General features: G+C 34.1%; 3 protein-coding genes and 1 long non-coding RNA gene across 9 annotated transcripts; 2 read left to right on the top strand and 2 right to left on the bottom strand.

The window, feature by feature from the left end:
- Positions 1-3319: 3319 nt before the first annotated feature.
- LOC132641915 (uncharacterized) lies at positions 3320-7683 on the bottom strand. 2 transcript variants are annotated; one of them, XR_009583018.1, is made up of 4 exons: positions 6921-7683; positions 4775-4840; positions 4503-4641; positions 3320-4254 (listed from the first exon to the last, which is right to left on the bottom strand). It is a non-coding gene; the product is annotated as an uncharacterized LOC132641915 (long non-coding RNA). The 2 variants fall into 2 exon arrangements; XR_009583017.1 differs by lacking the exon at positions 3320-4254 and having other exon boundaries at positions 4360-4641.
- Positions 7684-27914: 20231 nt separating this feature from the next.
- On the top strand, positions 27915-29634 carry LOC132612867 (uncharacterized). Of its 2 annotated transcripts, none has more exons than XM_060326995.1 (3): positions 27915-28133; positions 28230-28416; positions 29071-29634. In XM_060326995.1, the coding sequence occupies exons 1-3, from the start codon at positions 27975-27977 to the stop codon at positions 29397-29399; spliced, it is 675 nt and encodes a 224-aa protein (XP_060182978.1). In that variant the 5' UTR covers positions 27915-27974; the 3' UTR covers positions 29400-29634. The 2 variants fall into 2 exon arrangements, with proteins under 2 accessions (XP_060182978.1, XP_060182942.1); XM_060326959.1 differs by having other exon boundaries at positions 29056-29634.
- Positions 29635-36821: 7187 nt separating this feature from the next.
- Positions 36822-46125, bottom strand: LOC132641908 (uncharacterized protein At2g24330-like). Its single transcript, XM_060359025.1, has 6 exons — positions 45847-46125; positions 43830-44105; positions 41452-41596; positions 38199-38308; positions 37521-37938; positions 36822-37382 (listed from the first exon to the last, which is right to left on the bottom strand). The coding sequence occupies exons 2-6, from the start codon at positions 44100-44102 to the stop codon at positions 37078-37080; spliced, it is 1251 nt and encodes a 416-aa protein (XP_060215008.1). The 5' UTR covers positions 44103-44105; positions 45847-46125; the 3' UTR covers positions 36822-37077.
- Positions 46126-55807: 9682 nt separating this feature from the next.
- Positions 55808-70674, top strand: LOC132641886 (TMV resistance protein N-like). Of its 4 annotated transcripts, none has more exons than XM_060358995.1 (6): positions 55808-56386; positions 57474-58542; positions 65104-65615; positions 66219-67305; positions 68352-68642; positions 68755-70674. In XM_060358995.1, exons 1-6 carry the CDS (start codon positions 55890-55892, stop codon positions 70345-70347), a joined length of 5049 nt encoding a protein of 1682 aa, XP_060214978.1. In that variant the 5' UTR covers positions 55808-55889; the 3' UTR covers positions 70348-70674. The 4 variants fall into 4 exon arrangements, with proteins under 4 accessions (XP_060214978.1, XP_060214970.1, XP_060214996.1 ...); XM_060358987.1 differs by having other exon boundaries at positions 55809-56386; positions 68349-68642; XM_060359013.1 differs by lacking the exon at positions 55808-56386 and adding an exon at positions 56649-56954 and having other exon boundaries at positions 68349-68642.
- Positions 70675-72089: the final 1415 nt, after the last annotated feature.

Genomic DNA, 72089 nt, shown 5'->3' with positions numbered 1-72089 from the left:
ATGTCCATCAAAAGTTTATGAAGCTTTTTACCCTTTATAAAAGTATACTAACTATATTAATTATCACAAGTCTGTTAACTTCTCCTACTCCCTCATATGTTCCTTCTAAAATTAAAACTTCTTTATTATTTTTCATAATGTTTTTGTTTGATAGTTAAATACAATATATTACATATGTCCAATTAATGATTTTTTTTTTAAACTTTTCCTGGTCAAGTCCCTATATAAGATCTTTTATTCATCAAGAAACTGATGAAGATTAAGGGTAATTGTGGTAAATTAAGGAGAGTAGGAAACTGATGTATCCTTTTTCTTGGCAAAAGACATAAATTGACCCTTAAACTATACCCCAAAAGTTATTTTCACACTTAAACTATACGGGCGACCTATTACACACCTAATATATGAAAAAGTGATATAATTTAACCCCTGACGCACATATAACAAGTCTCAGGTGTGGAAGTGTACCACACGCGCGCGACACGTTAGCAACGCGTCATTTATGCTTTCACAATTTTTCTTTTTTTTCTTTTTTTATTTATTCTTTCACAATTTTGCTTTTTTTACTTTATTAACAAAATTAAAAAATTTAAAAACTAATTTTCCCTCTTCTTTTTCATTTCACCACCCCCCCGCCCTTCCCTTCCACCTTCACGCTACCCCCACCCCCCAAATCCTTCACACCACCAGCACCACCGTTACGCCGCCCCCACCCCCGACCCCCCTTCGTCTTCTTCTTCTTCGTTTTTTATGCCCCCACCCCCACCCCTCAAACCCTCCTTCTTCATTTCTGCACCGCCGCACTACCGTCTGCCAGCCCCCAGGCCACCCATTGTCAATCTTCTACCACATTCCAATCTCTCATTCTAATCTTCTTTCTCTTAGAATTATTACGCTAATCATCATTGCCGATAAATTACAAATTATTTCCACAAGTTGAAACCATTACACATTCTTAAATCTGAAATGGGTAGTCGAAAATGTTATTGGGTTACCAATTTTGAATGTGAAATTTTTGTTTGTTGGTGATTTGTCAAAATTGGTAATCAACAGTTGCTTGTCAAGTAATATCAATTGTGAATGTTCATGGTGGAAAAAAAAATAGAAACGGTAAATGCCGGAGACGAGCTCGTTGGAGCTCCAGCGTAGGTGGAAGTGAAGAAGAAAACGAGGGGCATGGCGGTGGTGAAATGTAGAAGAAGAAGGTGCTGGAGGTGGAGGTGGCGTGAGGGTGGAGGAGGGGTTGGGATGTGGTAGTTAAATGAAAAATATGAAGGTTTTGGCTAGTGGGGGGTGGTCTGGTGTGGCAGTGATGTTGTGAAGATGAAGAAGAGGGGGGTGGGGGGAGGGGTAAAGGGATCCTAAAATATGTATATTTAGACAAAAAAAAAAAATCAACAAAACGCGCCCCTTTTAAAATTATTTTTATATTTTATGTCACATCAGCTCTCAGGGGTTAAATAATATCACTTTTTCATATATTAGGTGTGTAATAGGTCGCCCGTATAGTTTAAGTGTGAAAATAACTTTTGGGGTATAGTTTAAGGATTAATTTATGTCTTTACCCCTTTTTCTTTGGGTAAAAAGTCTCTAATAATTTTATTTTCTTTCACTTTTCCTTACCTAAAGGCCCTATGTGAATTCACCTATGAAAGATAATTGCACATTTTCAACAATGATGCTTATTCATAATTATGGAAAGGACTATACTCGTAAGGAATACACTCCTCTGGATAATGTAATTTGACAAGGTAAATGATTATTTGTGTCAATTCGTGGCTGACCACTAAATCGACCGTCTTAAATGATGGGAATTTGGGTTGCTCATCCATAAAATATACGGTATCTTTTTTTATTCTTAGTAGGCCAAGAATGTGCAAAATGGACAGGTAAGAAAGTCGATAAATTTGGACGGTTGTTTATTGGGTAATCAGTAAAAAGTAAAGGTTGCAAATATATCCCTCAATTTTGCGATTTAGAGCAAATATATCTCTCATTACAAAAGAATATATTTGCATCTTTTGATAACGGCAGGGTATATTTACACCATTTTGTAACGATAAGGATATGTTTACATCATTTTGTAACGGCAAGGATATATATATGCTATTTTTATAATGAGGGATATATCTCCTCTAAATCGCAAATTGAATGGCATATTTGGACCTCTGTCCTTTCTTTAGCTGTCCTATGGTAGATCTAAACGTGTCTCCCGGGTAGTTTGGTGGTTATGTGTCTCCTTCCGCTAAGTAGATTTTTTTTTTCCAGTGCTGTTCAATATCGGATCAGTAATACAATATAATTCCCTAAAAAAATAGTCCATGATTCAATGACTTAATAACTGAGAATTATGATCTTACAATTGCTCTTTTCTTTGGAACAAGTTGAAGTGAAAGCATTCTTTGACATGCATGAGCAAGAATGAAGCCATCGAGGAGGAGTTCACCTAAGAAGAAGAGGCTCGGATGGCAAAGCTCATAAGTTACAAGATATGTAAAACGGAAAAGGGCCAAAATTACCCCTGAACTTTGGGAAATAGTTCATCCATACCCTTCGCTATACTTTAGAGTCAATTATACCCTTATCGTTATACTATGGGGTCAATTATATCCTTATGTCTAACAGCTGCCACGTGGCATCATCCCAGCACTTCAAAATTATTTTCCCCTCAAATAATTTTTTACCCACTAAAATAACCCAACTCGACCCGATTTTTTTTCAGCCAAGGGTAATGGGTTAGGTCCGTATCAGTTTGGCTGGAAAAAAAAAATCGGGTTGGATTATTTTAGTGGGTAAAAAATTATTTGAGGGGAAAATAATTTTGAAGGGCTGGGATGATGTCCCGTGACAACTGTTAGACATAAGGGTATAATTGACCCCTTAGTATAATGGTAAGGGTATAATTGACCCTAAAGTATAACGAAGGGTATGAATGAACTATTTCCCAAAGTTCAGGGGTAATTTTGGCCCTTTTCTGAATGTAAAATGCTTCTATTGCTGCTTTCACAAAATTTATTATTTTATTGAATTATTAGCTAAATAGAAACAACAATCATCATTTTTCAGGAACTTGGGACTTTTTTTTAAGAATTTTTTCAATTTATTTATTATGTATGAAGTTTTTTAAAATTTGACCCACTGAGTGAGTTATTGCCACGATTCAAATCTGACACTTAGGCCATGACTGGACACCTTAGCCATATCCTCACCAGGCAAATCTTCAAAGCTAATTATGCAAATAAACGACTAAAACGGTAAAGGAACAATAACGAAATGGAAGGAAAAATAAGTACAAACACAAAGCCAAAATACTCGAATACACTATAAGTCATGGAGCGACTATAGAATACTGATACAACTGCCTGGGCATGGTCCAAAATAAGAAAGATAAGATAGAACTGGAATGGCCTGCACTAGTGATGGCTCACCCCAGCTGAACAGAGCCGAAATGATCTAGAAATCACGGATCAATTGTTGGACCACCCTCAACAGGTCCTACACCAAATATCTCACTATCAAATGATCCAACAAGTTCATAGACTCGGCCTTCTCATCTTACCAGGACAGTTCTCAAAACACTGTAGTGCATCCTGAACATGTGAAGCTTAAACAATACAACAACATACCCAGTGAAATCCCACATAATGGGGTTTGGAGAGGGTAGAGTGTACGCATGACCTTACCCCTACCTTGAGAGGTAGGGAGGCAGGCGGTTTCCGGTAAAACCTTGGCACAAGGAAATCACCCGAGCTCCTCAGGTTCCAACACGAACTATATTTTTGTGATATTGTCTCTTTTTTTGGGTATATTCGTGTTGATTGATTCGCCAAACAGATTCTGCTAGGTGCCATCACGGCTTAGTGAAATTTGGGTCATGACCTCCCATTTAGGTTGACGGGGTCTCTTTGCCATCACCCGACTAACTGTGTACTCATAGTCCCTTTAACAAGATTACTACTCTCATCATAAAAAGGCCACAATAAGGCCATAACAATAACCAAGAAACAGCAGAAAATGAGGTTTTCTTCAACAACTCTCAATTATTTGCACATAGAACTTGGTACTTATTTTATCAGATGTAAGAAGAAAAAATAGACCAATGGAGATTACATTTGATGGTTTTCAAGGGGGCAAAAGAACCTCTGCTAAGAGCTTAGACCTTTGCTCTGCATTTCTCAGCTGCACTATAACCTTTGCAGTTCGCACAATAAGCTCTCGTCCACCAAGGGTACATTCAAAGAGAATATGACTTACCTATCGAATTAAATATATAGATGAATGTCAAGACAAAATGAAGAGGATGGTACAACTGTAGTGTGATTCTTGAAGTGATCAATTTAGTCATTTGAAGATGGTTCAGAGAATAAGAGTTTTTCTTTTAATCTGTAAAAGATTTCTATTGGACACCAGGCAAAGTAATTCCAGTGGAAGAGTTTTTATCATACTTCATTACTTTGTAAAGCAATTGTGTGGATAAAGGGATCAGCATATTAAACAGTGACCTGGTCCAAAACTCCAAATCTTTCAAAGCACCCACTGAGATGTAGTTGGTAAAGCATAAGAAGTTAAGGTAAGGTTGATTAATGCAATGAACTGGTGATGCTCCTGCTAGTGCTACTGCCAAATTCCTGATCAAGAAAACTGCAAATTCAAAGGATGGTTAGCCTCATGAAATGCAGAATTACATCCTGCAGCATTTGACATAGAGCAAGTACAATATGAGGATACATCCTTTGATAAGAGAAGTGTTAAAAGTTGTTAGACGAATCATTACAAATAGCATGAGAATAGCAACAGCCAGGATTGACGCATCAGAAACAACACTTGAACAAGTGTACGCCTGCAACATAAACATATTGCTTCCTTATCAGGGTGGACACAAAAAAGAAAAAGTGCATTCAAGAAATTCGGCGGGAAATAAGTGATGCTGCCTAAGATCAATGGCTTCAGCTGCCAAAGAGAGCTCCAAGTAATTAGCTCTGAATATAATAGGACAGAAAGAGACTAGTTGCAGGTTCTACAAATTTGCCAATTATATGGAGCACCTGACTGAAAGTTTAGAAAGTAATGATAAGCTTCGACACCCTAAGTACCCTGAATGGATTATTTGGAGAACATCTCAATTGAGTAATGAGTATTGACTACTAAATGAAATTCAAATAAAAGAATGTTATCCACTAAAAACATAGGGAAGCATCTGTCAGTTAATTTTGACAAAATCAATCAAGCAGTTAATAACTTCATATGGCTTATCCAGAAAGATGGCAAAGTTCACATAATGTAATAACCATGGTTTTACCTATTCATTGATGCGACTATATGGAATGATGAAGTTTAAGCACATTCTCTTGCATGCATATATGTATGTTGAGTATAGTTATGCACATATTTATAGTTTAATCAAGTCAAGCAATCATTAATCCAAATAAAACACAATAAACTAAATTAACAAGTAGTATCTTCAACTTAAGCAGTTGGCGCATTCCCTAGCAACTGGAATTGAGCAGCATATCACCAAGTGTTAAGTGAGGACACCAATTTCCGCAGATTGCCAACCACCCTGTCAGCCTACTGATATATCTCAAAGACTTCCTAAAATGTAAACCATACAGAATGGCAAAAATGCTATAACAAATACTACTACAAGAAAATTGATACAAAGGAGAAATTTCAAACAATAATGCTTTGATCAATCGACACAGAAGTTTATTCAGTAGTATATAGATTCACAAAGATCCAATTTTTAGCTTTCCACCATATTCCAAAAGCGCAAAGCCCTTAAAGGACAAGCAATAGAACTCATAGTCAAATTCTTCTGGCACCTTAGAAGGGACACCATCTTGGACAATGATATGATGAGATGCTATGACTTGAGATTCATTTGAAAACTGGATGTGAGTTTTATTATATACATTTCGGTCCCTTGTCTTAATTAGTACACAATCAACTCCCTCTCTTTGCTGAAGATTTTGTTAGAGTTGGAGAGTTGTTTGTGCAACTACTACATATGAATACTTTTTGTAATCACGGCAAGGATGAATATTTTTCTTCTTTCTTTCCCAGGCTAGTATTATCCTCAAACAAATAATGGACAGTGAAAATAAGGTAACAATTAAGATAGAGCTAACCATTTTATGGAGAGTTCATGCAAAGTTTTTCTACTAAAACCAGATCACAACAGAATCTTAGCTCAGCTTACAACCCAACTATCTCTTTTCAACAGATATTCACAGCCTACCATATTTACTTCCAAAATTTACATTACTTAAACTGGAAATGTAGAACTTTTACACAAAAAACTCTTATCAACCAATCACCATTCACTACTCATCACAATCAACTCCCTCTGTTCGGACGGAATTCTTCTGGAAGTAGGTTTTATTATATACATTTTGGAACCTTTTCTTAGGACCCGTTTGGCCATGAGAATTTTTCGCTTTTTTTTGGAAATTCATTTCATTTTATTTGAAAATCAACCATGAAAATTCCAACTACAACGTTGTATTTGAAATTTGGAAAACACCTAAGCCCTTAGTTTTCACTTTCAATACATTCAAACAATCAGATTCTTTGCAATAATTATAACCAAGCACAACTCCATCTCCAAAATTCCAAATAAAGTGAAAAATATTTTGGTTTTCATGGTCAAACGCCTACTTAATTTAAACACAATCAACACCCACAGTTAGCTGAAGTTTGTCCAGTTTGTTAAGAGTTGGAGAGTTTAGTTGGTCAGTTGATGCAATATTCTCAAGTAAAACTAGATCTGAGCATATAGCTCCACTGTCTCAGCCTATCAAATTTACTTGGTAATTTTAGATTATATAAGCTGGAAAGTTAGATACTTTACACATGAAAACACTTGTAACAATTAAAAGCACCATAAATTTCAACCAGGAATTAGAGCTCACATGTCATACCAAGAAACCCATTAAGCACTGGAGAAAAAGGAAAGGGAGAAATGATGGGAAGCCATTGGAATGGGCGGTATTGGCAAGACTTCAATTTTTATAAAACATAAATATGAAATCTTGCCACGCCACCCAATCCAAAAGCTCCCCGAAACACTCATCCCCTTTCCACTTCCTACAAAATTTCATAAGCTTTAGAGACAGGAACTACAAATAGATGGTGAAGAAGCGGCAGTTGGGTGGAAACCCTAATATATTTTGCATTAGGTTTACAAATATGAAAAGCAGTGTGCGTTTTAACCACCCATGTTTTAGTTTGTTACATGTAACTCCAATGACTTCTAGATATGATTCTATGCATCAGCTCATTCTTTTTTTTTTTTTTTTTTTTTTTTTTGATGATATGGGAACCCGCAGCCGCTGCCCTTCGGGTGCGCACAGGGTAAACCCAGCTCTTATGTAATAGCTCGCAAACCACACAAGAGAGATAACCCGCACTAGGCAAGCCCCGTGTGACGAGCTCGACCCAGAAGGCAAATCCCCTGCTAGCGTAGGCAGGGGGTTTCGAACCTGAGACCTTCATTATGAAAGCCCCATGCTCAACCAACTGAGCCACCCTTGCGGGTCCATCAACTCATTCTAATGTTACTTTATGAAGCAAACTGAAAATAATTTTCGAATCCAAATTCAATAAACATGTATTTTTTGCTAATATACCTTTTTTGGGAAATATATATAATAAGCAGCGAATTAGTAGGTGTTTGGCAATAGAAATAAAAAACTTTTTCACTTTTTTTTTTGGAATTTTGGAGTTGGAGTTGTGTTTGGCCATAGTTTTTGCAAATAGTATTTTTTTTTTGTTGAAATGTTTTTTTTTTCAACATCATTTTGGTTGTGAAAAAAGTGAAAAACACTAATTTTTGAAAAAAGTGGAAAAAAAAATCCGGAAAAAAGTGAATAATTCTTATGGCTAAACGGGTCCTTAGAATATTTAAAAAAAAAAAAAAAAAACTCAATTCAGTGTAAATCATAATTTAGTAATAAACATAGGGCTATTTACTATTTAGCTACTCCTATTAGCTTACTAGACATGTGAAGCTTAGGCACGTTGGCCAAATGTTTATTTTTTGTTTTCAAGAACTGGATTTCTGCAGCCCGAGCTTTCTGAATAGGGCAACTCCACATCTGTTTTGAATACTTTTGATGAGGTTCCGGATTGTACTCATGGAGAACTATTGCTATTCTTTTGAGTCATCGGGGCATGTCTCGATTGACTATTTTATTTCGTGTCGTAGAGGTTTTATACACAAAATAGTTACTATTATTTTTGGCTTACATTTCTATGGTTAATCATATAATATGTATGAATGAAACTCTTTGCCTTGGACATTTTCTTTTAATTAAAAAGTGGTTGGTTTAAAGATTGCATCTTTATTTTGATTCTAAATTATTCAAATGATGGTACATTGTTTTGAAAACACGCATGTATACATTAAGCATAAAGATGAATTTTCTAGAATGTGTTGGTTTGGTCGAGTCGGGTAGAGCTACAAGTGCCGATCACATGAATTTGGGACGTGACACGTCACGTGAATTTATAACAGTGATAATTAAGCTTTCATAAACACATACCGAGGTAAAATTCATTAATTTAAAATAGGCTTGAATTTTTTTAATTCAATCCTACCTGGGTTGGGTTGGGGGTGGGGGTGAGTTGGGCTGTTTTCATGGGCCAAATTCATTTTGATAGCTCTAGAATGAAAATGTACCAAAAGTAAGGAACATATTTATTATTCTTTAAAACCGCAAGGACACATTAAGGGTAGGATGAAAGCTTGTTCTCTCATGGTGAATTAAAAAAAAAAAAAAGGGGGGGGGGGGGGGGGGGGGGGTACTGAAAAGGGAAAAGAAGAAGATGAAAATAAAAGAAAATTGTTGGGTTTTAGTTTTTTAGTGGGTGGCGGGTTAGTTGGGGCGGACGGGTTAAAAGAGTTTAAATAGATGAGTAGATTTAGTTAAGAAAAAAGTCACGTAGGTGCCACATAGGAAAATTAAGGTGGGACTTTAGGATTTAGCGGAGTTGGGACGAATATGACTCTCTTTTTACAGTACAAGGGCAAATATGGCCCTAAAGTAGTATGGCAAGGGCAAATATATTGAAAAAGTATAACGAAGGATAAATATAGCTTATTTGTGAGAGTACAACGACAATTATACTTAAAAAAAAATATTTTGACAAAAAATATATATATATAATTTTCCTAATTTTTTGATAGGCTTAATAAAATGGATTAAATTTAATAACTCTTCTTAATACCCAACTAATTGGAAATTATCTAAATATTTCCTGCATAATAGAAATTTGTTGAAGGTCCTTATCTCATAAAATTATATAATATTCACTGAATTATCATAATCTTTGGCTTAGTTTCATTAGATTATGTAATAATTTATTACTCTTATGTGTATGTGTGTGTTTCTCTCTCTCTCTATATATACTAGTGTACTTTACTCGCGCTACGCGCGGTCATAAAAGGAGTATAAAATATGAACGTTATAATTTTTAGAAAAGAAATAATATTTATTAATTAAAAATCTTTTCATGTTTCTACTAATTTTTTTATGATTTGTTGATAATTTATATTTTGATTGAAAGAATTTTGGGATACATTAAGATTGCTATGAAGCTGCGCATTAAAATTGATATATGTAACTTGAACGGAAACAAAAAAAAAAAAGTAATGAAGAAGAGAGGGGAAAAAAAAAAGATAACATAAAAAATGGGTATTGCAAACCTAAGCCTGATTTTGCTTAATCATTTATAAATAATGTAATACAATTTTAAGATATACAATAAAAAAGGATTTTCACTCATTTATGTATGAATAGGCACAAATTATTGAACTTGTAGAGGTGTTAATATTAATATATAAAATGACGACAAATGTAGATTTTCCCCGATTACTTGTTAACATGTCGACTGAAGTATTTTTATTACGCTTTAAACTTGAACTCTTTCATATAAAAACTTTTGAAATTTCACATAAAATGCAAAATGGAAACAACCATTTGGTGGACTTTACTATTGAAAGCAAACACTTCATATATTAGTGAAATTTGAAATGATTGTTAGTTCCCAATAATGAAATTAGATACTACAATTCTTTTATGGAAAAAATTGCCAACATCTATTTTGTGTCAGGCTATTAGCTAATTTATATAGTTGTATTATTTGGAGTATCTACTTCTACATAATATACATTTTTTATACATTATCAATGAAACTTATATAATTTTTGTATAAGTTTTAAAGAGTACTAAAAAAGGTAAAATTAAAACTAAAATTTTGTAGATTTCATTTTATAGCTATATTAACTGTACAAATAAAAAACACTCAATTCAATTTTAGTTGTATATTTAGAAATACAACTTAATTTTTCTGACATAATCTGTTAATACTAAAATCTTTTAGCATGCAAAAAGAATGGCAATAAAAAAAAATTATCAACTAATTTATGTAGACAATCCTTTGACAATTTATCACATCTCTAATAATCACCTACTAAACAAAACAAAGAATTAGTTATGCAGTGAAAAAAATGAACAGAGAGGATATCAAGACAGTATTTTTTTTTTATAAAAAAAAAACAAACAAACAATTAGTATGAATAAAATCAAGTCATCTAATTATCCAAATTATGAGAAAATTAGATACATTGCATGTGGTGCAAAAGCGATCATTAAATAACTTATTTTGCAAAGTCAAGTTTAAGAAAGACTAATTGTCCTTAGCCTCAAATCTTCCTGTAGTGATTTTCTAGTTTCTTTTCATGTGTCCATCATTGGTTTTCTTCTTTCTCTGAAATAATAAATTTCAAAAATCGATGAACTACGAATAGGAATAGTAAGAAGATATCGAAAATTAATTTACTAAATGAGAATTTTAACACGTAAGAACATACATGAAATATTCTTAATGCAATAAAAAAAGAACACAAGAAGAATAACATACCTACAAAGAGGATATATATGAGGGGGGGGGGGGGGGGGGAATATAATTTAGTATCAAATGACAGAGGAATGAATTGTCACTATAATTATCAGTCATTAATTACGATGGAAAAAACGGCTTTAGGCTTGATTATAAATAAATATTACTATTACGTGGAAACGGATCAAACAGAGGGTTACTTAATTTATTACAATGTTGAACGTGGTTTGGACTCTTTCAAAGGCTCATTTAATGTATGACGCTTTTGTTATTCTATTTATTTAGTAATTAGTAAATTTTATAGAGAAATGAAGAAAAAATTGTCAAAAAAAAGGAGAATACCATGTTGGTGTGATTTTAATTAGGTGTCATAACTTGTATATTAAATTAGGAATTATGAAATTAATTACTAATACTAATTAAGAGTAGAAGTTATGAAGATGAAGGGGAGTGAGTTATGGAGATGACTTTTAAAATTAGAATAAAATAATTAAAAATGATATAAAAAGTCAAAAAAAGAGAAAAAAGATAAATAGAATTCTTGACCATAGAGAGGTGTCACATAGAATTGTCTATTCCTAGCTTTATATTAACTATAGATTTAGATCATGGTGAAACCATTCATGACATTCTCTTAACAGCACGGGCATAATAATCAAGTAGAAATGGCAAAAGTTTCAGTTTGCTACTGCATGCCATCTTCTTATCATCATGTATTTATCATGTTGTGCATTAAAACTCTCCCTTTTTAATGTTTTAAATCATTTTCTGTTTACATTTCATCCATTTTATTATTAATGTGATTTTAGAAATTGAAGTACTATCTTTTTCATCAAACATGAATACTTCAAATAACCTTAATATATACGAGAATATGCTAAGTATTATTTGTAATACTACTTATGTAGTTCTTAATCACAATTTAATATCTGTATAGATTGATAAATAAAGATAAGAAATCAATTAGTGTTGTTATCTTCTTGAATTGGTATCTCTAACTAATTCTAATAATCTTTAATTTTTTTTGTAGTTCTCAGCCCGACGATTGCTCAAGATGACGAAGTTAAAGAATGCAGTGCTCAAATCAACATAAGATGCAAAGACACCCAAGATTTTACGCCTATCTGCACGAACACATATCATGATAAATTATTTGATTCATTTTGTATGGGGGGAGGTTTTGTTTGTATATGTAAGTACTATTGTTAAAGATTTCTTTAAAGTGATAGCGCTAAGTTCTCTGATTGGATTTCATCAAAATGTTAAACTTATTATTTATTTGATCGAATTATAAGTTTATGTTCTATGGTTAAAATGAGTCAATTATTTATTTACAATAATTATGTTATTGTTCTCTTCTTATTAATGGATGTGGGGGCATACTCTTGAAAGAAAAAAATACTTATCCACATATTATGTATATAGCAAGTGTATGGTATATATTTATTACATAAAATTTATCGTGATAAATTAATATGCAATGTTATATTGTAATTTATTATTTTACCTTACTCAATTAGTATTCATTGATGCATACACAAGATCCAAGAAGATTTTCCTTTGAAAGTTCCTTATTAATTAGCATATGATGGTATAACCTGATAAATCAAACTTCTATCTTTTTTGCCCTGACCTTATTCTTTTTTCTGAATTTTATTCAATTTTATGTGGATGTGTAGGCGTAATTATTTTTAAGTGTGGTAAAATAAATAATTGTTTAACCTAAAAGGGCCACATAATTTTCTAGTTCATTTTAGGTAACTAAGAAGTATTATATTTTGTTAACTAATTAATGATGTCGACATTATATAGTCTCAATCTCTAAATTTTTAATAAAAATGTGATTTATTCTTGATGAAGTGATATATTGTCATTCTTTTAGATAAATTATTCATTACTTGAATGAAATAGATTAAAGGGCAATCCGGTGCATTAAGCTCTTGCTATGCGCGGTGTCGGGAAAGGACCGGACCACAAGAGTCTTGTAACACCTCGTATCTTAGAACTCATGTTAGACTCGTAACGTTAGAGTTTTAAAGAAAAATTTAAAAGTTTGTACGTATTACGAAAGTGGTTGATAGGCCTACTTCGGGCAGCCATAACTCCTTGATTAGTTGAGAATTTGGGAAAGTACCCTTAATAAAAGTTGTAGTACGTAGAAATACCTTTCTAACGATATAAGGACCAGGCCAATCAGAGGTCGGAACAAGGAGATATGATCGTCCAAATATTGGTAATAGTAAGGCACTTGAAATTCTATAGAATCGGCTAAGTTTTCGATACATCTACCTTCCAGTCATATTTCGTGAAAATCCGTTGGGAATTTGAGAAAACTTAAAACATTAAAGTTGTAGCTCTTTGAAATGGCTTTACAACGGTATATTGTGGAGCCCAAACAGAGCTCTGTACAAGAAGTTATGACCATTTTACCGAACACTGCATAGAACCGACACACGGGGCGCGTGTGGGCGCGTGCGATGGCCCCGCATCGCGGGCCGATCGTGCAACTCTGAGTATCGACCTGCAGAATGTCGCGCGATGGCCCCGCATCACGGACCGATCGCGTAACAAGTCGGGTTCGGGTCAAAAAGTCGGGATTTCGCATTTTAAGTTATATTTAAGCTTGGGGTTTATTTCTCTAACACCCCTAGTCACGAAAAATTACCCTAAAGTCAGGAAGAACAAGTTCCAAGCTTCAAAAACCCTACAAGGTAAGTTTTATCATGATTCTAGGTTGAATTCAAGTCCCTAATCTCTTTCTAACTTGAGTAAACCCTTCTAATCATTCCAAGTCAATATATATATATATATATATATATATATATATATATATATATATATATATATATATATATATATATATATATATATATCCTCGTAATCTAAGCAAGAAATCATTGTTCAGAAACTAGGGTTTTCAAGAAAACCCATCTCAAGGTTCAAGAATTCAAGATTTTGAAAATCTTCTTCAAAGCTCAAGTCTTTAATTCAAGTTTTGGAGTGACTAAGGTATGTAGAGTTACTATCTACATGTGGGAACATCATTGTTCTTCCCCACACCTCATAATCCATAAATTATGATTCTTTACGAAAACTAGGGTTTCTATACCATGCTCATGATAACCCTAGGTCCATGTCCATGATTATATTATGTATGAATTGTTATAATTTCATCATTGAGTTCTTAATATTTCTTTATGATTATTAAGAATCTGTCCGTAATCTATGAAAAATCCATATATCTCATTCCATGGGTTCATGCATGCTAGTTTATGATATATTATGCTATTTTCAAGAAAATACTATACATGTTTTACAAGTTCATGCAAGCAAGCTATAATTTACGATATCCATGTACAAGTAAGTTATATTCATGAAAACCATGGGCAGCAAGTGCCACTTATTTTACATATTCATGATTTTGGGAGTTGCTTTAATTATCGAGGAAGGCTTCAGATAGCCTGAAACTACGTAGCCACCGTAGGATGAGGATCGCTCCACCCATGTCCCGGACGATCTCTCATAATGACTGGATCCTTTCATATTTTATTAAATCTCATGTTCCCTGGCAAAGACTGAGTATTCTGCTGGCGAGACGCAAGCACCAAACCATGGATCAGTTATAAGTTATTGCTCTCCCTACCTATGATATTTTTTACCATGTTATATATAAATATATGTATTCATGTTCATGACCAGGTTTCAGTTCCTATCATTATTATTTCATGTCCCATGTTATTTCATTCAGTTGCTTTACATACCATTCCATTCAAAGTGTTGACGTCCCCTTTCTATTGCCCGGGGGGCCTGCATTTCACGATGCAGGTACTGATATACAGGACGACACATCTGCTCAGTAGGACAGCATTCGTATCAGCTTATTGGTGAGTCCCATCTCATTCAGGGTTTAGTCAACTTTTGTTTTATGATTAGTTATGCATCTAAGGTATGCTGGGGGCCTTGTCCCAGTAAGTATGTTTTCCAGTCAGACTCATGATAGAGGTTTCATAGACTAGACAAGTCAGTTATGTTATGTCAGACAATCAGAGTCGTATAACCATTTTGGCTCATTCATGTTATTTCCGCACTCATGTTTAAACAAGTATTTTTATTAAGTATTATGACTTACTATGTTTTATAAAAGCTCATCATGCATTCACGTTATATTCCGCTCATGTTATGCCTCATGATGATTCAGCAAGCCATGTGGTTCGCTCGGTCACATGCAGCAAGGCACCGAGTGCCGTGTTTCGCCCAGGCCATGATTCGGGGCGTGACAAGTCTATTATACGCAGCCTTATCTAGCATTTCTGCAAGAGACTATTTTAATAGCTTGAACCCGTAACTTCTTGGTCACATTAAAATAGACTCATGTAAAGAAATTAGTTGAAAACTCGTATACCAAACTCAACTTATACAAATGAATTCACTAACTTTAAATGCCAATTGAATGACTCAAAATCACAGTAATTATGAATTATCGCTGTCATTATAAATATTAGTGCCTTACAATTTGCTCCACTCATTATAATTTTTAAATAAATAAATCATGTTATTGTTCATTAGTCCTTACAAAGGGCATGAAGGGAGTCACACTTAAAAGTTGTCAAAGTGGGCCGACCTAACCCAGCCCTAACCGGTAACATAATTTGATGGTCTAGGACGGACGAATGAAAGGCCTTAATATGACCAATCCAGCCTGACTTTAAACATTTTTTTGCACGGATTGACCTTCTTTTGGGTGGTCTTTAAATTTTGTCCCTCAAATTGGTGTCCTTTAAGTTTTACCCTTCACTTGAAAAGGTGACCGAAAATACTGAGGTTCTGGGTTCGAACTCCCCCACAGACATAAAAATAAAAATAATTTCGCAAGGCAAGGCTTTGAGAAAAATCTGTCTTATGCAACATAAGTTGCCTTAAGGCATAACTAAAGTTATGCCGGATCCGGCATATGTTGTCTTAAGGCATAATTAAAAATTTGCCTTATAAGACCGATGTCGGATCAGGCATAACTAAAAGTTGTCTCCAGCATAACTAAAAGTCTGTCTTATAAATTGCCTCAAGGCATAAAAGTTATGCCGGATCCGACACAACTTTAGTTATACCTTAAGGCGCGTATGCCGGATCCGGCATAACTTTTCTCAAGGCTTGCGTTGCGAAATTATTTTTTAACTTTATGCCGGAGCCGGGGTTCGAACCCAGAACCTCAGGGTTTCTACGTGAAGGGCAAAAATTAAAGACCAACAATTTGAGGGGCAAAAATTAAAGACCACCTCGAATGAGGGGCATTCCTGCGAATTGCCCGACCTTAAACAAGTCACTGCTTAGGACAGGCCATACTTTCAATTTATTTAGTAGGTGTTTGGTCATAGAAATAAAAAAAAAATCACTTTTTTTGGAATTTCGGAGTTGAAGTTGGAGTTGGAGTTGTGTTCGGCCATAGTTTTTGAAATTGTATTTTTTGTTGTTGAAATATACTTGTTTTTGTTGTGAAAAAAGTGAATTCTTGTGAAATTGTATTTGAAATTTTCATGGCCAAACACTAATTTTTGAAAAAAGTGAATAATTCTTATGGTCAAACGAGTCCTTAATCTCTTTATTTAAAAAAAAAAAAAAAGGAAAAGAGAAAATTAAGACCTAGAACCATTCGGACATCTAGTGTAGAAAAGATTGGCTCAACTCTCTAAGAGCCCGTTTGGATTGGCTTATAAGTTGCTGAAAACAACTTAGTTTTTTTTAGTGTTTGGCTGGTCAGCTTAAAGCCATTTTGTGCTTAAAATAAGCTAAAAAAATAAGGGAAAAGGACAAAAATGGCCGGTGGGGTGAAACTAATCCCACCCTTTAACCCAATTTTTTCCAAACCCAAATTATACCCACTAAACTAATCTCACCCATTAGCCAAAACTTAAATAAGATAATTTTCAATTAAAGTCCAGTACAAGCAGGCACTCTCCTTAGCTCCATTTTAATTTGATTAGCTTGTTTTCGATTCGCAATTAGGTTAATTCCCGTAGATTTGTTACAAAATAATTGTTGCTACTTTTTTGTTTTAAGCTAGGCAATTAGGATAAATAGCAGTATTTTGGCTTATCCAATACAAGCAGGCACTATTCTTCGCTCGATTTTGACTTTGCTTAGCTTTTGATTTTTGATTTTTTTTTATTCGCAATTAGGCTAATTCCTATAGATTTGTTACAAAATTATTGTAGGCAGTTTTTATTTTTTAATCAAGGAGTGTGTAATTGTCAGAAAATAGTTGTTGGCAGTTACTTTCGATATCTCTGGTATTTTTTTATATATAATATGTGTCATTTGTGTATAAAATATGTATCAGTAACTATCTGTAATGTATAGAAACTGTATAAAATATGAATCACTAAATTATGTATCATTTTTGTATATAATATGTATCATTTGTGTATATAATGTGTATCAGTACAGTGCAACTGTCCTGTATAGAATAGAAAATTGTATCATTTTTGTATATAATATGTATCATTTTTTGTATATAAAGTGTATATATAATTTTAGCATGTGTATATAAACTGTATCAGTCTTGTATAGAAAGTGTACCATACGTATAAAAAATGTATAATAGAAACCGTATCATTGTGGTATATAATATGTATCACTATTGTATATAAAAAAATATCATATCATTATTGTATAATATGTGTATAATAAATGTATAATTAACGTATAATTTATGTAAAATAAATGTATGATTAATTCCAGCATATGTATATAAACTGTATAATTCTTGTATATAAAGTGTATATATAATTCCAACATATGTATATATGCTGTAGCAGCCTTTTGTCGCCACAAAAAGTCTTTTTTTTAAGCGCCTGGGCTGTTGGGCCGGTCAGCCTTGACATTATTTTGGGCCGACCGGCCTTTTTTGACATTATTTTGGGTCGAACGGACACCTAGTGGAATTAAGCTCAAATAGTGGTTAAATGTTGGATTAGTTTGACTGAGTGGACAGATAATATTCTTTTTCCCAAAAAATAATTGGGCCCGTTTGACTTAGCTTATCTAAAGCAGCTTATAAGCTGCTTTCAGTTTATAAGCTACTTTTTTTAAGCCCATTCAAACAAGCTCTAATTAAAATTAGTACTCTCTCCGTTTCAATTAATATGAACCCATTTGATTGGGCACGACATTTAAGAAAGAAGGAAGACTTTTGAAACTTGTGGTTCAAAATAAGCCTTGAAAATTTTTGTGGCTGTAAATTATTCATAAAATGAATTTGTTTCCAAATTAGGAAAGAGGCCATTCATTTTGACACAGATTAAAAAAGAAATAGATTCAAACAAATTGAAACAGAGGGAGTATATCTTTTTTCTTTCCTAGCCATCTCTCTCTCTCCCTCTCCCTCTCTCACGCAGGATTCCCTCTACCGTCTCTCTCACTCTCTCTTTATCTCTGCTTGCTCTCTCATATCCGCTCCACTACATCTCCTCCAAAGCTGTTAAAATTTCAACCTCAAGCTCCAAACAACATTAGGATCAAACCCCAAATATTAATTTGTCTAATATCAACGAAATCAAAGAGACCCCTTTTTGAATTGCTTCAAGTTTTTCATCGTCTCCAATAGTGTTTTCTATATCTTTCATCAAGTTACTCATAAATTGGTGAAAAACATGAATCTACCATTTTTATGGGCATTAAAATGAGAAAGATGCTTCCAAATTATTTATAAATGTATAAAAATTCTTTTTAATGAAAATCTCTTGTTTACATTGGTAAACTTATCTTCTTATTTCTAGGAATTAGGTTATTGCTGACTGATAAATTTGCTCTTTGTGATCTTGTATCTATATAGTGAAAAATAATAGAGAATTCATCAAGAAATTGCTCCATTTGTATTCTCATGGATTAAAATTTTATTTTGTTCAAAACGTGTTGCAGAAGATCTAGAAAGCAATTGATATTGATGCAGTTTGCTTCTTTAACTCAATTAGGGTCCTTCACGCGTGTCCTTGTTTTTGACAATATGTCTTAAAAATAAGCAGAGTTCACAGTACATGTGTGTCTTTTGCAAAAGAAGTTAGACTTATTGCAAGCTTTCAAAATAAGCTACGGATCGAGTCAACATAGAACTTGTCATAATCAGGTATGAGATGTGATTAATCTAACAGGTATCTAGTTTCAATGTGTAATCAAGTTTGTTTGTTATGACTTGCATGACACAGTTTTGAAATGCAATTTCTTGTTCTTCTTACGACGATTCAATATGATTTGTGAGTAATTAAACAACACATATGTTAAAAATATAGCATGAAATCATATCAGTCCACCATAACTAACATCCCACGTTAAACTCATTTTGGCTCCTCTTTTCGTCACCTAGCCGCTCAAGTTAAAGGTGTTTTATTCGAATAATTTTCCTTAAACTTAAAGAAAAATATTTTCATACAAATATCAAAAATAGACATAATATTTAAAGAGTAATGTAAAAATATTCTTTTCGTGCAAATATCAAGATCACAATGATATCATGAGATGGTATCACTTGAGATTCATTTGGAAACATGATGTGAGTTTTATTATTGCATTTCGGTCCCTTATCTTAATTTAAACACAAGCAACTCCCTCTGTTTGTTGAAGATTGTACAGCTTGCTAGAGTTGGCCAGTTAGTTGGTCAGTTCATGCAAAATTCTCAAATAGAGCTAGATCTGAGCACAATAAGCTGAGCATACAGATCCATCGTCTCTTTTTCAACAAATATTCACTACCTATTAAATTTACTCAAATTTTAGATTATTTAAGCTGGAAATGTAGAACCTTTACACAAAAGAACATATCACAAAAGACTCTTATCAAACAATCACAATTAAAATACCCATAACTGCAATTTAACAGAATTCAGAGCTCAGAAGTCATAGCAAGAAACTCATTTAGAGCTCCTCTTGTCCCCACCTCTACCGGTCAAGTTAAGGTGTTTATTTTTCCTTAAACCTAAGAAGTATTATTTTCATACAAATATCGAAACCAGAGATAATATTTAAATAGTAATGTTAAAATATTCCTTTTTGTGCAAATCACCCTAAATCAACCAAATTGGACCAGACCACAAGACCACATAGAAATGAAAAAAAGTAGGTTACTTTAAGTAGCCCAAAGCTAAAATCCAGAAATGTAAAAGACCAACCCAGAACACAATCCAAAAATTAGACTACAATTCATTTGCTAGCCACGAACTGTAAGCCCAACCCAGAAACTGCGCTAAAGAGCCCAAGCCCAGCATAAAATCCTAGATTACTATCCATCAGCTAGCTACCTAGTAAAAATGAAGAAATTGCATGGTTGCCTAGCGAGACATAAGTTCTCTAAGGGATCCGACATAACTTGTGAGATATTATGATGTGAAAAATAAACTTCTGCCTGCAAAAAAAAAAAAAAAAAAACATTTGTCGTGGGGGGACAAAAATTAAAGACCAGCACAAAACAGGGACAAAAGTGCAAATGACGCAGTAAAATAGTGAAACTGGCATGGTACTAAATAGGAGATTATGAGGTCAAAGAACTATGACTACAGTTAATGGAGGCATAAAAATGTTGACACCATGAAAATTGGGATTGAAAGAAAAGACTGATACTAATGCGAAGGATGCATATATTGAAAGATGCAGGGCATTCTCAAAACAAAAACACAAAAGGAATTGCTAGAGTGGGTCTTAAAAATCATTTATACAAAAAAAAAAAAGATGCTTTTTCTAAATTATTTCTTTCCACATTCAAAAATAAACTCTAATGTTTTTTGTTGTGAGTTTATATAACTTGAATCCATACCTTCTATACCATCTAAGGATAAAAGTTTATTATTTATTTGAATAATAATCCTGAAAGCCATCATATTGTGGTCATTGCACGTCGAAAACAACCTATATACGCTAATAACGGAAAATGCCTTAAGCATGCCAATTGATTGCTGCTGCATTAAATAAATGATTACTACTTATCAATAGTGGAACTTTCAATGTAATATTTTTTGCGTCAAAGGTAGGTTAAAAATAAATGCATAATTGTCTGTTTCCTTGGCTAAAATGGTGAAGTACTATCAAATATTCAAATGTGAAAATCTGACTAGCATTCTTATTGAACAATCAGTAAATGCCAAAAATCACATATTAAACGTTGATGCGTACACTAACAATCACATATTAAACGTTGATGCGTACACTAACATGAAGTCATGCTACACGTTTTTCTAGTGCAAATTTTCATTCACTACTACCCACTTCTTTCTCGATAAAATCTCAAACAACTGACACGCCAAAGGAAAAACAAAAAAAAAAAACAGAACCTCAAATTTTTATCTTGCTCCGCTTTGAGTACTGCAGATACTTCAATACTGTTAATCGTTATGTGTAATCAAAGTTAAATAATAAAATTGGGCAGATGAAGTAGTTTTTGCTATATGTCTGAAATTTCTTTATTGGGCTGTTGTCTACGATAGGCAGCCCAACATAATAGGAATATTTACTTGTCATATCTAACTCTAACTCTAAGAGGTATTTATAATGAGTAACTACTATTTAATTTTAATTACTATTTTTCATTACTACAGTAAATTTTCAATTTATCTCAAAGTTATACCAAACACATTAGGTTTTATGGCTTATTTCTCCCTCACCTCTCTCTCTTTGTTCCTCTCTCTGGTCAAATACCTTTCCCTCTCCGGCCAAATTCATTTCCCTCTTTTCGGTCAGATCTGGATCCGCCTCTTCCTCCTTCACGGCGACACCACCAGATCTGAGAAACGCCTCCGCCTCTTCCTCCTCCACGGCAGCACCAGCGTCGGAGCACCACCAGATCACCACAGCCGCCGCTCTTAAAGAGTTTCAACACTTGTTTTACTTCGTCGGAGGAAGAAGAATTGGAATTTTCCATCGTTGAAGAAAGATTTTTTTTGTAAAGAACACGAAAGAAAAAAGAAGCCATTACGCTTCTCAGATCTGACGGATATCGGAATCCATGGCTTCTTCTCCTTGTAATATCTTAGATTTGAGTGTATTCATTTTTTTTTTATACTGTAAATATAAGTTATATGTATTTGACTGATTGCATTTTGGAGGCAAACTAGAGTATTCGATTGTATGTGTTGTTTGAATGATCTATATACATATGTTTGTACACATTTTTTTGAGTAAATATAGTGTATTTGAAATTTTGCATCTGAAATTTTGTTGAAATACATTCAGATACATAAAAACTATATCAATATATAAATACAATAAAATACATAGCTCCGTCGTGTATTTAAATGCACTGGAATATAATTATTTTGAATACATAGAGAAATTAAGGTTGCATGCATTCAAATACAATCAAATACACGTGATATCAGATAAGGTTAGATACAACTGAATAGTGTATTCAAATACACTCAAATACAACGAGTTTGTCATAAACTACCTACAAATTGTAAATTAATAAAAGGTGGCTATTAATTGTTAACAACTCTTAAAAGGTAGTTAATCCTATAAGTTGTCCAACATAATATTGGCCCATTCAAAAGATGGAGTGGGCTTGGATTTTCGCCCTCACTAAGTGCCATTTGCATTTTGTCCCTATTTTGTGCTAATTTTTCATTCAAAATCAAATTTATGCCTAGAGGGGCATAATTTACGCATGATAATATCCTAAAGGCATAAATAAGTTCTGCTTATAAGGCATAACCTTTGTCTTGCGATTTATTTTTTGTTTGACTGAGCTGGAGTTCCAATTCAGAACTTCATGATATTTTTGGCCAATTTTTTAGGCGAAGGAAAAAATTAAAGACCCGCAATCGTGGAAATTGTTCGATATAATGTCGATTTTGAAGGGCTAAACCTAAAGACAGGCATTTGAAGGACAAAAATTAAAGACCACGCCATTTGAAGAGCAAACCGTGCAATTACTTCCCTCACTAATTGTATAGTGCAGCCCACACCAACTGCAACTTTATAATGCTCCCTCACGTAATATTATTACAGTCAAAGCACTCATTAAGAATTAAGATACATGCATCATAACCTGCCTTATTTTCAAATTTTAACATTATAAAAAAAATCTCACATTTTACTTTGAGATATTATTTGAATGACGTGATCGTATAAAAAATTATTTACACTAATAGCGTATAAATATTGTGCATTCACATTAAGCAATTAGAGTATAAAGATGAGATTAATTTACAATGACAGCATAGAGTCGACCAGATTAAAATATTTATTTTTACAGTATTAAGATAGATTACATGTACATAGTACTGGCTTGGAGGTCTTAAAGAGTTTTCTGTTTCTTTGGAGAAACCTTTAGCTTTAAACACAGCCTTTTTTTGTGTTCTTTTTAGGAACAAAAATACATTTTTTTAAAAGAAAACTATCCAAAAAAACGCTAGCTAGAATAACTTCTCCACATATATTTTCACGAAACTTCTCCAAAGAGATATTTTCGAAAAACTGTCCAAATTGACATATAAGTTTCCAAATTTCTACTATATAGAAACATGGGTGGATCGTCGTCCACCCCAGGGACCCACTCATGTTTCTATATAGTCGAGTAGAATTAAAAAAAAAAAAATCAAGGAACCACTCTTCTATAATTAAAAAAAAATTAAGGGTCCACCCCTCTATAATAATAGAAATAAAAAATAAAAAAATTTAAGATGGAGCTCACGTGAAGAATTAGGAGACAATATTGAACACAAAAATCGCTAAAGAAGTCATAAAACCAAAACATTTAAAACTTAAGTTTAGACACATACATCTCACACAAATAATGAGGAATAACATCAAGAAGACGAAATATAAACGGTCTTGGATAATAGTAAATTATAAAATAGAATAAAAATTACGGTGGGGCCTACTCTTCTATAATAGTAGAAAATAAAAAGAAAAATTAAGGTGAGGCCCACTCTTTTATGATAGTAGAAATTAAAAAAAAAATTAAGGTGGGGTCTACGTGAAGAATTAGGAGGCAATTGCATAAAAAGAAGGGTGGGCTCACGTGAAGATATAGGAGACAATTGTAAAAAAAAAAAAAAGTGGGATTCACGTGAAGAAGTAGGAAAAAATTGCAACAAAAAAAAGGACATTTAAATAATGATAATAAGTTCAGAAAATAGTAAAATTCGTCGTCCACCCCAGGGACCCACTCATGTTTCTATATAGGAGAGCATTTAAAAAAAACAATTAAGGGCCCACTCTTCTGTAATTGAAAAAAAAATTAAGGGTCCACCCTTCTATAATAGTAGAAATAAAAAATAAAAAAAATTAAGGTGGAGCCCACGTGAAGATTTAGGAGACAATTGCAAAAAAAAAAAAAGGTGGGCCCATTTTTTTGAAAAAAATAGGATATTTAAATAATAATGATAAGTTCAGAAAATAAGGTGGGAAAGAAAGTGGACCCCATCGTCTCCAAACTCATATAAAAAAAAAGTGAACCCCATATTACAAAAATCAAGCAATATAAAAAAATGTGTGGATCCCAAAAAAAAATTAGGTGGGCCCCATACTAAAAACACCATGCAATATTAAAAAAATAAAATAAAATAAGGTGGGAAAGAAAGTGGACCCCACCGTCTCCAAACTCATGTAAAAAAAAAGTGGACCCCATATTACAAAAATCAAGCAATATAAGAAAAAAAGTGTGGATCCCATATTAAAAAGTGGACGCCATATTAAAAACATAAGCAACGTAAAAAAAAAGTGCACCCCATATTAAAAAATCAAACAATAAAAAAATAAGATGGGCCCCATACTAAAAACACCAGCAATGTTAAAAAAAATAGGGTTGGAAAAAAGTGGACCCCACCGTCTCCAAACTCATGTAAAAAAAAAGTGGACCCCATATTACAGAAATCAAGCAATATTAAAAAAAAAAGTGGATCCCATGTTAAAAAGTGGACCGTACAATTTTTTTTCTTTTCCTATATTAGTCTGAGATCTAATCTAGATATTTAAATGTTGTATTTGCTATTCCGCAATGTCATTTATTTGTTATGTTTACTAAAATAAATATACTTTAAATATTTATATTTTAAAATAAGATAGAATCTAATTACTTTTTCATTTTTTTCCTTACTCTAATAAATGTGAAAAGAGATTAATTTGGTAAAAGAAAAAATAATATTAAATGGAGATCGAATAATTAATAAGGTAAATTAGTCAAATTCTAATTCTAATTGACGTTTCCTTAAAAAAACGTGCAAAAGACAACATGACAAGTAAAATGAGCCAAACTAAGAATATTTACCAAAAATTAAAAAATAGTAGTTCTTCGTTTAAATAGAAAATCAAATTTCTACTTTGTGTCGTTTTAAACATGTAAAATTAATTTAATAATTTCAATTAAAATTATCCAAATCAAAAGTTGATAAAAAATAATAAGTATTGTTTAGATCCAATCTACATATATTAAGTATTAACAATATAATATTTTACACCTTTAAATTAATCGAATTAAAATTCAAAGTATCAACTGATGCTTAAATATTGCTATTGTTTTATATCAAAGAGAGGAAAATAGTTTCCTTTTAAACAAGTCTTCTCTTTTAAAAAGTATTAATAAATTTTTGCCAACTTTGTAGCCGTAGCAAACACTATTATAATAAAAATTTCAATATGGAGCACAAACTACAATGTTATATATATATATATATATATATATATATATATATATATATATATATATATATATGTGCATAAAAACAGTGCAAATTTATGTATATTTATTAGCAATATAGAATATATATAGTATCACTACCCAAACACAACTACATACGCATAAATACACTATAATTCAAAGTGTTGGGCCCGTGCGCAGCACGGGAATATGCCGTCTAGTTCACATGAAAAACTCATGTTTCTACAACTACCTCTTTTTCTACCATTATAGAAGAGTGGGTTTGGTCGTCAACCCACTCTTCAATAATGGCTAATAGTTAAAAAAAGAAAAAATATTAAGGTGGGGTCCACGTGAATAAGTAGAAGATAATTGCAAAAAAATAAAAAATAAGGTGAGGTCCGCGTGAAGAAGTAGGAGATAATTGCAAAAAAAAAATAAGGTGGGGTCCACGTGAAGAAGTAGGAGACAAGTACAATAAATATAAAAAAATTAAAAAAGGACATTTAAATAATGATAATAAGTTCAGAAAATGGTAAAGGTCCGCTTAAAGAAAATTTAAAGAAGAGAAATTCAGGAAAAAAGAAATAACGATTTAAATTGAACACAAAAACCGTTAAAGAAGTCATAAAACCAAAAGATTTAAAACTTATACTTTTGGGTATGGATAAAAATGCACTAATTTTAGACACATACGTCTCACACAAATAATGAGGAATAACATCAAGAGACGAAATATAAACGGTACGTATACATATATACTTAAAAATTTAAGACGACAACGGATGCTAACACATGAAAGCGCTTTTCAGTGTTATTGAGTAGAAAGTGATGATGACATGAAACTCTGTAGGAGAAGGTGTATTTCAACTCTTTCAATTAAAGAACCAAATCAGGAAAATCATATATGGGAGAAGCAGACTAATTAAAATAATTTATTGATATTTTCAATTAATTGAATTATAATATTTTTCTATAATAAAAATTTCATAATTATATTACTAAAAGGTACTCTCTCTGTCTTAATTTATGTGACATAATTTGACTAGGCACGAAGTTTAAAAAAAAAAAATCTTTAAAACTTGAAAAAATCTTTAAAACTTGTGATCTAAAACAAATTATAGATATTTATATGAATTTAAATTATTTCATTAAAGATAAAAGGAGAAGTTTCAAGTTAAATAATTTGTAAACATAATAATATATATATATTTTTTAGATAGATTAAAAAAAAATGTGATATTATTTTTTGTATTGACACGAGCTTTCATCATCTAGTTGTAGAAACAAGTGACTAAGAGAGTATTCAAAGTACAAACTGAGGAAAAAACTGTGGAAACATTTGGAGAAAATGACAAAATATTGGGCCCTTATGTTTTAGAAATAGGTTTTAGTAGTCCTTTAAATAGTTTTAAATTTGTCGAAGGACTTTTGAGTTCTTTCTGATATTTTTATTAAAATTTATCTCTCAGATTTGAGAGGAACTGTGAAACAAAAATATTAAACTAGAACCCCTACAAAGTTCTACATCATAGAAACTTCAACACAAAAATTGTAGTAGACATCGAAAATAACAGAAGTTGCACCTCAAAATCGTGCACCGCACTCTAAGAATAAAACAAAGAAACTGCACACACTATACCTCTAAATATGAGTTTTTTTTTTTTTTTTTTTTACAGTTCACATTATATCTAGCAAACAGAAGTTGCTAAGTATTTGGCGAAGATCAAAACTGCTTAGTAATATATTTAAGGGGCTACTTTAAATCTACTCCAAACATAAGGGACCAATGTTGTTATTTTCATGAAACATTTATATACAACACAAATCACAGTATTTCAAAATTCTAACAATTTCTTCAATCCCTTTTTAACATTTTTATGTAGAATACAGGCGCACGCTTTCCAGTTTCGATATTTACATCAAATTAGATAATTTAATTTTAATAATTAAAAATTAAAGTAAAAAATATCACGTAAATATAATTAATTAATACTAATATATGTAAAAGATACATATCTTACATTTATTGCTTTAATATAAAAACGGGATGCTATCATCTTTGTTTAGTTCCATTTATCTATTGTAAGCAGGAATAAATTAGTTATGACTAGTAGTAACTTTTTTATGGGTCAAGACTCAATACCCTTAAAAAGTCAAGCAAGAAATATAGAGGAAATGATCTAAGGCTACCTCATGTATGGCCTATGCTAATTTCCTCTACTAATACCACCATTGCCAACACTCTATCGATGAGTACATGATGTGGACATTTATATTCTGTGAATGACATAAAAAATCGTATCCACGTAGGAATTAATCCTTAAGATTTCCTTTCTATGAAGTATAAATACACCAACCAAACAAAGAAAACTCATTTAGCTAAAACACAAAAACAAGTTTCACGTCACCATCTGTTTTTCCTCCTCTCTCTTTATATACGAAAAAACTCAACATGAGAAGCAACAACAAAGAGAAAGAAATGAAAGGTATTTCTGAACTTGAAGAAGATAAGCTGTCTCAAATGGTCAGAGATTTTATTGAATTGGATTGTGATACTTTTCAAGTTGATGAACTTGTTGATCATAATCCTACTAACTATCTTTCCTTACAGGTACATATTCCCTCATTTTTTATTTTTATTTTGACTTCATCTAATGTTGACTTCTTCTCTTCATCTTTATCTAAAATCCTCTTTTTTTATTTGTAGGATATTCTTGGGACTGTTAGTGATGCTGAAACAGAGATTCTTGGGAAAATCTTGTTTTATTGGAGAAATATGGTTAATAATATGGAGCCTAAAAAGTTAAGGCAATGGATTGTGAATAGATTAAGGATGGATGAGTATGAAGCTTCTCTTTGTAAAACTTCTTGGATCACTTCTGGTCGCCCTTCAGGTACTATTCTACCCCCACCCCTATTAGTTCTTAATATTAGTGAAATATTGAAAAGTTTAGTTGAGAAGCATTTCAAGATATTTACTCACAAAGTTTATTTTAAAAAAAATGAGATTCATGTTTACACAGAATTTCAGCTTCAAAGTATTTGTTTTTCAAGTTTAACTTCAAATAATCCTTTTTCATGGTGTATTTTAAGTGAAATAATATTTTCGCTCACAAAGGCGGTTGGACATGAATTAGGTGATATTTGAAAAAAAAAAAAAAGTTAATAATGTTTGTAGTTAAGGTGAAAAAAATAGTTTGAAAGTTGAAGTTGTGTAGTTTGGATGCATGTCACTTGAAGCTTTGTGAGAGATTTTTCTCGGGAGTGAAAAATTGACTACAGTATGTCCAACTTGAAAAATAACAATCGTATTATTTTAAAAAAAAAAAAACTTTAAAAAAAAGCAAAAAAGTTTTGTCCGACTTTCAAATAACTATTCCTTTAAGTAAGATTTATATCCAAATACAAATACAATTTCAATTTTCGAATCTTTTTTTTAGACTTTAACTTCAATTCCAACTGAAACTTATCCAAATGACTAATTATGCCTCTTTTTTTGCTGATTTTTTATTGTTGCTTTTTGGACGTTGAAGCATTTCACTTCACAGGTGATTATGAATACATTGATGTGATGATGAAAGAAAGCAATGGATCAGAAACAGTGAGACTAATAGTGGATATAGATTTTAGGTCACAGTTTGAGTTGGCAAGGCCTACACTAGACTACCAAGAGCTTTTAAATTCTCTTCCATCAATATTTGTGGGAACCGAGGAGAAACTCAATGGCATTATCTCTTTGCTTTGTTCAGCTGCCAAACAGTCCCTTAAAGAGAAAGGCCTTCATGTTCCACCTTGGAGAAAAGCTAGCTACATGCACTCTAAATGGCTCTCTAATAATTGCAAGAAAATTGCTTTGTTTGCACCCCTCTGCATATAGTTGGAAGGCTAAATATTTAGAAAAGTTATAAAGAGAGAACTAGCTAATGGTAGGTTTTTTTTTTTTTCCTTTTCCTCTTTGTTCTAAAGACGGTATTGATAGTAGCTAGTAAGTTTTATATTGTATATCGTCAAAGGTTCTATTTGCCTCGGGCTTGTTATGAGGGATTAGAAGTGCTTGAAATTTTTTGTTGGTGCACTTATAATCTTGTTTAATATGAACTTATTGCTTTTTATACTCGTTTTCAGATTGTACTAATTCAAATTTGTGTTGGAGAATTTTACTTTGAAGATAAAGTTAGCATTCTTTATCCAAGATGATTCCACTTAGAAGGCTCGAACCATAGACTTCTTTAATAAAAATGAAAAAGCATATACCACTCGATCACAATCTTTGCTAACATCACCTTCTATGGTCTTTAATTCTCAAGTATGTGTGGTATATAATTCAATATCGTTCCCCTTTCTAATGTTTTCTTCGGTAATCAAATGAACTTTTTAAATTATATAAAAAGAAATTGAATCAGGATATCTGTTTGTTGTGTGATTTATTTATTTTTATTCTAAAGATGAACTGGTAATTAAATGTAAGAATTCATTCTAATAATCTGCTTAATTAGACTATTGTGCCGTGTGCTTAACTAGACTATTTAATTTCAGATTGAGAATTGAATTAGTAGATTTTAAAAAATATGTTATTTTGTTTTCCGACCTCAATTTCTGCGTAAAATATATTTATCTTATATACCCTATATTTCTTTCTTTCTACTTTTGTCGTCCTCGTTGTGGAAGGCAAGTATTGGAAGCTTAGATAGAGGGTGCCTTTGCCTTAGAGATGTGATCTGGTTGCTTATTCATGTTGTCCTAAGGAAAATGTAATACTCACTAGCTTCGACCGATAATTCCTTTCGAGGAATATTAGGATAATATTTAACTTAAATAGGAGGATTATACCTTTTTCCTGAAAATATGAAAACACATATTATTTAATAATTAATAACAGTAATTAATGCTGTCTCAATATTATAAGTCGATATAAGAGAGAGGGAAAGAAAAGTTACTTGGCTTCCAAGTCATAACAAACAATACCAAAAAGATTCCCAAGTTGGAAAGCCTTTTTCTAAGTTGTCTAAATTCACCACTTGTAATGTACAAGTTAGGGTTAGCTATTTTCCTGTTTGCGTTTCAAGTACATTAAAAGAAAGCAACATTTAACAAACCTCCAATTTTTTTTCAAGAAACACTACAAAAAAATGGATAGTTTGTAGAGGTTGAAAGTTACAATTTGCGAAGATTTTAGTCTCTTTTATCAATTAGCGGAGATTTTCAAAATGCAACTTTCAACCTCGATATTTTTTTTTCTTTTTTCTTTTTAGTGAAAACAAACCTCCAATTGAAAAAGAAATACGCTACTCTACAATGAATTGAGATGACAACACTTTCTTCTTTCCCTTTTCCTTTATCTAATAACTTTATGTCTTTATCCCATTTGTCATTAACATGTTGTCTATCTCGTAAGATGATTGACCATATTTTGCACAGTATTCACGTTTTTTCGCAATGTTTATCTAGCCTTGAATTCCCAAACCCTTTTTAGTCTATGCATCATTGCATCCATGTTTATACCAAATTCAATAATTTAATTTTTAACCCTTAAAAATAAAGTATCAATGCATGTTACTTAATTATATTTGAGAGATAAATGTGCGTAAAAAAGAAACATGTCTTGCAATCATTAGTTTGGTGTATATGAGTGTGTGTAAATGTTTGCCAACCATTCCGCCTTTGCCTCTATTTCTCTGTTGTCTTTTAATTGTAATGAAGCAATTAAAAAAAAAACATCAAATATTTCATGTTATATAGCTTGGAAATTGCTATGGAAGAATTGTTACTTACTTAAAAAAATAGTTGAAGTTGTACTAAAAAGTGAATTTAATTAAAAGGTCAAGAATTTGAGCCTTGATGAAGTATGGTGAAATCCCCACGATAAAAAATAATCTCGAAAAATAATATGGGAAGACTCGTTATCCTGTACATGACAAGTTACAACAGCACAATAATATTGAAGTAATCCTGTCAGTTTTTTTAACAGAAATTTTCTATCGGGACTCATTATCAGTTGGAAGACTTTTAGCCTGTTTGGCCACGTTTTTAAAAATAACTTATTTTAAAAAATATTTTTTTTAAAAGTATTTTTTTTAAAAATATTTTTGGCTAAAAGCAGTTTATGTTTGACCAATTAATTTAAAAAGTACTTTTGAGCATCAGTTAGTGTTTGGCCTCGCTTTTAAAAAGTGCTTATATGTGTATTTTTCTCAAAAGTACTTTTAAAAAAAATACTTTTGGGCAAAAGTTATTTTTTTTAGCTTCTGAAAAACTGTTTCTTCTACTTCCCAAAAACACTCATTTTCTCCCAAAAGCTTAGCCAAACATCTCACTTTTTTAAAAATAAACACTTATTGAAAAAATAAATACTTTTAAAGAAAAAATAAACTTCGTCAAACAGGCTATTTATTTCATTTACATGGAAGGGGAATCAATGCACCACCAAGAAAAAAAAAAGACTTTTTCAACAGTCACTAATTTAGTTCGTTAAAACAATTTTTATATCTTGATGATCCATAAACTCCCCAAATAAGACAAAACAATCACATTTGAACCTGTAAGAAAGTAATTGATGCCGATATAAGGGCGTTGACAATTCTATCCTTCAATAATTCACTGTTCTCAAGTAGGACAATAGTTTCTTTTTCTTGGTGAGATTACATAAAACGTGTTGGTCCCACTGGCCATAGATAATTTTTTTAATATTTACAAATATTGAATTTTAATATTTAAAATAGTGATGAAATATAGAAATTCTGTTAGGGGTATTTCAGAATTTCAAATGAAATAAAAGTTCCACTCACAAATATTATCTCCCTTGCAATATACAAGTCAAGTTAATAATTTAAACTAGTCAATAATTTAAACTTCATACCAATCGAATACTATCATGTGAAGAAGGATAGATGATGTTTTGAAATAAATAAGAGTGTTTAATGATTATATTATGACAATTACTTTAACTATATGATTGATTTTTTATTTTTTTTTGAATTAATGGGATTGGTTAGTGGATGAAAGGAGAAGGCCGGAGTACCATCAGATTCAAATAGGGACTAATGATCTTTTTATCCTAAGCTCATTGATTCAAATCTCACCTCCTCAAGCTGAAAGTGAATAAAACGATTATTTGACGGCATTGAAATCATTTTATGTAAAAAGCTGGTAACTGTTTTACTATCCATTACAAATGTTCTTTATCTATATGGATTAAAATCTGTTTTCTCCTATTTAAATTTATGTGGTAGTATTATATTTCTTTTAGTCTACTTAAAAAGAAATTAATTTAAAATTTCCTTTATTCTTAACGAACATATATATTTTTTTAAAATTATATTCACATAAATATTATTCCCTCCGTCTCATAATAAGTGTCACCTAAGTCAAAAACACGCATATTAAGAAATTAATAATGCAATGTGAAGTTTACTAAATTACCCCTACATAATAAAAATTAATTACTTTTTCTCTCGAATAGAGCATTCACAAGTAGTAAATCTTTTGACATTGGGAATCTAATAATACTAAATTACTATGTAAATTTTTCAATCATCATTTAGATGTTACTTTAATTTATTATTTTTTATCTAAGGATAAAATTTAAAAAATTAGTCAATTTATATTTTAATTTCTTAAAATAATATTTATTATGTGATAATGTTTTTTAATTAAAATGACACTCATTATGGAATAAAGAAAGTATAATGGAGCAGTACATTTGGGGATAAATGAAAGAGAAAAGAACCTTATATAAATGGATAATTTGCTTGGTTTGTTTGTGTAGGGAAACGGGCTTTTGGGGCTTAAGTGGTACGTGGATTTGACAGGGCAATCATTTCAGTAACACACTTTGCAAAATCCATCACCTCTGCTCCCCCAAACATAGAGTTAGTAAATCTTAGTTATAGTCTGATGCTATGCTGCACTATCTAGGGATTGCAGAAGGAACGGAGAGGATCCCATAATTTTTAATGAGAAATTTTAGATTTGAATCTTTAAAATGGACAAATTTTTACTAATAGAGAGATAATGGTTTTTCATTAAGTGAATCTGGTGCTGACGCAAATTTGAATTAATCGGATAATTTTGTATGAATGATTATTACTTCCTTCGTTCTATAATAAATGTTACCTTAGATAAAAATACGCATATTAAGAAATCAATAATTTAATGTGAAGTTTATTAAATTATTCTTATATAATAAAAATAAATTACCTTTTTCTCTTGTTTAGAGCATGCACAAAGTAATCCTTTTGACATTGAGAATCTAATAATATCAAGTTACTATGTGGCTTTTTCAATCATGATTTAAATGTTAGTTTAAGTTTTTATATAAGGATAGAATTGAAAAAAACTAATCAATTTATGTCTTGATTTCCTAAAGTCTAACACTTATTATGGGACAAATAATTTGAGCTAAGGTTACACTTAATATGAGACGGAGGAAGTACCTATTTTATTGTATCGTATAGTTAAATTCATCTATTTGTAACGACTGTAAATCTCATTTAACGAGATGATTGAATTTGGCATCGCGTCGTTACCTTTTTCCTTTTTCTTCTCTTTTGTCTTTGCTTACTATTTAATTATCTAAAATTATTTTATTATTTACTCTACTTTTTTTTTTTATAATAATAACTCTATGCCACGTACTCAATTTTTTTTATTACTATATAATATTATAATTTTATCCTCCAAATTGCTATGCGTTGCATTATGTAATGACGAAAAATGATGATCTATTCAAATATTGCATCATCAAAACAATATAGTACTCTCCCCGTTCACTTTTATTTGACACGTTTCGCTTATCAAGAGCTAAATTACATGAACATTGACCAATATTTTAACAAATACTTTTAATCATATTATTATGAGAAAAATTACATCTTATTGTATTTTTTGTATATTTTAATTTAATGCAATTTAGTTAACTTAACTTTCTAAAAACGAAACATAACAAATAAATGTAAGCAGATGAAGGAAGTACAATATAATTGTATGATACAATACGATACGTTACGAACCAATATGTTGCCATTCAAACAAAGCTGTAATAAAAGTACAGAAGTCATGATTAAGCATGCTACCATCCTAACAAGCAGTAACAAAAGTACAATCTGCTACTATCCATTTAATATTAGATGATTAAAAGAAGAAGCTATGCCGCAACAACGTTACCAACCTGTCAACCCTAAGAGATCTCATCGTCATTATGATTAATAAAAGTACAGAACCTTTTGATACTTCTCTCTGTTCCTAAAAGATCTTCCTTCTTTTCTCAATCCATTTTCAGATAAATATTCTTCTCTTTAATAAGACCAAAGGAACTGATAACTTCGGCTGCTGTGTATCCTATTTGCAGACTAGTAGCGGTAACAGTCATCTTTTTTTGGGCTTTAAATAGAAAATATAAGTTTTTGCAATAAATGGTTTGCTTGTCTAATCCTTTACTTGTAGTAATGGGTAGCAGAATAGAATGATGGTGATAATTCTGTCCTTTTAAACTGACTACCAGCAACTCTGAAGTTAAACCTCCTACAGCTATCTGCTCCGTGTCAGCGGACAAAATTGGACAAAATTTCAATTCATGTGAATCTATTTTTTTCTTAAAACGTAAAAAAAAAAAGGATATTAAAAAATAATTTATTTTTGTGCAATAATTTATAGTCACACAGAATATATGTCTCATTTTACATCACAAGTTCAAAAGTTTTTTTTTTGCTTAAATTCCGTAACTAATCAAATAAGCTTGCATAAATTGAAACGGAGAGAGTATTTAATTACTACGTTTATTGCACCACCTTTAGATAATTTTGTTTTAACAAAAATAGCAATTCTATTTATATCTGATTATCCAGTCAATATTAATCTTTTATCCAAATATTTGGAACAACATAAATAAAGTATGATATTGAACTGTCTGTTCCTTTAACTTATTAGGAGAACTTGAAATTTCAGTATAGTGTACGGTTCATTTCAGACTAGGCCTAACTTAGTTATTGACAAACTCAAGAACGTTGTATTCGAGGTCTCATGGCCAGACGCTCTCTTTAATTTTAAATATAGTATATTTGCACTCAATTGTGTGGTCGAAAAGGTAATAAAGTGGGTTTAGATCTAGAAAATTGAGTTCAAATATCAGCAATGCTAAAAAAAATTACTAAGATGATTTCTTTTCATCTATATAAATATTAATGAAAAAAGTAATCGATATTTATATCAATAGAAGATAATAGGCCTCTGCTGAAATAATCAAGGTTCTCGCAAGTTATCAAAATAAATAAATTAATACTATAGTATTTGTGTTGATACCAAACTTCAGACTTGAGCCTTTAGATAGAACATTATTTGGGTCTCCTCAAATTTGCATGGTATATGTACGGGCTAGCCACTTTTTGGATCGATTGTTGAAAAATAGTTAGTGTTTGAATTCCCTGAAAAATGTATATTTTTTGCATTGAAACATCCATAAAAGTGTCATGGATTTCAAACTTAAACAAGTGAAAAATCTAGAAGACTCGTGATTTTTAAAACCCATGATATTATCAAGGATTTTGAACTTAAAAAAAATGAAACTCCATAACAATGTCTTGAATACTGTGATGGAGTTTCACTTTCTTAAGTTTGATATAAATGATAGGGTCATGAATTCTAAAATATAAACTTTTTTTCAATTTAATTAGTTCACCAAATGAGCCAAACCCAAACGGCCAAACTATTGAGCCATACAGAAAATCTATTTGAACTTGAAAAGGTCAAATCCAACATTTATCCCAAAAGGATTGGATAAAGGAAGAGAAGCTACTGTGTATTATTGACGAGGTAAATCATTTTTCAGTAAGCTCAAAATTAGGTACAGGAGGGCTGGTAGATTGCATGGACAAATATTAGGAACACAATATGCGATCGTGAAATATGACTAGTGGATCAAGCATTTCCCGGAGTTCTTTTTTTCTTTTTGGATGATAAAATGACTGCCAACACTGTTATTACATAGAACTCCAGCAAGGCAGCAACTTCTCTTTTCCATTTTCGATTAATTGGTTGCCATATTCACTTTGTCTAGAGGATTCAACCATCACTTCTACATACGCAGTTTATTTACATAAAAGATATGAACCCCTCTCTCCTCCCTCATTGCCTTCAATTTTCATTTCAATACCAAGTCCAAATGCCAAAACTCCGTAGTAGCCTGTTCGAACCAACAGATACAGAAAGAAAGATGCAAAGGAGTGGAGAATAAGAAAATCTCATAGAGACATCGTCTGTCCAAGTACATAGGAGAATGAATAGACAAATGAATCAAGAAAGAAAATAAAAGAAACTGCAGGATCCTGCAACCAGACAAAATTTCTAGTAATAGCCTAAAAATGTGCAATATCTTGATTACAAAACAATGCATATTAGGCAGGTGGGAGGAAAGGCAGCTGGGGAAGCTGCTATCTCTGAGTTTTTGTTTTTTCTAGTAGGTGTTTACAAGAGATACATAGTTACAGATAACCAATGTAAGAAGAAAATAACCACACTTCAATACATTTTTGGCTGCACAAATCCATTCAAGGTGTTACCTATTAACTGCTGGAAGTACTGGAGACTATATTGTCACCTTCTGTTGTTGCTGTGGCAGCAACTACTGTATTGTCACCTTCTGATGTTGCCGGGGAAGCAGCTACAGGGCTGCTACTTGCGGAGACTCTCTCCACCATTGATCCACTGTCCTGTTTGAACAATTCTGCATCAGCCACAATGGCTGTGGATGCCATGTTCAGTGTACTAGATACAGAGGCGCTATCATCAAGTTGCTTAGGCCTATTCAGGGCATTGCAGTGAGGGCAATAGTAGGTTATATAGGGGAATTCTTCTTTCCTTGCAAGTCCTGAAAACAACGGAAGAAGTTTAATAAGTTCATTTTTTTTCTCCAGTTTTTCTCATAGTGATGATTAGTTATTCACTATTTATTATGTGAATCCCATGCTGCTAATTATGGGCTAATGATCATATCCTCGATTCTTACCATTGTGCATATGGCAATTGCCACAGATAAGAGCATAAGATTGGGTTGGATCCTCTCCCACAAGCAATGCTGCAATTCGTGCAAGCCATCCCCCGTCTTGTGCGCTCGAACCTGTAGGATTGAAATGCTCGACAATCATTTGCTGATGTTGGTTCATACTAGAACCTTCAAGCTGTACATCACGAAGCATTTCTCCTTTGGGATGATCCAATAGAGCACTCTCTGCGCTACCAGATCTGGCTTGCTTCCTATTTCTCAGTCCAGCAGACTGCGCAATTTCTACATCATTGCTCTTTCCGGCAGGGGCATTAAGCAAAGACTCATCACCCAGAGAAACTTTCAAGCCAGTATCTGCACCGAGCTTGGATGCAAGCACAGTGGCCGCAGCTGCCTTAGATGCTGGGTCAGTGTCATACATCTGCATAAAGGATTGAACAATGAAACACCATACACCTCATCCCAACATCTGACATAAAGGTGCTTTATAAAAGTGCGAAAGATTAAAGAACGAAAAATAGTTGTAAGGATGTCTTCCCTGATGCACCTGCGTGGTTAACTTATCATAAGCCCAAAAACTTGTGTATTGCTATCAGCTGAATGAGCTGCCTAATGCAACTGAATGACAAATTATCTGTTAAGAGCTCAGCAGAAGCCCTAAAACTCGCATATTGCTATCACCTGAATGAGCTGCTGCGTTATATAGTAATTCGTCTTCTCTTTGAGTTCATCAATCTTGGCTTGCCTTTCAGTTCGAAGCCTTTCCAAATTCTTCTGATCCCTACGTTCATCTGCAAGGCCACAAGTGAAGGATTTAAAATTGAAAATCTAAGAAAAGATTGTTCATTCTAAGGCGAAACCATCAACAGATGAATATTCAGCAACGTCAGGAACCATGTTTTCAATAAATAACGTTTGAGGTGATCATAAGTACTAGGTTGAAGACCTTTGACCTTCACTGCTCTGGATCTTTACATATTCATCTGATTGCCAAAACAAAGTTACTCTTAACAATTAGATCTACACGTCCTCAAGAGAGAAAGGCTCAATGTGAGGAGTTGTTATATGCTATTGGAACATTATTCTAATAAGCAGGGTTTTGTCCTGATGTTTTACAACCTTTTCACTTCTAATTTTCATGAGAAAAAAATGCAAGCTAGACTTATCATCTTCTATCGTCACTAACTTTCACTTAAAAGTCCATGGTCTCTTTTCTATCTTCTCATACCCTCTGAACCACCACTGCCAAACAAGTAGCATCAAGCTTTTTCAGTCTTCCCACCACACTTAGCCATGTAAGTCCATTTTATCAAATAAATATCCAATCAAACACCTTTTCATAGGCCATTGTTTTGGATAGGTAAAGTTAAGCTTTTCAGAGGGTTCCCGCCCCTTGTACTATCAAAACATGACATAATTAATACACAGCAAAAAATGGCCATGAGATACACAAAGTGACAAAGTCAGCTCACCAAATATTATACAAACTAGAATAAGAGGAGAGCATGATGTCTGTGCTCCAAAGGAGAAGGTGAACATGAAGATCCATCTAAATTTACCGAAAAGGGCCAACTATACCCTCTAATAGCAAAAAGGATCATCTATACCCTCTGTTATACTATTCGTCAACCACAACCCCTGACATTATAGAACTGGTGCAAAAGTACCTCTCCTCCATTAGGCCCTCCACCATGGTCAACACATCCCATGTGGCCTGACATTTTGCTGAGGGGGATGCCACGTGGCATGCCACCTCATCGTCCCAACCCTATTTTACCTGTTCCCCCTACTTCTTCCTCTAACACCACCTCCCCCTTCACCCAACCACCACAATAACTGCCCCCACTTCTTCCTTCCCTCCTGTTCCTTCTAATCAATGTAAAACATTATGTTCATCTCAAATTATCTGAATTTACATAGTGCTATTCTTTAATTACTTATTTGAGAGGTCAAGAATTTTAGTTGTAGCTTGTTGGTGTGATTAATGACACACAGACATAAGCTTTATGTTGTTTTATAATCTGCATAGGAATTGTTCTTTATTTGGTTTGTTATTAGGCACTGATATTGATCATTTAAATAGAAGAAAGTAAAAAGGACAAAGGGCGTCAAGCGTTTGATTTATGCAAGCCAGGATAAGATTTAGAGGAGTTCTTGGGTGTGATTAATAACACAGAGAGAAATAATCTTTATATTGTTGTTTTATACTACTCTATAAAATAAGTTCTTGATTTGGTCTTCTGTTGGGCACTTATAAAAAGTCTGGCTCATTCAATAGAAGAAAATAAAAAGGATAAAGAGTACCAAGGGCTTGTTTTATGAGAGCTGCGGTGACTTTAGCGTTTCCAAGTCGTAGGAACTTATAGGATTGGGTGAAGATGGAGGTGGTGGTGGAAAAAGTAGGGAAGGGGTTAAAATGGAGCTGGAGCGGAATGACATGTCACATGGCATCCACCTGAGCGAAAAGGCAGGCCACATGGATGGTGTTGCCATGGCGGAGAGCCCTAACAGCGGGGGCATCTTTTTGCACCAGTTCTGTAACGGTAGGGGTTGTGTTGATCAGAGTGTATAAATGATCCTTTTCGCATAGTAGAGGGGTATCTTTGACCCTTTTCCGTAAAATTATTAAGGATCCTCTCGACCAGGATATTCCCTTGGAACCAAATACATCAGATCCAAAATTACTTATTAAAAAAAATAAAAAAATACACCAGATTCGAACTTGTTACAGCACACAACTCCAAGTTTTCCATATTTATACTCTATTATAGGAATCTTCTGCATAATATTCTTTACTCAAGCTCAGTGAATCTAGAAATATTGTGAACTGAGACATACTTTAACATATAACTTCATAAGTTCTCGACCTCCAGAATCTCAAATGTAAAATCATGATATACTATTTATTTTATTTTTAAGATACAACATGAGCTTAGAAATTTTAGGAAATGCCAGCTTTGGAAATTTCAATGCGTTTAACAGGGTAAAAGTATTGTTTCTATATACTCATTATTTCTTAGTATGCTTATTTATCAATGTATATTCTCTACTACAAATAGTCCATTCCCAACAATATTAATCAAACACCTTCAGCAGGTGAAACCAAACAAGGGTTTCTTGATAATTTAATAAAATACATAGCTTGATAAACATATTTCATCATATTCTGGTACAAGCACCAGCTCAGAGAGAGAGAGAGAGAGAGAGAGAGAGAGAGAGAGAAGGAGGGAGTGTGTGTGTTCAAAAGGTGACACCCTAGTAATCTCAATCATTAAACAAACTGAGCAACATTGTCAATTCAAAAGAGCGCAAAAAACAAAAACGTGTATTAGCCAACTATCTGAAAACATACTAAAAGTCTATCTAATGAAGCTAGAAGTTCAACCCACCTAAGACTGAACACGAATATTTCTGCCTAGGCAGTTAACTTTACAACTCAACATTATTTCTAAAACTCACCAGCCCTCTTTGTCACTCCACTTAGTGAATCAATTGACATGTAAGCGCTAAGCATTCAATATACCTAGCTTTATATTTATTACATGAACACATACTGGCATAAATAACAAAAAGATGCTCTTCCCTAGGTTAAAGCACCCAAAAATGCTAAAGACTGCTTGAAAAAGAATAACAGAGACTGAAAAATGAGTTCTGAACCATAGGTTCCAACTTTAAACAAGAAACAGAAGAAGTCTTTGCTTTAGGGATCGTTCCTGCGCACACAATAGTTGCATTATCTCTCAGTTATCTACTAATTTTTCCCACTAAAATCCAACCCTGGTTCACTATCAGTGCTAGAAAGAACTAAGAAGAGAATAAATTATATCTTCTAACGTCATGAAGGTTAGTCGCACTGAAAAAGAAAAATGAAAATAGAATTTGGGTATGATGAATGTTTGAGAACTTTGGTAGCAGAGAACCATGAACTACTTACTCATCCTCGTGAAGCTTCCAAGCGCTGAATATGTAACGAAGGATAAGCCAGGCAATAGAAACATTGGCAAAACTCGCAACGCTCTCATTTTCCAGTTTAGCTCGAGCGATCTTGTTGTCATGATAGCATAAGCCACTGCAATAACCTGAATTGAAATAACCTCAATACTACACACATAAGTAGATATGTAGTATGTACTATCGCATACGGTGAAGGAATATGAAACTCGAGCAGATTCACATACATATAACATTAACACATTGATCGCTAACATGAAAAATATGTGTCTTAATATGTGATATGTGCAATTCCAATGTACCTTACATACTTAAGTATTGTTATAGACTTAGGCATGGTTAACAGCTACATTGCTCGAACTCTCCAAAATGATGACGTACCCGCGCCTGAGTCTATAACAAGCTAGGTACCTAGGTTCTGCTTAAATGTGTGCACTAAAGTGCTACTGTATGAAACAAGGAACTACAGTTTGCGCCTCGTAGCTCATAACCTCTGCTTTGGAGAGGGCATCAACTCGAAGAGTACATATAATGAGATATATAGGTGGTGAAATTCAAGTAATTTTGCTCTCCATTCATGAATGTGTTGTTGAGTAGTTGTCTACATTGGAGGCAAAAAAATTTATGTGTTGTTGAGTAGTTGTCTACATTGGAGGCAAAAAATTTTACTTCGATGGTATCCCATAGCTTAAGAGTTGAAAAGAAGGATGTGCCTGACAACCGAACAAGGTCATAGACCTCTGGACATACTTCCCTCATACACTTCTTGGAATATCTCAAAGTTTTTCATATTGCTGCAAATAATTTGATAAAACTTCACAAGACATGCACAACTCTCAAGAACATCCTTTAGAAATTTACCCTAAAGACTGAGGTGATATTTCCTATGAAATAAATCTTACAGCCTCCACAAAACCCCAAAGGTAGGCAGATATGAATGAAAAGGTGTGTGGCCAAGATGCTTGCTAGTAAGGTAGAGATATCATGATAGCGCCAGTTAGTCTTTATGCTACAGAGAATGAGGAAGAATCTTTTGTCTGATTTTTCACCATTTCCTGAACAATCTTAATTCATTTTTAGGTGTTACTTAACTTTTGTCAGTTACAAATCAGATTTAAGTTATTTCTTTTAGGTTATAGAGTTCACGTCATTTGCAATACTTTGGTATCTTCTACTTAGTTTCCGCAAATTCTAGGTTATGGCCCTCTAATTTGAACATTCATGTTCCTATACTTCATCTTAATTCATGCAGTATTAGAAGTCAAGTTATGACTCATGCACAGTTCCCTTAATATCTAACCATCATTGTTGAAGTGTAGGAAAGTGAGCTGCTCAGATTTGCCTCCATAAGTATCTATAACAGTAGTTGAGAAATATCAGATGGTTTCTATGGTTTGGTAAACAAAAGGATGCAGTTGCTTTCGATGCTCTGCCATCCTCACCCTAGGGGTTACAACAACAACAGCATACCCAATGTAATCCCACCTCACCCTAGAGGTTCATTCAAGGAGATATTAGGTGGGAGATTGGTCGTCCTCCTTCATTCTTTTCCACTTGCTTGGTGTACTTAAACATACTTCATTTCATCACATCCTGCCATCTAAGAGTCCCTTCACCTTACCCACCACTTAACATAAAATCAGCTTCCATCCTTAGAATAAAAGAGTTATGTTCTAAGTCACTTTTTGCAAATCAGAACAATCTCAAATTGGCTACCGACCTTTCTGCTAATCTTGGCCCACAAAGGACAATTTTTCTCCATTATTTCAGCCACAAGAGAAGTGTCAAATCAGCCATAAAATCTCATTCCCTCTACTAAATCTAGAAGAGCTATTACATCAAATCATAGATTATATCTTTATATAGAACTATTTTATCACTTCCCCTGTCTCAAAACGGCTAACGTTTTTCGTCCAAGAGTCTTGATAAAGAGAAGTTAACAACTTCTCATGTGATTTCTAAGTTGCTAAATAGTATTCTGAAAGACGAATAAATCCATATTCGATCACACCAAAAATCGGTAAAGCGGACCCCTCAATAAAAAAAATGGGAGCTCTTAAATTGGGAAAAGAGAGTAAAAGATATTAAAGGGAAATACCTAGCACATTTAATTGGATAATCATGCCAAATGTTACATTTTGTGGCAACAAAACCTGAATATATAGGAAATAATTTTTCTCTGTAAACGACAAACTGAATATGTCAAATGTCGAGTGATCATTAACGGAAAGATAGGTAATAAGAAAAGATGCAATTCAAAGTCTTTGAAAGGTAGAGAATTTTCAGGATAAAGAGTTTCAGGCTCTTGTTCTGTTATTCAGGACCTACTAGAACAGTAGAAAACAAAAATGGTAGCATTACCTCGAAGAGTACAGAAAGTATAATGAGATTCCTGGAAATCCTTCTCCACCTTTGAGATCGTCTTACTGTTCTGGCAATAACAGCAGCCTCCTCCTTGGAAATATGTTGCAATCTCTTCTCAAAGTCATCTTTGTGTGAACTAAATAGACTATTCCACATTCTTGACAGTAGGCCCTTTTTCTTTTTCTTTTTTGTCTTTGCTTCATTATTTGTAGATGTGACAGGCTCAGTGCCAGCAGTATCACCGAGATCTTTCTCAGACTCTGTTGCCATATCCTACAAGTTAAAAATGAAGAACACCACCATGAGTCGTTTTTCACATAAATGTTTTATGTTTTCAGTACGAGGGAGGAGAGATACAATGAGTGGGAAATGATAGGCCACAGGAGCATTCGATTTAATGATATAATGACTTTTTAGTACACAAAAAATTTATATTATACAAAGTGGCGTCCACATAATTTTTCAGAAAAGGCGTCAACATTTAAGGAAGTGAACAAATGAACAAACCTTTATTAATAAAGGTCAATTCACATACATTAATATAAATTTCTTGACGAGATTCCAAAAAGAAAGAAAAAGAAAGCAAAGAAAGCTGAATTTACTTCTTTCACCCTACAAAATCTTTGCAAGCATTACAACCGTCAGAGACGACTAAAGAATGTCTTTTTCTAATTATGGTTCCCAATTTTCTCTCTAAAGCTACTAATCTAGTAGTTTTAATATCTCTATTAAATATTCAACTGAGAAACGATAACACTAGCTAACAACGAATCCGTCTTGGTCCAAGCAGTCAGGTTCATGTGTTGCCAAAGTGATGTTGCATGTTCAGACCTATTAATGTGCAACTCTAAGATCTTTTTATTTTCTTTTACCAAATGAGCCTTAAGACGGTGTATTGTTTTAAGATTCATTTGCTATAAGAAAAACAGAAGCCTATAGAATGCGCATAGGAGGTTTGAATGTAAGACCTCTATTGAGTGAAAACTCAGCTTCACCGTTATACTAATAGGAGTAAGACGGTGTATTGTTTTAAGACTCATTTGCTATAAGAAAAACAGAAGCCCATAGAATGCGCATAGGAGGTTTGAATGTAAGACCCCTATTGAGTGAAAACTCAACTTCGCCGTTATACTAATAGGCAATAGCGCCTTCTTAGTGTCATCAGATTCTATGTATTGATATGTTTGCAGACTATACATATATATTGAAAATTTTCGAATAAAGAACGTGTATCTGCCCCTAGACAGTACCAACAAAGTTACAAAAGTCAGATTCTGTCTAATTCCTATTTGACTATGCACACCGTTTGGTGAGCTTTTCCATTTAAAGATATTATTAAGAATGGTTCTATCATTTGCCTTCATACCTCCTCTCCTCCCCACAATAGAGTCATTTGAGAATGCTTCTATCATTTTGTTTCAATAACCGTGTTGTCCGGGCCAGTTTGCGCGCACCTCGACTAATTCACGGATACCTGTTACCTCTTACCGGTAACAAGTACCAGGCAACTCTGTCCACCAAGACTAGAACAGATGGGAAGAAATCACCTAGTATTTTGTCTCTACAGGTATTAGAACCTGAGACCTGCTCAACACACTTCATTGACTACTAGGCCACACCCGCAGGTGCTAGAGTTTCGTTCTCAAAAAAAGAAAAATTCATTCTAAAAAAACATACAGCAGAGTTCTTCAATCCAACAGATGCATAATCCCAATAACATTACTTAATGCCATATAAAACATCTTACTTGGAACCATATTAATCTTAAGGGTCTATCTGATAAGATCATTTAACCGGAAAAAGAACTTTAAATGAAAATCACAAGTCATAATCAGACATTAGGCATATTTCATTAGTCCACTACAGCAACTTTGAGAGATCAACTAGCACACCCGAATATCAAACTTGATCAGCAAAACAAAATAAATAAATAAATAATAACGAACGATCCAACCACAAATTAAATCAAATATATAGAGTATCAGTGAAACGCAGTGATCAAATTGGGTATTACCTGGTTTCCAGAGTCGATCGTCGAAGCAGATCAATTGTACAAGTGGACTGTGTGAATAATAATGCTGAATTTAGAAAGAGGTGAAAATGTGTTGCATAGATGATATGAGTTACGTTGTGGGTGCCAACTGACCATCAATATTATTAACCTATTGACATTCTTAGGCTTAGCCACGAGGAAAAGGGTAAAATTAGCTCCTGTAGTATTGGAAATTGAGTGAATTAAGTCTTGTTACTATAGTCATTCGAAAAATGTTCAGCTTTTGTCCTTTAACACCTAACGGGAGGCTCAAGTAGATGCCCTTTTATTTATGTTTCTTTATATAATAAAATAAATCTTTTGTCTTCTGAGTATTGAGTGATATGAAAATTAGTTTTAAAGAAAATTTGATTATTATAGAGGATGGCTATTAGACAGAGGTGTAACCGTATATATTGTTAATTTCTTAAATTGTCATAATTTGATCAAATTATCAACAAGTTTTGATTTTAAGATCTGCCTATAAGACAAGCAGAGGTCAAAAGGTTAAGATCATCATTTTCAAAGTTATTGGTATAATTTCTTGGTTTTAGTATTTTGTTCAAATAATCTAAATTTGTTCCCAAGAGTCCTACTTTGGGGTTAAAATCCTCTATCAAAAGTGATTTATACTCGAGACTCTAACCTAAAACTTTTGATTAAAAATAAAAAGATATTTGCCTCCCCATCATAACCTTGATGATGGGTTAACTTAATTCAAATGGTTTTTATCCTATATGGCATAGGATATAAACCAATTAAAAGTAATGCCAACTCATTCTTCCATTGTCGAAGAGTGACTTTTATGCTGCTTTTATTTTTGCGAGTTAATGTAATAGTTGAGTGATATATTATTGCGATTAGAAAAATAGTAGGTCAGTTGGTTTGCTACCTGAATTTTCGCTTTATTGGTGAAGTTCGAATACTCACGTTATAATATCCTCCCCATTTCCCATTCTCCTGCCCACTTATAAGGAACTTTCCGCTGGACATGGATTCCTAGTAAAATAATGCATCAACAATGAATGGTTCAAAGGAGAGTTTATGATTAATCTAATATTTTTGTGGACACTGCAAGTTATATATAGTAAAGAATAGCTGTCATGTAATGGGGTGACCATCAATTAGCAAACATAGTTCTCCACAAAACGTTTTACCAAAAGTATTCCCATCATGTTCAAGGTTATATATTTTGGATAGTCATAGCAAAGTAGTAGTGTTTTCCACTGCAATCAATATAACACCATTAAGTCTCCGCAACCCTTCAAATGTGAGTCAAGTCTTTGGTATCTTGGAAGCAATATGCATTCCACACATCCAAGGAAAAATCGGAATCTACATAAAGACTCATTGTAATTAATCCAAACCTATAAATAACTAGCTATAATCTCTGTCCTCCTCATCCCAACACCTTCAACTGCAAGAACTCCATTGAAATTCTCATCATATATCAATTACAAGACATTTCATTAATGGCTTCCACTTTGCAAAACTTCACATATTATATGATAATCATTGTGTTCCCAGCATTCGGTTTCATTTTGTTATGCATGGCTTTGCTTGCATTAGGTTGCTATTTAAAGAAGAAGAAGAACAAGAGAGTATTGGTTGAAGAAACAGAAGTTAAGCACATCGATGAGAATATGAGGGTTAAGGAAAACATTGCTAAAGGCCCCACTGGTCGACCGGAGAGCGTGGTGGTATCAATGGAGGAAGATTTGCATGTAGATGATGACATTATTAGGAAAAAGAAAGAGTTTGAATCTCAAAACATGCATGCTTCTTCTTCCAGTTATGCTCAGAGCTAGTCATGTTGAGTATCAATTGTCATGATTTCATATGTATAAAATAAAAAGAAAGTATGAGAAATTCGCCATGTCAAATCGTTGATTTTCTTTGTTTAGTGTCAATTTGTTCCTCGTGTAAGAGCATGATATTCTGTATCAATGATGATTTACGCATGCTTTGAATTATTCTATTTCTTTTTTAAATAATTATCATGTATATCATATGTATATACGTACATGATATCAAGGACTATATTGACCAAGTAGTATTATCAAGGACCAAAATAACTCACCCCCATACATGAAGGACCATTTCTATCATTTTCTTATTAAACTGCTATTGAACATATGCAACTCTGTTTTTACTTTTTGCGAAGATTGGACTTAGGTTTATATGTAGGACTAGTTAGGAAAATAAGGCGGAAAAGGCTAGATTTTTCAGAATAAGTCTGGTTACATATGGTAGTAAAATCTGGCAAAAGAGTTTATTATGCAAGCAATTAGCAGTCCTGATGAGGATGAGATCACGACTAGTCAAAGCGGGTTGGGTTTTTAAGACACGACTGAGTTTTAGGGCCCGTTTGGCCATGAGAATTTTTCACTTTTTTCTGAAAAATTATTTCGCTTTATTTGAAAATCACGTTTGGCCATGAAAACTTTAAATGCAACTTCAAGTTGTATTTCAAATTTGGAAAACAACTAAAACCTTGTTTTCACTTTTTTCACTTTCAATACATTCAAACAACTAAATATTCTTTGCAAAAAACTATAACCAAACACAACTTCATCTTCAACTCCAAAATTTCAAATAAAGTGAAATATTTGATTTTCATGGCCAAAAGCCTACTTAATGTCGTTTGTAAGAAATGCACATCGCAAACTTAGAAAATGACATGCGGCTATTTTAAAGACTTCAAACTTATCCATGCATGGTCTTTTAGTTTTAGTATATTTGTCAACCATCTTAATACTATAAGAACTTTTTGACCTTTTCCACACTTTTTTTTTTTTTTGGTGAGAGACTTGGAAGTATGAGGTGAGAGGGCCTCAAAACTTTTTATGTTAGTGGCAGGGCCCCTAATTCTTTTATCAATCATTTTTGCCCCAAAAATTACTTGTTAGGACTTAGGATGAGAAAACACATGGGAGCATTTTTGTATTTTTAAAAACTTAAGAGTTAAGTTTTAAACTTTTTTAAAAAAAACCCTTATCTCTTTCTCTTTCTTCTTCCTTGTTCTTCTTTCCCCAAAAATAATTCTTTTACTCCCAAATTCTCTCATTCCATCATCTTTTATGTGTGTAATCGTCGTTGAAAACTAAACTTGAAGCTCCGTTTTGGTTTCTAGTCTAGTAATAACATTTTATCAGCTTATTAGAAGTGACTACGATTTTTGTAAGCAACCTACGGTTTAGACAAAATTATCTTTAAAAATTGATGAATAAATTCTTGAAACTTATATGTTGGCATTTAAATAAATATTTAACAAAATAATAACATCATTATTGATATAAACACTAATATCAATAAAATAATACAAGTCGTTCGCTATTATTCTCAACATTACAAGTTGGTCGCATAATAATTTCACCTATTACAATAAAGACAAGAACATTTCACATTTATCACATGTAGTTATGTCATTAATTTCAGTAGAGATCATATGTAGTATAGTAGCCATTTGCAACATGGCTAAGAAAAACATGTAATATTGGCAGAGGCTGATCCAGGATTTTGAGGTTTAGGGTACCATACTATTTTGGAGAATGACTTGATCTATTTTTGAACTTCGGTTCTTTTCGGTTTATACAGACAAACAAGCTGCCTTATTATTTTGGGCTTCGACTTGATTTTATTTTAGCTTCGGTTTCGGTTATTTATCTTTTTGATTTAGATAAACAAATCCATAAAGCACAACAATTTAATAATTAAAATAATTTTTTTTTAAAAAATCACATAACTTCAATAGTATTACTATATCAACAGGAATATATTGTTAATTATAATTGTCCTCGATGAATTTTGATATTCTGGAGCTATGATCTGATGCAAGGATAGACAACTAAAACTAGAACTCATAATTATAAATGATGATGTGATTCGGAGAGTCGAACGAGTCGTTCTTTGACTGTAAATTTTTCATATGTCTTTAAATATTTAAAAATTATTAATTATTGTGACTTGTAGTACATTTTACGTAATTATCAAATATGTAAATTTTATTTCAAAATTTTTAAAATATTTATATTCAAACACACAATCAAAACTTAAAATGTCATATAAATTGGACAGAAAAAGTATGAACTATAAAACAGAAGCAAGAGTTAATAAAATTTAATAAGTCAATAATAACTCATAAGGGAGAACTCATAAGGAAAAAAGAATTAGCAGCAAATAAAGAAAAAGAAAGAAAAAAAGAAACAAAATAGAAAAAGAAAAGAAGAAATAAGGAAAAGTAAGAAAAGAAAAAAAGATCCAATATCGAGTCATTCTTAAATTAAATGTAGAAAAAAGGAGCAGCTAAAAAAAGGTCGGATTCAACCTCATGCATTGACGGCAAAACATTCAGGCATGCGCCAGTGGCACTAGACAACATTTTGATATACCGAGTGCTAGTTTACATATTTATACGCGTTTCCATTTATACACATATATATACAGGATTTCGATCGAGGTGTGCAGGTGACGTGGCACTCCCTCCCTCAGTAGATACGCCCCTAAATGTTGGCATATAATTATGTCACAAATTCCAAGTTGTTACATATATCTATGATCATCACAACTTTTTCTTCAGCACATTATTAACATTACTCATTAATTATCATATTTTTAGATTATTATAGTGTTGTTTCACTAATTTCATGGTGATAACATATTGTTAATTACTAAGTTTTATAATTTAAAATTAGTTCCCTTCTTACAAAAAAAATATTTTTTGGCTGCAAAAGCAAGTGTTAGTTTATACTTTCTAATAATATGTAATTGGTTTCTGTAAGGCATAGCATGCAAGTGTGATGACATAGCTCTTTTGAGGATCCCATTCTCCTATCCCAAAGCACCTCATTAACTAGTTTTAATTCCTATCAATCCCAATTCTTGAGAAGGCCAAAAGGTATTGATAGGATTTGATGGGTAATGGTCTCTTTATGGTAAGGACATGAGGCAGATTAAGCGGTACAAGACATTCATGAAGGCATAATCAGCAGTGAATGTATTTCAGTTGTTGGTTTATGCATAAACATTACGTACCTTTTTTTATTTTTGCTTTTAATGAATGCCTTCTGCTAGTAATAGTTCAATGGTCTATGCAAAAACGTTGTCTCGTCTATAATAAAAGTTATTAATATGAAATGTTCATCTTCAATCTCAAGCTCAAATCTGAAATGTTCATCTTTTACCTCAAACTCAAATCTGGAATTTTATGCCAAACCACCTTAAATCTTCTCTGAACTCCCTTAAATTTGAGATTTAAACTCTTCAAAAGATCCCTAACAAAATCAAATAACACCCGCTTGAAATAAAACACTCTTTTATAAAATTCATTTTTCAAGTTTGAAGCTCAAGCTTCAATGGATATCCTCAAGCTCAAATCTGAAATTTAATCTAAAACCACCTTAAATCTTCACAAAACTCTCTAAAAATTTAAGATTTAAACTCATCGAAAGATCCCCAACAAAATCCAATAAAACCAACTTGAAATGAATCACTCTTTTGAACACCAATTTTTTCAAGCTTAAAGCTCAAGCTACAACAATGGTTGTTAATGGAGTATTGTAGGCATCAACATTTTGTAGGACTCTACAAGACGAGTCCAATCCATCTTCAAATTCTAAGATTTGTTGGGATTTCTTGGAGGCTACTCTACCCTAAACCGTAGCTCACTTCTAGAAATAGAGACACGTATTCCCTTGAAAAGAGATTAAGACAGATCTCAAACATCCCATAAATTCATGGGTATTAAAAAAAAAAGGTCAATATGTGGCTGGATATTTCTTGACAACCAAATAGTTTAAGAAGATCCTTTCAAGGAGCTCAAATACATCCCAAGAAAGTTCACACATATCCAAATTCAAATCATCCTACGTTCGAGAAATACGCTACTAACGGTCCCCGAATTACGGAGAAAAAAATAGGAGAGGAGAATCAAGGGATGAATAGATTTGTACTCACAATCTTGATAAATTAAATCACTTTTTTTTTTATTTTTTGATTGTAGTTTATTTTCTATATTCGAATTTTATTGTCTACAAATTCTGGTGTGTACAGTGGGACAATCTCTACCTCTCATCTTAAATTTTCGATTATCAAAGTTTAACAACATCAAATGACTTCAAAGAATATCAACTCCAAATCAATTTCCTCCAAGGTTGCTGACTCCTAATTCTCTGCTGACGTGGAAAGCATCCTCGACATTACCTTCGGTTGCATTGGACCTGTTACGAGGAGCAAAGCAAGTATGCTGGGACAACAAGCATTCCAATTGTCGTCTGCATCAACTCCTATTTTCGGATCTTCATCCCGAAAAGGAGCAAGATCCTCTATTAATTCATCAGAGGAAGGAAGCAACATTACTGAAAAGATTAAGAAGAATCTAGCTCTACTTGATCTCTCTGGATCCAAGAACTTTGCCATGAAGGAAGATGATGATACTTCAAGTGACGAATCCTCTCTACTCACACCACATAAAGTAAGCCAATCAAAGATCAACTTATGCGACAACCCGTGCTATTCTCCAACATCCCCAACAATCATGCAAGTGATGGTAACTAACGCTTCATCTATGGAGGAGACACTAGTAAACTTGACAAAGGTGATCGACGGCTTGGCCAAGCATATGCAAAATAAATACGTTCGGATTGAAAAGTTGATGGATAAGATGGATGGCTTAATGGAAGAAGAATCCAACCATGCACCTGGAAAGTGTCCAGAAGTACAAGAGACTGAACCTCGCACAAAACAAGCACCGCCAACCAAAGAAATTCCAGTTTCTTTTGAAAGGATAATTCCACTTGACCGACTCAAGGAGTTCAGGGACTATCAAGGATAAGTATGACATTGCTGCCGAATCTTCTTTCGCTTGCGCAATGCCGTAAACTACAAGAATTGATAGCTTTATAAGATGTCTGCCGGTTACCAACCTCCCAATTTCAGCAGTTTGAGGGCAAAGGAAATCCGAAGCAACATGCTACACATTTTGGTGAAACATGTAATAATGCCGGGACTTATAGAGACTATCTTGTCAAGCAGTTTGTCTGCTTCCTCAAAGGGAACACCTTTGACTGGTATACTGATCTTGAGCCTAATTGTATTGATAATTGGGACCAACTAGAGCAGGAGGTCCTCAATCGCTTTTATAGCACAAGGCATATCGTGAGCATGGTGGAACTTACAAGCACTCGCCAGATGAAGGTTGAACTAGTTATCGATTTTATCAATCGATTGAGAAATGCAAGTCTAGACTGCAAAGATAGGTTCAGCGAAGCTTCTACGATATAGATGTGTATCCAAGGAATGCACTGGGGGCTTCACTACATCTTGCAAGGAATTAAGCCAAAGTCCTTTGACGAATTAGCTACTCGTGCTCATGACATGGAGTTGAGCATATCTTCCACTGGAAATGAAGTAATGCCTGGCTACGACCCTCGTAAAGGAAAGGACATGCAGGAACCCAAGAGATGGAGCAAGTTTGTTCCCAAGAATGACAACAAAGAATCCATGAACGTCAACGTCTCGCCTATAAAGTTTTCTACGAAGGTGAGCAAGAAGCAGAGTATGAAAGCAACTTCCTTCCAAGACAACACAAGTCAAAAGTCAACCTTGAAGGAGATGCAAGAGAAAGAATACCCCTTCCTGGATTCTGAAGTCCCTAAATTTTTTGATGAACTACTTGAGCTGAAACTCATTGAGTTACCGGAAATTCTAACAAGAAGCCAGAGAGAGCCTGTAGATCAAATGTTGCAGATTTCTCTACAAGCTAAAATCATTCAAGCACTCAAGTATTTCTCTAGAAGTTCTAGAGATCAAGACGAAGATTCAAGATCCAGCTTCAAGCCCCTGAATCCAAGCATAAGTTCAAGATCAAGACCACTAGATTCAAGATCAAGCTCGAAAACCCTTGAATTCAAGTACAAGTCAAGATGAAACCCATCAAGTTCAAGATCAAGCTCAAAAGCCCTTGAATTTATTATTGAAAAGGCGAATCAGAGGATTCATAGAGATTGTAACACTCATATTCTAAAATCAAATACAATGATTGTTGCGATATTTTTCGGTCTTGATTATTATTTTCTCGACTCGAATTTTATTGTCTACAAATAAGATATGCCAAATATGGATCCACAAAAATACAAAGATGGAATCTCCATTTTTATGGGTACTTCAAGTCTCGTCTTTGAGTTTCAGCAAGTTTGCGCTCTGTCAAACCTTGAAGTAGGGGCCATTTGTAGGCATCAAAATTTTGTAGGACTCTACAAGATGAGTCCAATCCATCTTCAAAGTCTAAGGTTTTTTTGGGATTTTTTGGTGACTACTCTACCCCAAACCTTAGCTCACTTCTATATATAGCAACACGTATTCCCTTGAAAATAGATTAAGCCAGATCTCAAATATCCCATAAACTCATGGGTATTCAAAAAGAGGTCAATATGTGGCTGCATATTTCTTGACAACCACATACTTCAAAATCATCCCATGTTCGAGAAATACGCTACTAACGACCCCGAAATTACGGAGAAAAAAAATAGGAGAGAAGAATCAAGGGATGAGCAAATTTGTACTCACAATAAAGGGATGGAGAGAGGGGAATGTAATTTTATATTAGGTAAAAGATATGTTTTTGATTTTTATTTTGGTTTATTTTATTATTTCTTACTTTGGATCAAAGCGTATTTTTTAAAATTTGAAGGCTGGTTTGGAAGCTTTGGAATAATTATTGTTTTATTTTTTATTTTTTTAAATTCTTGGATGAAAATGTATTATTTAAAATTTGGGGGTTGTTTTGATGCTCAACTAACTTGTCTCTACTTAATTAGAACTAATCCTAAAATGGTTGTTGAATTTCTGCCACCTAATAATTAAATCTTGGGATCCAAATACTAAAAATAACTAGCTTTGTGCTCTGTGACCACACTTGCGTGAGAGACTTTAATTTCTTCAATAAAGTAAACTGGACTGTTGCCACTTGCCAGTATATAACAAAAGAAAGATTAGACTCCTCTCCATTTTCCTCAAATTCTACTTTAGATTAGGGATACATGGCATATGTTAGAATTAATGATTAAGATTTAATTAACTAAAACAAAACTCTAATGATTTACATAATTAATAACTTATCCATGAATATATTATAATACTTTCTTTCTCTTCCTATTATACATCTAATATTATATTTTAACTCATTTCCTACTCCGACAAGACAAAATCTCTATTAGGATTAACTTTGATTCCAACGACAAAAAATACGCTGAACAACTTCTTCAAGTAGTGAAGAAATTATGGATAAAGCAACTTAACGTTTTTTTTATTTGGATAAAAAAGCTACATGGCATAACTATAATTGTAATAGAGAAAATTACAGTGAAGATTGTATATGGAATATGCATAAATTGTTTTGGCGCAAAGAGATGAAATAAATGGGATAAATAATCGGGTAAACTGATAAGGAAACAAATAGATAGAAAAAGAAAAAGGAGGAAGAGAGAGAAATTTCTTTAATATATTTATGGACAAGTTACTCTATCCGGATAAAAAAAGTGTTCACTTAGCATCTTTTTTTTAGGTAAAAAAGAGTGCCACTTATTAAATCAAGAAAGAATTAATCATACTATTAAGTGTTATGTGATCAAATTCTAATAAATATTTAATTAGAGGCAGTTTAGTCAAATTATTTATTTTTGTTTAAGAATTAGTATTTTCTTAAAGAATATGCAAATAGCTAAGTGAATATTCTTTTTGATTCGGAGGGAGTATTAATTATTTAAATCATAATTAAGACCTTACTTTAGTCAATTAAATTTTAATTACTTAATTATAACTTGTGACATGTCTCCTAATCTAAATTAGGAAAATGGGGAGAAACTAAATGGGGAGGACTAGATCCACAAAGAATATTCAAAGAACAGAGGCAAAAAAGTGAGTTGACCCCAGGGTCAATGCTTGTTTCCTTTTCATCTCACTAGTTTTCACATGCTTGTGCGGTCTTGACTCCACATCTTCACATCTTCTTTCTCTATTCATTCTCTATGGCTTCCCAAAGCAAATCAGTCAAACAATGGAAATATGATACCTTCCTGAATCATAGCGAGGACCTCTCTTACAAATATGGCTTTGTTCGCTGTTTTTATCAACGTCTGGAAGAAGCGGGAATTAGTGTATTCCAAGATTATGATAGTGAAATTAAGAGAGGAAACGAAGTCATGGAAGGCATTGAGGAGTCAAGAACTGCCATTATAATCATATCCGACAATTATGAGGAAGGCCACAGGTGCTTGGTGGAACTGACCAAGATAATGGAATGTGTAAAGAGTAAGGGTCAGATTCCCATAACAGTCTACTATGATGATAATGAATGGAATGAACCCAGGTTACTAAGTTGGTCGACTGAAATGTTTGCTGATCATGACACATTCGGAGGCTTTTCTGTGGAGACGGCGCTGATTTTGGTAGCCTCTCTACGTAATATATATAACATACCACGATCCCAATTGCCTGATGGTTCATTCGGTTTCAGGCACATATGGTATAAATTGTTTACTTAACATAACATATTGCTTGCATCTTTTATCATTGGATAAGTTAGCATCTCTATTTGGTACTAGGGTGTCAAATGTGCGGGTTGGGTTGAATTTGAGAAGGTCAAAATGGGCGGGTTATTGACCGCCAAAAGTTACTTGACAGAAATGGCTAAAAAGCGGGTCATAACCCAACTTGTTCAATTCTTACTAAATTTTAATTTCTTTGTGTTAAGTTTTTGTACCTAATAAAACTATTTCTTTCTTAATTATGGCTATATATAACATATCAAAAATGTCTTTTTGAAAAGATTTCGCATGGGTCAACTTGAGTTGCATACTTCTCGTGGGTTGAAATGGGTTGGCTGAAATGGGCTGAGCTAATAAATAGGACAGTCATTGGTCAGCCCAAACTTGGGCGGATTGGGCGGGTCATATTTCATGGGCTGATTTTGCCAGCCCTACTATTTCCCCCTTCTTTGTTTTCCTCTGTTGGGTAATCTATCTTTGTTTATGGGTGTTGTTATGTTGTAAGACGGATGAATTGCTTATGACCTCTGGTTTTTGACCTTGGAGGTAGTTGAATTTTATCCTACTGGTTGTATTTCCAGCAGATATGAAATTGATTAACCAGCTTAAATGTGCATTTGTCTTTGGTTGGACCATACCACATGAACTTTCTAGTCAAGTAAGATTCATAATTAGAGTTTCAAGCTCGAGTTTGAAAGAATTGTTTGATTGGAGATCAAGCTAACTATGGTGTGTATGAGCTTAGCTTGTGTAATTTTTAAGTTGCAGCTGAACAATCTATCCTCTGAAATTAAATCTTATGTGGCCTAAGTTTGATTTTTTTAGTGGGATCGACCGGGGTTTGTTTGGTGATGGGATAAATAAGTGCGATAGAGAAGAAAACTATTCCAAGAAAGATACTACTTGATAAGATCTGTTGTCAATATGCAGGTATTAGTTGTATTGAAAATGTTAGAGAAGTTTCAATGTTGCATGTACTGGAATGTGGTTTGCTTTTAGCTTCCTTATCATTTATTATGTTTCAATTTTTTCTTCTTCTTATTATAAGATTCTTTTTTGACATAGGGAGGAGGACAAATGGATCCAAGAAATTGTTGACAAAATTTTGGAGATTCTAGGCATTACCAAATACGCAGTGGGAATCGAATCTCGTGTAAAGGAAATAAAATCGTTGTTGAAAGTTGAATGTGGTGGTGTTTCTTTTATTGGGATATGGGGGATGAGTGGTGTAGGTAAGACAACTGCTGCAAGAGCAATATTTGACGAGATATCTTGTCAATTTGAAGGGTCTTGTTTTCTTGCAAACGTTAGGGAAGTTTCAGAGAAGCATGGACTGAGCCATTTGAGACAGAAGCTTCTTTCACAAATCTTGGAGCAAGCATTTGTGGATGTGGCAAGTGACAGAGCCTATTGGCCAAGCGGAATTCTTCGTCTCAAGAAGGTTATAATTGTTCTTGATGACGTGGATAACACCCATCAGTTGGAATGTTTAGTTGGGAAACGCGATTGGTTTGGTGATGGCAGTCGGATCATCACAACAACTAGAAACACTGATTTACTGTGCAAGCATGATGAGTTATATTGTGTACCTCGACTGGCTAGACACGAGGCTCTAGAACTTTTTAGTTGGCATACCTTTCAACAACGGGCTCCTGTTAAGGAGTTTGAAGAGCTCTCGAATTGTGTAGTAGATTGTGCTGAAGGCTTACCCTTAACTCTGGAGGTCGTGGGGTCTTGTCTCTACAGACAAGGCATGGACGAGCTGAGAAGTAAATTACATAGACTTGAAGATTTCGGAAATAGAAAAATTGTTAAGCTACTTAGTTTAAGTCTAGATGTATTGGGTGACGAGTACCGAAATATCTTTATGCATATTGCATGCTTCTTTAGAGGAAGAGCGAAACGTGATGTGATAAGATTAATGGATAGATTGGGCTTTGACTCAAGGATAGGAATACATGTCTTTACTAAAAGATCACTTTTATACGTGTCAAATGGAATGATTGAGATGCGTGATTCAATAGCACAAATGGGTCAACAAATGGCATGTGATGATGAGCAGGACAAGCCCTGGAACTGCAATAGTAGCCTTTGGCATGAAAAATATATGAAGGCTGATTTTTCTGCAAGTCAGGTATGTATGTCCTCTAATGGTTAAAAATGCGGGAGATTTTCCATTTTCTCTTGGACATTGCTTTCACAAAAAAGTAGACATCGAATTCTACAATATACTTTGGTGCTAGTGTCACAGCCCAAAATCCATCAGTGATACGTGACCGACATCCGACACTCTACCCATGAGCTAACCAAATCCATATGATATGCCCCAACCATATGAACTAAAGTAAACGCGAAAGGCATTTGAAAACCATAAACATTTTGTAACCCATGCATGAAACATGTAACCTTGGCTTATTCGCCCCATTTCATATCAATCAAGAAATTTACATCTCAATAAATATTTTTCGTCCATGCAATGCGGATAACCATTAGTACAACCCGACTCGACAATCTAAGAAGCCTCTAAAGCATGGAGTAAAAGACCACTCGGGACAAACACCTAAGTACAAGGGAATACCTATCACGACTCACCCATATAATTCGGGAAAGTGAGTCCTCCTAGCATGCTCATCACGTGCCACGCCTCATCATGAAATATGTAAAGTAGGGGCCCACAAAAGGCTGAGGTCACACCATTATAGTAATCATTAAGTAATTATTATCAACTCCCTCTAACTTATGTTGGGACAGAACTTTATGGAACATTCAATGCATTTGACATTTGATATAAAACCTTAAAGATTTAAATCAAATCATAGTTTCAACATTTGAAATAAAAAGTCAAGTGAAACTTCATTGCAATCAACATTAGCTTGTAAGCTTCCAACAATAAATGCAGAAGTGTATACTCAAACATGATTTAAACAAGATCTAATCCATTTCAAATGAAAAAATATTTAAATAACTTTTGGCTCAGTAGGTCTAAAACGTATTCAAATCCTTTTTATACATTACACCGAGATCTTTTGAAAACACATGGATAAATTGGGGCGAGGCCTTCTTTGGCAAGACAATAAACTATTGGTTAATTTGCACGACCAGTTCTTTATCCTAATGTATACCAATTTTTCGCCTATAGGATAGATCACATTATTCTATCTGGAATAATAAGAACAGAAATGTAAGGGTACAACAATATTTAGTGGAAACCACCCCGCTTACAAAGGGTGAAAAAATCACGACCTACACCTCTGTAGGATTTTTTCGAACACCACTACAATGGTGAGCATTTGCAAATTCAAGTTACAGACTCTGTAACCTAGAAGGTAAACTCTAATTGCTATCTCACTAATCTCCCTAGACTAATGAGCCCACTTCAAGTTATCCCAACTTGAAGTTGAATTTGAATAACGTTATACCTATGAATATTGCTTCTCTGAAAGCTAATAAAGGTACAACTTGATAAACACTCCTAATACAAGATTCTAGACTCAAGAACTGTAATCATAAACTCTATGAAACAAATTCTTCAGTCTTCTTCGTTGTATCAGGTCTCACTTCTATAATCAGAACTCTCTCAATTATTGCATTGACATGGTTTGCTCAATATTCTGATTTTCTCTCCCTTCTTCATAGCAGGACTTGGATATATATAGTATTAGGTTTGCATAGGCTGAACTCAATCCCTACATGGTAAGGCCCATATTGAGAGTTAGGGTTTGAGTTGACTTGGGATTCTTGCTTTCACGCGGCTTCGATGTCCTTGTAGAAGTCTGAAGTATCTTGAAAATTATGGCAAGAAACCCTGCAACTTGTCTGCCAAGTCTTTACGATAAATCACAAATCGTACTCGCAGTAGGACTCTGAGTTGGAACATGTTCTTGGACCTGGTTCAAGCACCTGTCTCATTCATCTCTGAATCGTCTCAGTGTCTGAGATGGAAAATGTCCATAGACCTGTTTCAATCACCCTGGTCTTGCATTTTCTGGTTCATTCACTTCACCTTGCAGTTGGTTCATTCACTTTGTCTTCATTTGTCTCTTGGATAGAACATGTTTACAGACCTGGTTCATCCACCTGGTTAAGTCCAATCCTTTTATCTCTAGCATTTGTCTCTAAACCTGGTTTAATTGCCTTGTTCATTTACTTTGTCAATCATCAAAACACACGCATGCTTATGCCGACAAATTTCCCCTTTTTGATGATGACAAACCCATGTTTTTAAGCATTTGTGTAACCTGTTCCAGACATCTCAAAGCCTAGAAAATGAACACCAATAACTAAGATTGAACCAGGTTAGCATATATGGGTTATAAGCATTACACAGCATTTCCCCCTTTTGACATCATTAGAAAGTTATTCCAGATAAGTTAAGCATTAATTTGAACTTGCAATATAAAACTCATGGCCAGTGGGGCTATCACTTATACACACAATAGAAACATTAGCTCAATTTATATCTTCTTGAATATTTTGAAGCACAAAAAGATAACAAAGAAATATAGGAGAGCAAAACAGTTTCCATTATCATTGAAAGAGAACACAAACACAGAGACAACCCGCAAGGGTGGTTCAGTTGGTTGAGCATGGGGCTTTCATAATGGAGGTCTCAGGTTCGAAACCATTTGCCTACGACAGCAGGGGATTTGCTATCTGGGTCGAGCTCGTCCCACGGGGCTTGCCTAGTGCGGGTTATCTCTCATGTGTGGTTTGCGAGCTATTGTAGAGGAGCTGGGTTTATCTTGTGCGCACCCGAAAGTTAACTGCTGCGGGTTCTCATGTCATAAAAAAAAAACACCAACACAGAGGTATCAAACAAACATACAGACCAAAAGAAACCAAGACCTGTGATTTTAGAACAGGGGTCAGGGATTGAACAGAAGGGATAACTGAGGGAAACTAGGAGGATGGTTTGGAGGTTGAGAAGGAGTCTTTAGAAAGAGCAGCGACTATATCCTGTATAATCTTAGTGTTTTCTGCCTTCTCCTTATCTAGTGCAATCTGCAGACTCAAAATCTGAGCATTTAGAACTTCTTGCTCACATTTATACTTGATCTGCAACATATGTCATAGTGATGCTTATTCTTCAATGCTGCAATCTCAGCCTCCTTGGCTGCAAGTTGATCCCTTAAGATTTGCAGCTCCTCATCAGCATCCCCAACAGGAAGTTCCAAAGTCCTAATGATGACATCCTTCGCCATCTAATACTGCCAGACTTTAATGGGAACTTTGAAATAGTCTAAGATTTCAGCCAACCAGAACCCATAGGCCAACCCATGGCCTTTATTCTCCCGCAGAGATATCCTATACATGTGTTGAATCATGAGACTGGAAAGATTTATTTGGACTCTAGTGTCGAGAAGCTCCATGAGTGCCATGTCCAAGAAGACTGCCTCAGCCCTCCCTTCCTTCCTAGGCACAACCATACGATGAACTACTTCAAAATATAGTTGGTAAAGCTTGGGCATCTCTCTTTTCAGTACCCTCTTATGGTGTTTGGCTGGTGGGTTGTTTGAGAAATTTCTTGTGATGTCCACAACACTTGCCATTCCTTGGAGTGACGACCATTCATTCTCTGCATACTTTGCCTAACCCACAGAGGGCACATGCAGAAAATTTCACCCTACTTCTGAACATTTAACGCAATTTCAACTCCCAGCACAGTGCTAGTGAGTTGCTCTCCATTAAAAGTAGCACTAATATAGAATTCAATAACTTGTTCTTTGCATATCTTTCTCTTTTCATCTCTCGGAAGAAAGGTTACTCCATCCTTAGCACTCAATCCTTTCTAACAATACTAGTGACTACTCTACCTCTCAGTACTGACTACCTTTTGATCATCAAGATTGTCCGCTTGGTTGGATCTTTTAATTCCTCTGAGTCGAAGTGGTTTTTCATGTCTTTGAAGTCTCGGTCCTTTGACTCGGAAGATTCATCCTTTTCACTCTCAGTTGGCTGATCCACCAGCTTGAACTGATATTTTTACTTAGATGAAACAGGTTATCTAACACGTTTCTTTGTCGCAGTTGGTCTTGACCTTGGATTGACCAGAGTCTTACCCTTTCTTGTCCCTTCCCTCTCAGTATTCTCTCTCTCCTCTGCTGATTCAGTCAAAGATACTGAAGCAGACTTAGTAGCCCTTGTTCTTAGAGCAATGCTTCTTTTGCTTGCCAACATTGCCTTTTTTTGATCTTTCTCAGCCTTCCTCTTTTGTCCCTTCGTATGTGGGGTTCTGAGTACTGTTGAAGAACCTTCCTCAGCTATTTCATTATTGGGCTTTAGAACTGGACCACCAGATGCCTTTCTAAGCCTAGACACCTTTTTCATCACAAAGTCAGTAATGAGCACATCATCGTCGTCATTATTACCTTTATCAGCAGCTGCCTTTCCTGGATAGGTTGCAGGCCCGGCTCTATGGGTAAGCAAATAAGGCATTTGCCTTAGGCCCCAATTTTGGGGAGCCCCAAATTTTACCCCAAATAAATTATGTGTTAACTTCTCCTTAAAGAGATTACTCATTTATGATTAAAAAAAGTACAATATTTTTAGAAATTTTATATTATTTTATTCTCTTTAACATTTTTCGAATAGAAGAAATAAAAAAAACGCTGTTTTGCCATCTTACATTCTTTCCGCAAGCACTCACATTATTTTATTCTATTTAACTCTTTGCATACTCTCTTTCACTCATAGTATTATTTTATTCTCTTCAACTCTTTTTGTACTCTCTTTCTTCAAATCTCTGATAAGTTAGAGTAATACTTTGTCATAAATAAGAGCCAATAGTCGAAAAATATTGAGCAAAGTGTATTGCAATTTTTTTTTTTTTTTTTTAAAGGTTGTCAAGCATTGTAGCAAGCATATGATCAAAGTGGGTATATCAAGTTATCAACTTCTTGAATTAGATTCTATCGTTCTAATCCTATTATTTTTATCTAAAATTTGTCAACTTAATGCTTATAGAATTATGTTAACAATTCCTTTAATGATTTCCTTAGTGGAAGGATGTTTTTTAACGTTGGATTTCATAAAATCTTGCCTAAAATTAACAATTGAAAAAAATCAAAGAAATCGATTATAACAATTATTAAGTAATAATTTTGCAGCTAAAAAAAGTTAGCAAAAATAAATTTCAAATAAAGTATGTATGAAGTTTGTTTAGGTTTTAGGCCTCTAATTAAGGCCTCGCCTTAGGCCTCCAATTATGTTGAGCCGCCCCTGATAGGTTGAGCAGCCTGTTCTATTGGAATATCCTTTTATACTGTTAGACCAAGTTCAACAACTTGTTCTATGGGCACATGGGTGTCAGTTGTTGGTGAATCTCCCTGAGCATCAACGGAGGGTTCAAGATTTTGATCTGATTCAGTTGCCTTTGCATCACTCTCACCCAAACTTTCCAGTAACCCAGACACTATTTCTATTACCGATTTTGCAGTTTCCACCGGTTCATCTACCACCTCTGTCTTGTCACCAACACCAGCGAAACTTACTCTAGCTTCTGCATCATGTACCCCAGCAGGTGAATGTGCTTCAGTTGCGGGTTTTCCCCCTCACTGTCTGCTCCACCATCTTTTCCTCTACTTTGTCTTTTTCAACCACTAATTCCTCAATAGATCTTACTACATGAGCTAGCCCTGTCTCCTCTATCACTGCAACTTTTGGAAGAATAATTGGATATACCTATTCGAGAGGACCTGTATAGTATATTCCTTTTAACTCTGACATTTTGCAAGTCAGGCTTCGAGTCTATTCTCCCTGTACTTCAAGTAGATCACTAGGCGTTTCAAGAACATCGGAATGGTCAGAGAAGGATACTAGAGATGGGTCGAATTGGGAGTCATCAGAGCGAATTGGTTCATCTATGCGACATGCTTTTGCTTTGGTTCTCCTAGGATTTTGGATTTGTTGGTTAGAGGTTCAAACTTTACTTGCAGGTATTTCTGTGTTGATGGTTAAGGGATAATTGGGTTCGAAATTATCAATGGTGGTGGTGATAGGGTTGAGAGTGGTTGAAGAAGTGGTTTGGGGCTTTTGAGGAGCAGCGGAGGTAATTGCTTGTTTTTCATGGTCTGCATATTTATTTAAAACATAAGGATGGTGTACATACCTTTCTTTGATAAGACTTTCAGCAATCTCAACATGCAGGCCAATTTCTGTTACATTCAATATTCATTAGATCTTATGAGATAAATATAATGAACCATGCGAAATGCATGTAGCATTACCTAAATAGGATAATCTTCCCTGTCTCTACCACCAAACCAGTCTGATAGCCATATAATCGCTCTATTAAATGAACTACCATCTCCGTTCTCTCCACTTCAATCTCCCTTTCAATCTCTTCTTTTACCATTACGCAAAATTTTAAAGTAGTGTCACCAGCTCAACTCTCTTGTAATGGTATTAGTGTCCGAGCTACCCTTTTTCTCAGGTGAGCAGATATGTATGTTATCCATTGACAGTGGTTTAGTCCAATAGTATTGAGTATACAATTGAGACACATCAATATTTAAGGATCCATTGAATTTGATATTTTAAGTTAGGGACTAAATATAAACTTATTTTTTTATACACTACTTTCTTTAAATGTTCCTGGAGATTTTCCATTTCTTATACTTCTCATTCTTTTCCCTCCTGGGCTGTTAATCCCAAAGCATTCACCTCTTTTTTTTTTTTTTTTTTGGGGGGGGGGCAGATCACCAGAACTCCAACACAACTCATGGCTTCCAAAAATGAATCCGTCAGAAAATGGAAATATGATGCTTTCTTGAGTTTTAGAGGGGAAGATACCCGCAATAACTTTGTCGCTCATCTTTACAAATGTTTAGAAGACAGAGGAATCGAGACATTCAAGGACGATGAGAAACTTCAAAGAGGAAAATTCATTTCATCAGAGCTCTCAGAAGCCATTGAGGAGTCAAGAACTGCCATTATCATCTTCTCTGAGAACTATGCTTCATCCACATGGTGCTTGGAGGAGCTCGCGAAGATCATGGAGTGTGCAGACAAGGGTCAGGAAGCCATCCCAGTCTTCTATAAGGTTGAGCCATCAGATGTACGCATGCAGAGAAATAGCTTTGCTAAAGCACTGGCCAAGCACGAGGCAGATCTCAAGGGTGCTGATTTGGAGAAGTTGCAGAGGTGGAAGGACGCTCTACGTAACGCAGCGAATATAGCAGGATGGGATGTTCGCAAAACTGCCAATGGGTGAGTAGTAGCTCCATAGAATCCTTGAGTCTGATTCAATTTTCACGAGACCTGTTCATCTTTTTTCAATTATGCTGTTTGAACTGTCAATTCCTGGATTTTACCTTTTTAAATAAAATAAACTAACTTTTCAAGAATATGATGAAAGATTAATGGATCAGTTAATTTCTTTAATTTCTGATTAGTAAAAACATAAAAAATCAATTCCATATACTCTTGACTTTTTTCCTTGATAATTAAAGCTCTGATTTTAATGACAGTACTTCTAGATCTTTTATCTAATTTAAAATATAAAAGATTAAATTACCTCATGTGGGTAGAATTCAGCTGGATGTATTATTAAAGTTTCTGGACAGAACACACTTTAGGTGAACCCCCAAACAGGTTGGGGTGGGTTGGAATGTAAGGTAAGAGAAAAGGTGACAGGGAGCACCATTTTTGCTAGATAACGTTTTTATGAGATCTCTTGTGAACTTGAAGGTCTTGTTTCCTTTGACATGTTATATAGTTATAAAGAAGCATTGGGCGTAATATAGGCACCACTTTTGGCTTCTTTAGAATTTATTATGTTTCACTACCCCTTATTGTGCTTTTACTTGGCAGGAATGAAGCAAAATGTATTGACCAGATTATAAACAATAATTTTCCAAATATGCACTGCACAATTTCAGCTACCGAAAAGTATTTAGTGGGAATCGAAGCTCGAATTGGTAGAGTGGAGTCATTGTTGGGAGTTGGATCAGGTGGTGTTCGTTTTCTCGGAATATGGGGCATGGGTGGCGTGGGGAAGACAACTATTGCTGGAAAACTTTATGACAAGATTTCTCATCAGTTTCAGAGGTCTTGTTTTCTTGAAAAAGTTCGAGATGAATCAAAGATGAATGGGCTGATGCACTTGCAGAGAACACTCCTTTCAAGAATCTTAAATGTTAAATCAGTTGACATACAAGGTGTTCGTCAAGGAGCGAGCATGATTAAAGAAAAACTTTGTCTCCGGAATGTCTTAATAGTTTTTGATGACGTGGATGATGAGCACCAATTGGAGAATTTAGTTGGAGTGCCTGACTGGTATGCTGATGGTAGTAGAATCATTATAACAACTAGAAACAGTGATTTACTTCGTGACCACAGCCAATTATATCCTGTCTCTGAATTGTCTAAGCAGGAGGCTCTTGATCTTTTTAGTTTGCATGCTTTTCAGAAACCATCGCCGGATATAGAGTTTCTCAAACTCTCCAAGTCCGTAGTAGATTATGCTCAAGGCTTACCCTTAGCTCTTAAGGTCTTGGGAAGTTTTCTCAACAAACGAGGCGTAAATGTGTGGAGAAGTACTTTAGATAGACTCAAAGACACTGGGAACAAAGATGTTATTGAGCAGCTCCGCCTGAGTCTAGATGAATTGACCCCCAAAGACAAGAATATATTTCTTGATATTGCATGTTTCTTTAGAGGAAGAAGGGAAGATTATGTGAAAGAAATACTAAAAAGTTTTGGTTTGGATCCAGAGGTAGGAATAGATGTCCTCGCTAAAAGATCACTTTTATATATTTCAGAAGGAAGGATTGAGATGCATGATTTGATAGAACAAATGGGTCAACAAGTGGCACGTGATGGTGAACAGGACATGCCATGGAATCACACTAGACTATGGCATGAAAAAGATATAAAAACTGTCTTTTTTGCAAATCAGGTACATATATCCTCTAATGGTAGTGAATATGGAGATTTTTCCATTTTCTGTTTGCATTGTTTGGATTTCACAAATAGTAGACATCCAGTTATAACATATTTTCTTAGTTCTTTCCAGTGTTTAGGCACAAATAATATACCCTTGTAACTTTGCATATGCACTTTCGGACTGCTTTGCAGCATACATGTCTCACATAGTCATCTACATGAACAGGTTAATCACATATTCAGTTTTCATAGACTACCTCAGCACCTTTGGAATATGTAAATTGGAGTAGTTTCCTCAGTATACATTTATGAGAGTTCTAGTTTTAATTATGATTACCTGCAGAATCTTGTGCTCCTATTATTTCTTATATTGCTTCTTATATGTTAGCTCGGTTTCTTCATTTTAGCTGAAGTGCAGATCATCGATTTATCTTTTGTCCTCTCAAAAAAATTATTTTATTCTAAGTTTACTTTCTAATCAAATGTTTTAATGTTTTTGTAAGTTCTCTTCTCCTAAAAATAATTTGACTGATGGCATAGGGTACTATTTGAGAAGAACATTTTTCTTGTAAAAGAGTTTCTAGTGAAGTTTACTCCTTACAGGAGAGTTTATGAGGAAATACATGTTGGAACTTGATATCTGAATTTCAAGAATTAGAAAGTACTCTATTTTAGATAATAATGATGGAAACTATTGTTTGGTAGGTTACAATTTTAGCTTTGCTTTCTTTGTAGGTTTAGTTGAAGACATCATCAAATCAATTCTTAAGTGCTACACTGTATGGTAAGAAATTGTTGCATCAGAATGTAATGCAGATTTAATCAATTCATGATTTTTTTTTTTTATTGAACTTCTAATTGGAAGGCAGATATAAATGTTATACTGGTAATTTTATTATTTTCCTAGCCCTATTATGGTCTATTAAGTACAACCAAAGAAATAAAAATAAAAATAAAGATATAGAGTAAGATTTGTATGTTAAAGCAGAATAGGGTCTGAGCTTGGATGTGAATTCTGGTTTAGTCGAGTTACTTTATTTTAATCTTTTCTTTCAGAAGGCAAAGTCAGTTAGAGGTATAGCGGTACCAACTGGCATAGACCGACATATATGCAAGTTTAGCAAAGCTTTCAGAAAGATGCCTTGTCTTAGGTTACTCATGGTCAAAGGGGACGAGGTCCGACGTCATGATCCTGTTGCTGAACCTATTAAGTATCTGCCCAGTAGCTTGATATGGCTTGATTGGAGATACTACACTTTTGAATCTCTTCCAGCAAATTTTGAACCAGAGAACCTTGTTGCGCTCAAAATGACTTTTAGTTCTCTTGTTCGACTTTGTGAGGAGCCAAAGGTGTTTGTTGATCTATCTCAATAACAGAGTTCTAAGTCTTGAAAAAAGAGTTATATTTTAATGAAAAAAGAAAAAAATTAATACTGACTATTCTTTTGCTTTTCATAAGCAGGAATTTGACAAGTTGACAATCCTCAATTTAAGTTTTTCTGAGAGTTTACTCAGCACGCCCAATTTTTCAGATATCCCACATCTGCGGAGAGTTGTCCTGAAAGGTTGTGTTAGCTTGGTAAAGGTTGATCCATCCATAGGGAATCTTAAAAAGCTTATTTTTCTGGACATGGAAAACTGCAAAAGTGTTGAGTTGTTATCAAGTGGTATTCAGATGGAATCTCTTGAAAGCTTTAACCTCTCTGGTTGTGAGAAACTACAAAAATTTCCAGAAATTAGGGGAAAAATGGACTTGCTCTCAGAGCTCCTTTTAGGCTGTACCGCAATAGGGGAGCTGCCCTCATCAATAGGACATCTAAGTGGTGTCAGCTTGCTTGATTTGCATTCATGTAAGAACCTTGTAACACTCCCAACCGAGGTTTCTGAGATGAGAAAGCTAAGAATTTTGAATCTTAAAGGCTGCTCAAAACTTGATATTTTTCCAGAGAGCCTAGTTGATCTACAACAGCTGGAGGAGCTCTATGCTGGCAACACAGCCATTCTTCAACTACCAGATTTTATTCGGAACTTCAGCAAACTTGAAGTCCTGTCACTAAGAAGAGGAAATAAGTGCCAATTCTCTGGGAGTTTGATACTCCCATCTTCATTTGGTGATTTGCACACGTTGAGAAGCTTAGATCTCAGTGGTTGTTGTTTATCTGGTGATGAAGTTAATGCTCTTATACTCTTGCCCAATTTATTGGAATTAAACCTGAGTAGAAATGAGTTTACTTCTTTACCTGACGGCATCAGTCTGCTTTGTCGGCTTCAATATCTCAACATAACATGCTGTCAGAAACTGAAGGGACTTCCCAAGCTTCCTTCAAGTATAGAGGAATTATATGCAGATGACTTTCTGGCCAAACAAAGTACTAAAGAGCTACAGATGTATCTGAGATTGAATTTGGTCTCCTTCACCAGTTATAGATTTGATCAACCATCTTATAAAGAAAAGAGCAGTGGAAGCTCAGTTTTGGATGAGATCTTCTGTTTGTTTCTCTCAAACAATATGGATGATGTGCTCATCCCTTCCCTTAACTCTGATCACCGTGTAAGTTGCTCTATTGTCTTTCCTGGAGCTGCAATTCCCACGTGGTTTAAACATCAAAGTACTAAGCAAACGATCTCGTTTGAACTGCCCAATGATTGGTACAATGATGAGTTTGAGGGCTTTGCTATATGCTGTGTGACTCTCATGGGAGAAGGTTTCTTTGATCCTGATTCGGGGCTATCAGGGAAGTATGACTATACATTCATCAAAGCCAAATTGACACACAATAATACAGTGCTAGAGAAAGAATGTAAAGTGGGCACGGTATCCAGAACTTATGGCTGGTGTGTTTGCTTTACCTGCATACCATTGTATTCTTCGCTGCAGGCATCTGGCGCAGTAGACGTTAAGAACCTTAACCAGTATCGCCTATTTGAGGCATCTATCCCGGGGCGCATTGTGAGACAATGGGGAGTTCAGTTGATCTACAAGGGTAATAGACAATTTTATCGCAGCAGTCTACAGAGGTGGAATGGAATTCAATCAAACTTTGCTGTATTATGAAGCCTGTCAGTAAGTAGCTCCGTGTTGGATCATGACGGGAACTACTAAGGAAAACTATAGGAGGCTGTTATTATCCATGTAAAATATCATTGGGATTATTGTACAATGAAGAACAGAAAGATACGATAGGAAAACAACTTTTTGAAGAAGGATAATGCGAATTATAAAAATCCATGAAGACAGACTTAATTGAGGGATATGGTAATTATTCAATTGAATATTATCAGATGCTTAATTTCTTCCTTTTGCTATGGATAAGTGTCTCTCAATCCCTGTTTGAGGATGTTTGAAAAGTTAACCCTAATCGTATTTCTTTTTATATGTTGATTCTGAATATTCAGTGTTCTTTCAAAAATACATGGAATAACGTAGCGTTTTGTTTTTCCATCTGACATGGAATTAATATTTAAGTAAGAAAATCCATTACACATCATAATCATCCCTCCCAACAGTCAGTGGCGGAGCTAGGATTTCACCTAAGGAGGTTTAAAATATAAAAAAGTAAACATACGAAGAAGCTAAAGAGGGTTCAACGTCTACTATATATATATTAAAAATAATTTTAATCATGTATAAAGTGTTTTTTTCCGCCGAAGGGGTTCGCAACCCCCTCGGCCCTATGTGGCTCCGGCCCCTGCCAACAGTTATGCTTGAATACTTAAACTCAACGCAAAAGTTTCGGGAAGCACACCTTTATTTTTCACTGGCTGAGAGTGAAAATATTGGTGTGTTTGGTTCTGAGTTCATACCAGATTCATGCCTGTCTACACTGATAATTCAAAAATCAATCCCAATCTCTGAGTTAACAATGATAAGTATGGATGGATTTTGCTATGGAGTTAAAAGAGAGACACAACATCCTTCTCTTATAAAGGGGCTGCACAAGTATGGAGGAAATTATTTTTCAGAATGTTTTTCAATGTTCTCATGTTTGATTAGTTACAATTTTTGGAAAACATTTTCTATAGGAGTGATACAACACCCACAATAAAAATGAAGAGTTCAAAAATGGAGTTGTTCACCATTAATTTTAATATACTTGTGGACCCTGGAAGTGAGTCAATATCACTATCATGTACAATGGGGTGCCATAAAACAAACTTAGTCTAGATAATTGTTTTGCAAAGTACAATCATTTTGGAGATTTATTTTTGGTATATGTAGCAAAGGAGTAGTGTTTTCCACTGCAATCAAAATATCAACATTAAGTCTCCAACCCTTGACATGAGAGTCAAGTCTTTGGTATCTTGGAAGCAATATATTATACACACAGTACACCCAAGGAAAAATTAGAATCGAGATAAAGACTTATTAATCCGCATACCTATAAATAACTAGCCAAAATCTGTGTCCTCCTCATCCCAACACCTTCAAGGACTCTATTGAAATTCTCATCATCTATCAATTCCCAGACATTTCATTAATGGCTTCCAATTCCATAATCATTGTATTCCCAGCATTCGGCTTCATTTTGTTATGCACAGCTTTGCTTGCACTACGCTGCTACTTAAAGAAAAAGAAGAGCAAGAGAGTATTGGTTGAAGAAACAGAAGTGAAGCACATCGATGAGAATATGAGAGTGAAGGAAAACATTGCTAAAGGCCCCAGTGGTCGACCGGAGAGCTTTGTGGTATCAGTGGAGGACGATATGCATGTAGATGATGACATTATTAGGAAAAAGAAAGAGTTAAAAGCTCAAAACATGCATGCTAAATCTTCAGAAACAACCCCTTCTGCTCTTG

The sequence above is a fragment of the Lycium barbarum genome, chromosome 1 (assembly GCF_019175385.1).
Source record: "Lycium barbarum isolate Lr01 chromosome 1, ASM1917538v2, whole genome shotgun sequence".
Classification (NCBI taxonomy): Eukaryota; Viridiplantae; Streptophyta; class Magnoliopsida; order Solanales; family Solanaceae; genus Lycium; species Lycium barbarum.
The sequence above is the reverse complement of the archived record's forward strand: the minus strand, read 5'-3'. Positions and strand labels throughout refer to the sequence as shown.

Excerpts from the sequence above, each read along its gene's own strand:
- LOC132612867 (XM_060326959.1), top strand. The coding sequence starts at position 27,975 with ATGAGAAGCAACAACAAAGAGAAAGAAATGAAAGGTATTTCTGAACTT. Across the intron at positions 28,134-28,229 it reads CTAACTATCTTTCCTTACAG|GATATTCTTGGGACTGTTAG; the intron begins GTACATATTCCC and ends TTTTATTTGTAG. Across the intron at positions 28,417-29,055 it reads CACTTCTGGTCGCCCTTCAG|CATTTCACTTCACAGGTGAT; the intron begins GTACTATTCTAC and ends TGGACGTTGAAG.
- LOC132641908 (XM_060359025.1), bottom strand. The coding sequence starts at position 44,102 with ATGGCAACAGAGTCTGAGAAAGATCTCGGTGATACTGCTGGCACTGAG. Across the intron at positions 41,597-43,829 it reads TACTTTCTGTACTCTTCGAG|GTTATTGCAGTGGCTTATGC; the intron begins GTAATGCTACCA and ends ATTTCAATTCAG. Across the intron at positions 37,939-38,198 it reads TAACGCAGCAGCTCATTCAG|ATGTATGACACTGACCCAGC; the intron begins GTGATAGCAATA and ends TCCTTTATGCAG.
- LOC132641886 (XM_060358987.1), top strand. The coding sequence starts at position 55,890 with ATGGCTTCCCAAAGCAAATCAGTCAAACAATGGAAATATGATACCTTC. Across the intron at positions 58,543-65,103 it reads CTGATTTTTCTGCAAGTCAG|ATCACCAGAACTCCAACACA; the intron begins GTATGTATGTCC and ends GGGGGGGGGCAG. Across the intron at positions 65,616-66,218 it reads GTTCGCAAAACTGCCAATGG|GAATGAAGCAAAATGTATTG; the intron begins GTGAGTAGTAGC and ends TTTACTTGGCAG.